Consider the following 71,811-nt stretch of genomic DNA (forward strand, 5'->3'; position numbering starts at 1 on the left):
CATCTCCTGCCGCCTCCTCTCCTGCAGACACCTCCTGCCACCTCCTCGCCTGCAGATATCTCCTGCCACCTCCTCTCCAGCAGACACCTCCTGCCACCTCCTCTCCAGCAGACACCTCCTGCCACCTCCCGCCTGCAGACACCTCCTGCCACCTCCCGCCTGCAGATACATCCTGCCACCTCCTCGCCTGCAGATATCTCCTGCCACCTTCTCTCCAGCAGACACCTCCTGCCACCTCCTCTCCAGCAGACACCTCCTGCCACCTCCCGCCTGCAGATACATCCTGCCACCTCCTCTCCTGCAGACACCTCCTGCCACCTGCTCTCCTGCAGATATCTCCTGCCACCTCCTCTCCAGCAGACACCTCCTGCCAACTCCTCTCCAGCAGACACCTCCTGCCACCTCCTCTCCAGCAGACACCTCCTGCCACCTCCCCTCCTGCAGACACCTCCTGCCACCTCCTCGCCTGCAGATATCTCTTGCCATCTCCTCTCCTGCAGACACCTCCTGCCACCTTCTCTCCAGCAGACACCTCCTGCCACCTCCTCTCCAGCAGACACCTCCTGCCACCTCCTCTCCTGCAGACACCTCCTGCCACCTGCTCTCCTGCAGATACCTCCTGCCACCTGCTCTCCTGCAGATATCTCCTGCCATCTCCTCTCCAGCAGACACCTCCTGCCACCTCCTCTCCAGCAGACACCTCCTGCCACCTCCTCTCCAGCAGACACCTCCTGCCACCTCCCGCCTGCGGATACATCCTGCAACCTCGTCTCCTTCAGACATCTCCTGCCACCTCCACTCCAGAAGACACCTCGCCACCTCGTCTCATGCAGACACCTCCTGCCACCTCCTCTCCTGCAGACACCTCCTGCCACCTCGTCTCCTGCAGACACCTCCTGCCACCTCCTCTCCAGCAGACACCTCCTGCCACCTCGTCTCCTGCAGACACCTCCTGCCAACTCCTCTCCTGCAGATATCTCCTGCCATCCCCTCTCCAGTAGACACCTCCTGCCACCTCCTCTCCTGCAGATATCTCCTGCCATCCCCTCTCCAGTAGACACCTCCTGCCACCTCCTCTCCAGTAGACACCTCCTGCCACCTCCTCTCCTGCAGACATCTCCTGCCACCTCCTCTCCTGCAGATATCTCCTGCCATCCCCTCTCCAGTAGACACATCCTGCCACCTCCTCGCCTGCAGATACCTCCTGCCACCTCCTCTCCTGCAGATATCTCCTGCCATCCCCTCTCCAGTAGACACCTCCTGCCACCTCCTCTCCTGCAGATATCTCCTGCCATCCCCTCTCCAGTAGACACCTCCTGCCACCTCCTCTCCAGCAGACATCTCCTGCCACCTCCTCTCCTGCAGACACCTCCTGCCACCTCCTCTCCAGCAGACACCTCCTGCCACCTCCTCTCCTGCAGACATCTCCTGCCACCTCCTCTCCTGCAGACACCTCCTGCCTCCTCCTCGCCTGCAGATACATCCTGCCACCTCCTCTCCTGCAGACACCTCCTGCCACCTCCTCTCCAGCAGACACCTCCTGCCACCTCCTCTCCAGCAGACACCTCCTGCCACCTGCTCTCCTGCAGATACCTCCTGCCACCTGCTCTCCTGCAGATATCTCCTGCCATCTCCTCTCCAGCAGCCACCTCCTGCCACCTCCTCTCCAGCAGACACCTCCTGCCACCTCCTCTCCAGCAGACACCTCCTGCCACCTTCCGCCTGCAGATACATCCTGCCACCTCCTCGCCTGCAGATATCTCCTGCCACCTTCTCTCCAGCAGACACCTCCTGCCACCTCCTCTCCAGCAGACACCTCCTGCCACCTCCCGCCTGCAGATACATCCTGCCACCTCCTCTCCTGCAGACACCTCCTGCCACCTTCTCTCCAGCAGACACCTCCTGCCACCTCGTCTCCTGCAGACACCTCCTGCCACCTCCTGTCCAGCAGACACCTCCTGCCAACTCCTCTCCAGCAGACACCTCCTGCCACCTCCTCTCCAGCAGACACCTCCTGCCACCTTCTCTCCAGCAGACACCTCCTGCCACCTCGTCTCCTGCAGACACCTCCTGCCACCTCCTCTCCAGCAGACATCTCCTGCCACCTCCTCTCCTGCAGATATCTCCTGCCATCCCCTCTCCAGTAGACACCTCCTGCCACCTCCTCTCCTGCAGATACCTCCTGCCATCCCCTCTCCAGTAGACACCTCCTGCCACCTCCTCTCCAGCAGACACCTCCTGCCACCTCCTCTCCTGCAGACATCTCCTGCCACCTCCTCTCCTGCAGACACCTCCTGCCTCCTCCTCGCCTGCAGATACATCCTGCCACCTCCTCTCCTGCAGACACCTCCTGCCACCTTCTCTCCAGCAGACACCTCCTGCCACCTCCTCTCCAGCAGACACCTCCTGCCACCTCCTCTCCTGCAGACACCTCCTGCCACCTGCTCTCCTGCAGATACCTCCTGCCACCTGCTCTCCTGCAGATATCTCCTGCCATCTCCTCTCCAGCAGCCACCTCCTGCCACCTCCTCTCCAGCAGACACCTCCTGCCACCTCCCGCCTGCAGATACATCCTGCCACCTCGTCTCCTGCAGACATCTCCTGCCACCTCCTCTCCAGAAGACACCTCGCCACCTCGTCTCATGCAGACACCTCCTGCCACCTCCTCTCCTGCAGACACCTCCTGCCACCTCCTCTCCAGCAGACACCTCCTGCCACCTCGTCTCCTGCAGACACCTCCTGCCACCTCCTCTCCAGCAGACACCTCCTGCCACCTCCTCGCCTGCAGATATCTCTTGCCATCTCCTCTCCTGCAGACACCTCCTGCCAACTCCTCTCCTGCAGATATCTCCTGCCATCCCCTCTCCAGTAGACACCTCCTGCCACCTCCTCTCCTGCAGATATCTCCTGCCATCCCCTCTCCAGTAGACACCTCCTGCCACCTCCTCTCCAGTAGACACCTCCTGCCACCTCCTCTCCTGCAGACATCTCCTGCCACCTCCTCTCCTGCAGATATCTCCTGCCATCCCCTCTCCAGTAGACACATCCTGCCACCTCCTCGCCTGCAGATACCTCCTGCCACCTCCTCTCCTGCAGATATCTCCTGCCATCCCCTCTCCAGTAGACACCTCCTGCCACCTCCTCTCCTGCAGATATCTCCTGCCATCCCCTCTCCAGTAGACACCTCCTGCCACCTCCTCTCCAGCAGACATCTCCTGCCACCTCCTCTCCTGCAGACACCTCCTGCCACCTCCTCTCCTGCAGACACCTCCTGCCTCCTCCTCGCCTGCAGATACATCCTGCCACCTCCTCTCCTGCAGACACCTCCTGCCACCTCCTCTCCAGCAGACACCTCCTGCCACCTCCTCTCCAGCAGACACCTCCTGCCACCTGCTCTCCTGCAGATACCTCCTGCCACCTGCTCTCCTGCAGATATCTCCTGCCATCTCCTCTCCAGCAGCCACCTCCTGCCACCTCCTCTCCAGCAGACACCTCCTGCCACCTCCTCTCCAGCAGACACCTCCTGCCACCTTCCGCCTGCAGATACATCCTGCCACCTCCTCGCCTGCAGATATCTCCTGCCACCTTCTCTCCAGCAGACACCTCCTGCCACCTCCTCTCCAGCAGACACCTCCTGCCACCTCCCGCCTGCAGATACATCCTGCCACCTCCTCTCCTGCAGACACCTCCTGCCACCTTCTCTCCAGCAGACACCTCCTGCCACCTCGTCTCCTGCAGACACCTCCTGCCACCTCCTGTCCAGCAGACACCTCCTGCCAACTCCTCTCCAGCAGACACCTCCTGCCACCTCCTCTCCAGCAGACACCTCCTGCCACCTCCTCGCCTGCAGATATCTCTTGCCATCTCCTCTCCTGCAGACACCTCCTGCCAACTCCTCTCCTGCAGATATCTCCTGCCATCCCCTCTCCAGTAGACACCTCCTGCCACCTCCTCTCCTGCAGATATCTCCTGCCATCACCTCTCCAGTAGACACCTCCTGCCACCTCCTCTCCAGTAGACACCTCCTGCCACCTCCTCTCCTGCAGACATCTCCTGCCACCTCCTCTCCTGCAGATATCTCCTGCCATCCCCTCTCCAGTAGACACCTCCTGCCACCTCCTCTCCTGCAGATACCTCCTGCCATCCCCTCTCCAGTAGACACCTCCTGCCACCTCCTCTCCAGCAGACACCTCCTGCCACCTCCTCTCCTGCAGACATCTCCTGCCACCTCCTCTCCTGCAGACACCTCCTGCCTCCTCCTCGCCTGCAGATACATCCTGCCACCTCCTCTCCTGCAGACACCTCCTGCCACCTTCTCTCCAGCAGACACCTCCTGCCACCTCCTCTCCAGCAGACACCTCCTGCCACCTCCTCTCCTGCAGACACCTCCTGCCACCTGCTCTCCTGCAGATACCTCCTGCCACCTGCTCTCCTGCAGATATCTCCTGCCATCTCCTCTCCAGCAGCCACCTCCTGCCACCTCCTCTCCAGCAGACACCTCCTGCCACCTCCCGCCTGCAGATACATCCTGCCACCTCGTCTCCTGCAGACATCTCCTGCCACCTCCTCTCCAGAAGACACCTCGCCACCTCGTCTCATGCAGACACCTCCTGCCACCTCCTCTCCTGCAGACACCTCCTGCCACCTCCTCTCCAGCAGACACCTCCTGCCACCTCGTCTCCTGCAGACACCTCCTGCCACCTCCTCTCCAGCATACACCTCCTGCCACCTCGTCTCCTGCAGACACCTCCTGCCACCTCGTCTCATGCAGACACCTCCTGCCACCTCCTCTCCTGCAGACACTTCCTGCCACCTCCTCTCCAGCAGACACATCCTGCCACCTCGTCTCCTGCAGACATCTCCTGCCACCTCCTCTCCAGAAGACACCTCCTGCCACCTCCTCTCCAGCAGACACCTCCTGCCACCTCGTCTCCTGCAGACACCTCCTGCCACCTTCTCTCCAGCAGATACCTCCTGCCACATCGTCTCCTGCAGACATCTCCTGCCGCCTCCTCTCCTGCAGACACCTCCTGCCACCTCCTCGCCTGCAGATATCTCCTGCCACCTCCTCTCCAGCAGACACCTCCTGCCACCTCCTCTCCAGCAGACACCTCCTGCCACCTCCCGCCTGCAGACACCTCCTGCCACCTCCCGCCTGCAGATACATCCTGCCACCTCCTCGCCTGCAGATATCTCCTGCCACCTTCTCTCCAGCAGACACCTCCTGCCACCTCCTCTCCAGCAGACACCTCCTGCCACCTCCCGCCTGCAGATACATCCTGCCACCTCCTCTCCTGCAGACACCTCCTGCCACCTTCTCTCCAGCAGACACCTCCTGCCACCTCCTCTCCTGCAGACACCTCCTGCCACCTGCTCTCCTGCAGATATCTCCTGCCACCTTCTCTCCAGCAGACACCTCCTGCCACCTCCTCTCCAGCAGACACCTCCTGCCACCTCCCGCCTGCAGATACATCCTGCCACCTCCTCTCCTGCAGACACCTCCTGCCACCTTCTCTCCAGCAGACACCTCCTGCCACCTCGTCTCCTGCAGACACCTCCTGCCACCTCCTGTCCAGCAGACACCTCCTGCCACCTCCTCTCCTGCAGACACCTCCTGCCACCTGCTCTCCTGCAGATATCTCCTGCCACCTCCTCTCCAGCAGACACCTCCTGCCAACTCCTCTCCAGCAGACACCTCCTGCCACCTCCTCTCCAGCAGACACCTCCTGCCACCTCCTCGCCTGCAGGTATCTCTTGCCATCTCCTCTCCTGCAGACACCTCCTGCCAACTCCTCTCCTGCAAATATCTCCTGCCATCCCCTCTCCAGTAGACACCCCCTGCCACCTCCTCTCCTGCAGATATCTCCTGCCATCCCCTCTCCAGTAGACACCTCATGCCACCTCCTCTCCAGTAGACACCTCCTGCCACCTCCTCTCCTGCAGACATCTCCTGCCACCTCCTCTCCTGCATATATCTCCTGCCATCCCCTCTCCAGTAGACACATCCTGCCACCTCCTCGCCTGCAGATACCTCCTGCCACCTCCTCTCCTGCAGATATCTCCTGCCATCCACTCTCCAGTAGACACCTCCTGCCACCTCCTCTCCTGCAGATATCTCCTGCCATCCCCTTTCCAGTAGACACCTCCTGCCACCTCCTCTCCAGCAGACATCTCCTGCCACCTCCTCTCCTGCAGACACCTCCTGCCACCTCCTCTCCTGCAGACACCTCCTGCCACCTCCTCTCCTGCAGACACCTCCTGCCACCTCCTCTCCTGCAGATATCTCCTGCCATCCCCTCTCCAGTAGACACCTCCTTCCACCTCCTCTCCTGCAGATACCTCCTGCCATCCCCTCTCCAGTAGACACCTCCTGCCACCTCCTCTCCTGCAGACATCTCCTGCCACCTCCTCTCCTGCAGACACCTCCTGCCTCCTCCTCGCCTGCAGATACATCCTGCCACCTCCTCTCCTGCAGACACCTCCTGCCACCTTCTCTCCAGCAGACACCTCCTGCCACCTCCTCTCCAGCAGACACCTCCTGCCACCTCCTCTCCTGCAGACACCTCCTGCCACCTGCTCTCCTGCAGATACCTCCTGCCACCTGCTCTCCTGCAGATATCTCCTGCCATCTCCTCTCCAGCAGCCACCTCCTGCCACCTCCTCTCCAGCAGCCACCTCCTGCCACCTCCTCTCCAGCAGACACCTCTTGCCACCTCCCGCCTGCAGATACATCCTGCCACCTCGTCTCCTGCAGACATCTCCTGCCACCTCCTCTCCAGAAGACACCTCGCCACCTCGTCTCATGCAGACACCTCCTGCCACCTCCTCTCCTGCAGACACCTCCTGCCACCTCCTCTCCAGCAGACACCTCCTGCCACCTCGTCTCCTGCAGACACCTCCTGCCACCTCCTCTCCAGCATACACCTCCTGCCACCTCGTCTCCTGCAGACACCTCCTGCCACCTCGTCTCATGCAGACACCTCCTGCCACCTCGTCTCCTGCAGACACCTCCTGCCACCTTCTCTCCAGCAGATACCTCCTGCCACATCGTCTCCTGCAGACATCTCCTGCCGCCTCCTCTCCTGCAGACACCTCCTGCCACCTCCTCGCCTGCAGATATCTCCTGCCACCTCCTCTCCAGCAAACACCTCCTGCCACCTCCTCTCCAGCAGACACCTCCTGCCACCTCCCGCCTGCAGACACCTCCTGCCACCTCCCGCCTGCAGATACATCCTGCCACCTCCTCGCCTGCAGATATCTCCTGCCACCTTCTCTCCAGCAGACACCTCCTGCCACCTCCTCTCCAGCAGACACCTCCTGCCACCTCCCGCCTGCAGATACATCCTGCCACCTCCTCTCCTGCAGACACCTCCTGCCACCTGCTCTCCTGCAGATATCTCCTGCCACCTCCTCTCCAGCAGACACCTCCTGCCAACTCCTCTCCAGCAGACACCTCCTGCCACCTCCTCTCCAGCAGACACCTCCTGCCACCTCCTCTCCTGCAGACACCTCCTGCCACCTCCTCGCCTGCAGATATCTCTTGCCATCTCCTCTCCTGCAGACACCTCCTGCCACCTTCTCTCCAGCAGACACCTCCTGCCACCTCCTCTCCAGCAGACACCTCCTGCCACCTGCTCTCCTGCAGATACCTCCTGCCACCTGCTCTCCTGCAGATATCTCCTGCCATCTCCTCTCCAGCAGACACCTCCTGCCACCTCCTCTCCAGCAGACACCTCCTGCCACCTCCTCTCCAGCAGACACCTCCTGCCACCTCCCGCCTGCGGATACATCCTGCAACCTCGTCTCCTTCAGACATCTCCTGCCACCTCCACTCCAGAAGACACCTCGCCACCTCGTCTCATGCAGACACCTCCTGCCACCTCCTCTCCTGCAGACACCTCCTGCCACCTCCTCTCCAGCAGACACCTCCTGCCACCTCGTCTCCTGCAGACACCTCCTGCCACCTCCTCTCCAGCAGACACCTCCTGCCACCTCGTCTCCTGCAGACACCTCCTGCCACCTCGTCTCATGCAGACACCTCCTGCCACCTCCTCTCCTGCAGACACTTCCTGCCACCTCCTCTCCAGCAGATACATCCTGCCACCTCGTCTCCTGCAGACACCTCCTGCCACCTCCTCTCCAGCAGACACCTCCTGCCACCTCGTCTCCTGCAGACATCTCCTGCCACCTCCTCTCCTGCAGACACCTCCTGCCACCTCGTCTCCTGCAGATATCTCCTGCCACCTCCTCTCCAGCAGACACCTCCTGCCACCTCCTCTCCAGCAGACACCTCCTGCCACCTCCCGCCTGCAGACACCTCCTGCCACCTCCCGCCTGCAGATACATCCTGCCACCTCCTCGCCTGCAGATATCTCCTGCCACCTTCTCTCCAGCAGACACCTCCTGCCACCTCCTCTCCAGCAGACACCTCCTGCCACCTCTCGCCTGCAGATACATCCTGCCACCTCCTCTCCTGCAGACACCTCCTGCCACCTTCTCTCCAGCAGACACCTCCTGCCACCTCCTCTCCTGCAGACACCTCCTGCCACCTCCTGTCCAGAAGACACCTCCTGCCACCTTCTCTCCTGCAGATATCTCCTGCCACCTCCTCTCCAGCAGACACCTCCTGCATACTCCTCTCCAGCAGACACCTCCTGCCACCTCCTCTCCAGCAGACACCTCCTGCCACCTCCTCTCCTGCAGACACCTCCTGCCACCTCCTCGCCTGCAGATATCTCTTGCCATCTCCTCTCCTGCAGACACCTCCTGCCACCTCCTCTCCTGCAGATATCTCCTGCCATCCCCTCTCCAGTAGACACCTCCTGCCACCTCCTCTCCTGCAGATACCTCCTGCCACCTCCTCTCCTGCAGATATCTCCTGCCATCCCCTCTCCAGTAGACACCTCCTGCCACCTCCTCTCCTGCAGATATCTCCTGCCATCCCCTCTCCAGTAGACACCTCCTGCCACCTCCTCTCCAGCAGACATCTCCTGCCACCTCCTCTCCTGCAGACACCTCCTGCCACCTCCTCTCCTGCAGACATCTCCTGCCACCTCCTCTCCTGCAGATATCTCCTGCCATCCCCTCTCCAGTAGACACCTCCTGCCATCTCCTCTCCAGCAGACACCTCCTGCCACCTCCTCTCCAGCAGACACCTCCTGCCACCTCCTCTCCAGCAGACACCTCCTGCCACCTCCCGCCTGCAGATACATCCTGCCACCTCCTCTCCTGCAGACATTTCCTGCCACCTCGTCTCATGCAGACACCTCCTGCCACCTCCTCTCCTGCAGACACCTCCTGCCACCTCCTCTCCTGCAGACACCTCCTGCCACCTGCTCTCCTGCAGATACCTCCTGCCACCTGCTCTCCTGCAGATATCTCCTGCCATCTCCTCTCCAGCAGACACCTCCTGCCACCTCCTCTCCAGCAGACACCTCCTGCCACCTCCTCTCCAGCAGACACCTCCTGCCACCTCCCGCCTGCGGATACATCCTGCAACCTCGTCTCCTTCAGACATCTCCTGCCACCTCCACTCCAGAAGACACCTCGCCACCTCGTCTCATGCAGACACCTCCTGCCACCTCCTCTCCTGCAGACACCTCCTGCCACCTCCTCTCCAGCAGACACCTCCTGCCACCTCGTCTCCTGCAGACACCTCCTGCCACCTCCTCTCCAGCAGACACCTCCTGCCACCTCGTCTCCTGCAGACACCTCCTGCCACCTCGTCTCATGCAGACACCTCCTGCCACCTCCTCTCCTGCAGACACTTCCTGCCACCTCCTCTCCAGCAGATACATCCTGCCACCTCGTCTCCTGCAGACATCTCCTGCCACCTCCTCTCCAGAAGACACCTCCTGCCACCTCGTCTCATGCAGACACCTCCTGCCAACTCCTCTCCTGCAGACACCTCCTGCCACCTCCTCTCCAGCAGACACCTCCTGCCACCTCGTCTCCTGCAGACATCTCCTGCCACCTCCTCTCCTGCAGACACCTCCTGCCACCTCGTCTCCTGCAGATATCTCCTGCCACCTCCTCTCCAGCAGACACCTCCTGCCACCTCCTCTCCAGCAGACACCTCCTGCCACCTCCCGCCTGCAGACACCTCCTGCCACCTCCCGCCTGCAGATACATCCTGCCACCTCCTCGCCTGCAGATATCTCCTGCCACCTTCTCTCCAGCAGACACCTCCTGCCACCTCCTCTCCAGCAGACACCTCCTGCCACCTCTCGCCTGCAGATACATCCTGCCACCTCCTCTCCTGCAGACACCTCCTGCCACCTTCTCTCCAGCAGACACCTCCTGCCACCTCCTCTCCTGCAGACACCTCCTGCCACCTCCTGTCCAGCAGACACCTCCTGCCACCTTCTCTCCTGCAGATATCTCCTGCCACCTCCTCTCCAGCAGACACCTCCTGCATACTCCTCTCCAGCAGACACCTCCTGCCACCTCCTCTCCAGCAGACACCTCCTGCCACCTCCTCTCCTGCAGACACCTCCTGCCACCTCCTCGCCTGCAGATATCTCTTGCCATCTCCTCTCCTGCAGACACCTCCTGCCACCTCCTCTCCTGCAGATATCTCCTGCCATCCCCTCTCCAGTAGACACCTCCTGCCACCTCCTCTCCTGCAGATACCTCCTGCCACCTCCTCTCCTGCAGATATCTCCTGCCATCCCCTCTCCAGTAGACACCTCCTGCCACCTCCTCTCCTGCAGATATCTCCTGCCATCCCCTCTCCAGTAGACACCTCCTGCCACCTCCTCTCCAGCAGACATCTCCTGCCACCTCCTCTCCTGCAGACACCTCCTGCCACCTCCTCTCCAGCAGACACCTCCTGCCACCTAGTCTCCTGCAAACACCTCCTGCCACCTCGTCTCATGCAGACACCTCCTGCCACCTCGTCTCATGCAGACACCTCCTTCCACCTCCTCTCCTGCAGACACCTCCTGCCACCTCCTCTCCAGCAGACACCTCCTGCCACCTCCTCTCCAGCAGACACCTCCTGCCACCTCCCGCCTGCAGATACATCCTGCCACCTCGTCTCCTGCAGACATCTCCTGCCACCTCCTCTCCAGAAGACACCTCCTGCCACCTCCTCTCCAGCAGACACCTCCTGCCACCTCCTCTCCTGCAGACACCTCCTGCCACCTGCTCTCCTGCAGACATGTCCTGCCACCTCCTCTCCTGCAGATATCTCCTGCCATCCCCTCTCCAGTAGACACCTCCTGCCATCTCCTCTCCAGCAGACACCTCCTGCCACCTCCTCTCCTGCAGACACCTCCTGCCACCTCCTCTCCAGCAGACACCTCCTGCCACCTCCCGCCTGCAGATACATCCTGCCACCTCGTCTCCTGCAGACATCTCCTGCCACCTCGTCTCATGCAGACACCTCCTGCCACCTCCTCTCCTGCAGACACCTCCTGCCACCTCCTCTCCAGCAGACACCTCCTGCCACCTCGTCTCCTGCAGACACCTCCTGCCACCTCCTCTCCAGCAGACACCTCCTGCCACCTAGTCTCCTGCAGACACCTCCTGCCACCTCGTCTCATGCAGACACCTCCTGCCACCTCCTCTCCAGCAGACACCTCCTGCCACCTCCTCTCCAGCAGACACCTCCTGCCACCTCCTCTCCAGCAGACACCTCCTGCCACCTAGTCTCCTGCAGACACCTCCTGCCACCTCGTCTCCTGCAGACATCTCCTGCCACCTCCTCTCCAGAAGACACCTCCTGCCACCTCCTCTCCAGCAGACACCTCCTGCCACCTCCTCTCCTGCAGACACCTCCTGCCACCTGCTCTCCTGCAGATACCTCCTGCCACCTGCTCTCCTGCAGATATCTCCTGCCATCTCCTCTCCAGCAGACACCTCCTGCCACCTCCTCTCCAGCAGACACCTCCTGCCACCTCCTCTCCAGCAGACACCTCCTGCCACCTCCCGCCTGCAGATACATCCTGCCACCTCGTCTCCTGCAGACATCTCCTGCCACCTCGTCTCATGCACACACCTCCTGCCACCTCCTCTCCTGCAGACACCTCCTGCCACCTCCTCTCCAGCAGACACCTCCTGCCACCTCGTCTCCTGCAGACACCTCCTGCCACCTCCTCTCCAGCAGACACCTCCTGCCACCTAGTCTCCTGCAGACACCTCCTGCCAACTCGTCTCATGCAGACACCTCCTGCCACCTCCTCTCCTGCAGACACTTCCTGCCACCTCCTCTCCAGCAGATACATCCTGCCACCTCGTCTCCTGCAGACATCTCCTGCCACCTCCTCTCCAGAAGACACCTCCTGCCACCTCGTCTCATGCAGACACCTCCTGCCACCTCCTCTCCTGCAGACACCTCCTGCCACCTCCTCTCCAGCAGACACCTCCTGCCACCTCCTCTCCAGCAGACACCTCCTGCCACCTCCCGCCTGCAGATACATCCTGCCACCTCGTCTCCTGCAGACATCTCCTGCCACCTCCTCTCCAGAAGACACCTCCTGCCACCTCGTCTCATGCAGACACCTCCTGCCACCTCCTCTCCTGCAGACACCTCCAGCCACCTCCTCTCCAGCAGACACCTCCTGCCACCTCGTCTCCTGCAGACACCTCCTGCCACCTCCTCTCCAGCAGACACCTCCTGCCACCTCGTCTCCTGCAGACACCTCCTGCCACCTCGTCTCATGGAGACACCTCCTGCCACCTCCTCTCCTGCAGACACTTCCTGCCACCTCCTCTCAAGCAGATACATCCTGCCACCTCGTCTCCTGCAGACATCTCCTGCCACCTCCTCTCCAGAAGACACCTCCTGCCACCTCGTCTCATGCAGACACCTCCTGCCACCTCCTCTCCTGCAGACACCTCCTGCCACCTCGTCTCCTGCAGACACCTCCTGCCACCTTCTCTCCAGCAGATACCTCCTGCCACATCGTCTCCTGCAGACATCTCCTGCCACCTCCTCTCCAGCAGACACCTCCTGCCACCTCCCGCCTGCAGATACATCCTGCCACCTCCTCGCCTGCAGATATCTCCTGCCACCTTCTCTCCAGCAGACACCTCCTGCCACCTCCTCTCCAGCAGACACCTCCTGCCACCTCCTGCCTGCAGATACATCCTGCCACCTCCTCTCCTGCAGACACCTCCTGCCACCTTCTCTCCAGCAGACACCTCCTGCCACCTCCTCTACTGCAGATACCTCCTGCCACCTCCTGTCCAGCAGACACCTCCTGCCACCTCCTCTCCTGCAGACACCTCCTGCCACCTGCTCTCCCGCAGATTTCTCCTGCCACCTCCTCTCCAGCAGACACCTCCTGCCAAGTCCTCTCCAGCAGACACCTCCTGCCACCTCCTCTCCAGCAGACACCTCCTGCCACCTCCTCTCCTGCAGACACCTCCTGCCACCTCCTCGCCTGCAGATATCTCTTGCCATCTCCTCTCCTGCAGACACCTCCTGCCACCTCCTTTCCTGCAGATATCTCCTGCCATCCCCTCTCCAGTAGACACCTCCTGCCACCTCCTCTCCTACAGATATCTCCTGCCATCCCCTCTCCAGTAGACACCTCCTGCCACCTCCTCTCCAGCAGACACCTCCTGCCACCTCCTCTCCTGCAGATATCTCCTGCCATCCCCTCTCCAGTAGACACCTCCTGCCACCTCCTCTCCAGCAGACACCTCCTGCCACCTCCTCTCCTGCAGATATCTCCTGCCATCCCCTCTCCAGTAGACACCTCCTGCCACCTCCTCTCCTGCAGATACCTCCTGCCATCCCCTCTCCAGTAGACACCTCCTGCCACCTCCTCTCCAGCAGACACCTCCTGCCACCTCCTCTCCTGCAGACATCTCCTGCCACCTCCTCGCCTGCAGATACATCCTGCCACCTCCTCTCCTGCAGACACCTCCTGCCACCTTCTCTCCAGCAGACACCTCCTTCCACGTCCTCTCCTGCAGACACCTCCTGCCACCTGCTCTCCTGCAGATACCTCCTGCCACCTGCTCTCCTGCAGATATCTCCTGCCATCTCCTCTCCAGCAGACACCTTCTTCCACCTCCTCTCCAGCAGACACCTCCTGCCACCTCCTCTCCAGCAGACACCTCCTGCCACCTCCCCCCTGCAGATACATCCTGCCACCTCGTCTCCTGCAGACATCTCCTGCCACCTCCTCTCCAGAAGACACCTCCTGCCACCTCGTCTCATGCAGACACCTCCTGCCACCTGCTCTCCTGCAGACACCTCCTGCCACCTCCTCTCCAGCAGACACCTCCTGCCACCTCGTCTCCTGCAGACACCTCCTGCCACCTCCTCTCCAGCAGACACCTCCTGCCACCTCGTCTCCTGCAGACACCTCCGTCCACCTCGTCTCATGCAGACACCTCCTGCCACCTCCTCTCCTGCAGACACCTCCTGCCACCTCCTCTCCAGCAGATACATCCTGCCACCTCGTCTCCTGCAGACATCTCCTGCCACCTCCTCTCCAGAAGACACCTCCTGCCACCTCGTCTCATGCAGACACCTCCTGCCACCTCCTCTCCTGCAGACACCTCCTGCCACCTCGTCTCCAGCAGATACCTCCTGCCACATCGTCTCCTGCAGACACCTCCTCTCCTGCAGACACCTCCTCTCCTGCAGACATCTCCTCTCCTGCAGACACCTCCTGCCACATCTTCTACTGCAGACACCTCCTGCCACCTCCTCTCCAGCAGATACATCCTGCCACCTCCTCTCCTGCAGACACCTCCTGCCACCTTCTCTCCAGCAGACACCTCCTGCCACCTCCTCTCCTGCAGACACCTCCTGTCCAGCAGACACCTCCTGCCACCTCCTCTCCAGCAGATACATCCTGCCACCTCCTCTCCTGCAGACATCTCCTGCCACCTCCTCTCCAGAAGACACCTCCTGCCACCTCGTCTCATGCAGACACCTCCTGCCACCTCCTCTCCTGCAGACACCTCCTGCCACCTTCTCTCCAGCAGATACCTCCTGCCACATCGTCTCCTGCAGACACCTCCTCTCCTGCAGACACCTCCTCTCCTGCAGACATCTCCTCTCCTGCAGACACCTCCTGCCACATCTTCTACTGCAGACACCTCCTGCCACCTCCTCTCCAGCAGATACCTCCTGCCACCTCCTCTCCTGCAGACACCTCCTGCCACCTTCTCTCCAGCAGACACCTCCTGCCACCTCCTCTCCTGCAGACACCTCCTGTCCAGCAGACACCTCCTGCCACCTCCTCTCCTGCAGACACCTCCTGCCACCTTCTCTCCAGCAGATACCTCCTGCCACATCGTCTCCAGTAGACACCTCCTGCCACCTCCTCTCCTGCAGATACATCCTGCCACCTCGTCTCCTGCAGACATCTCCTGCCACCTCCTCTCCAGAAGACACCTCCTGCCACCTCGTCTCATGCAGACACCTCCTGCCACCTCCTCTCCAGCAGACACCTCCTGCCACCTCCTCTCCAGCAGATACCTCCTGCCACCTCCTCTCCAGCAGATACCTCCTGCCACCTGCTCTCCTGCAGATATCTCCTGCCATCTCCTCTCCAGAAGACACCTCCTGCCACCTCCTCTCCAGCAGACACCTCCTGCCACCTCCTCTCCTGCAGACACCTCCTGCCACCTCCTCTCCAGCAGACACCTCCTGCCACCTCGTCTCCTGCAGACACCTCCTGCCAAATCGTCTCCTGCAGACATCTCCTGCCACCTCCTCTCCAGAAGACACCTCCTGCCACCTCGTCTCATGCAGACACCTCCTGCCACCTCCTCTCCTGCAGACACCTCCTGCCACCTCGTCTCCAGCAGATACCTCCTGCCACATCGTCTCCTGCAGACACCTCCTCTCCTGCAGACACCTCCTCTCCTGCAGACATCTCCTCTCCTGCAGACACCTCCTGCCACATCTTCTACTGCAGACACCTCCTGCCACCTCCTCTCCAGCAGATACATCCTGCCACCTCCTCTCCTGCAGACACCTCCTGCCACCTTCTCTCCAGCAGACACCTCCTGCCACCTCCTCTCCTGCAGACACCTCCTGTCCAGCAGACACCTCCTGCCACCTCCTCTCCAGCAGATACATCCTGCCACCTCCTCTCCTGCAGACATCTCCTGCCACCTCCTCTCCAGAAGACACCTCCTGCCACCTCGTCTCATGCAGACACCTCCTGCCACCTCCTCTCCTGCAGACACCTCCTGCCACCTTCTCTCCAGCAGATACCTCCTGCCACATCGTCTCCTGCAGACACCTCCTCTCCTGCAGACACCTCCTCTCCTGCAGACATCTCCTCTCCTGCAGACACCTCCTGCCACATCTTCTACTGCAGACACCTCCTGCCACCTCCTCTCCAGCAGATACCTCCTGCCACCTCCTCTCCTGCAGACACCTCCTGCCACCTTCTCTCCAGCAGACACCTCCTGCCACCTCCTCTCCTGCAGACACCTCCTGTCCAGCAGACACCTCCTGCCACCTCCTCTCCTGCAGACACCTCCTGCCACCTCCTCTCCTGCAGACACCTCCTGCCACCTTCTCTCCAGCAGATACCTCCTGCCACATCGTCTCCAGTAGACACCTCCTGCCACCTCCTCTCCTGCAGATACATCCTGCCACCTCGTCTCCTGCAGACATCTCCTGCCACCTCCTCTCCAGAAGACACCTCCTGCCACCTCGTCTCATGCAGACACCTCCTGCCACCTCCTCTCCAGCAGACACCTCCTGCCACCTCCTCTCCAGCAGATACCTCCTGCCACCTCCTCTCCAGCAGATACCTCCTGCCACCTGCTCTCCTGCAGATATCTCCTGCCATCTCCTCTCCAGAAGACACCTCCTGCCACCTCCTCTCCAGCAGACACCTCCTGCCACCTCCTCTCCTGCAGACACCTCCTGCCACCTCCTCTCCAGCAGACACCTCCTGCCACCTCGTCTCCTGCAGACACCTCGTGCCACCTTCTCTCCAGCAGATACCTCCTGCCAAATCGTCTCCTGCAGACATCTCCTGCCACCTCCTCTCCTGCAGACACCTCCTGCCACCTCCTCGCCTGCAGATATCTCCTGCCACCTCCTCTCCAGCAGACACCTCCTGCCACCTCCCGCGTGCAGATACATCCTGCCACCTCCTCGCCTGCAGATATCTCCTGCCACCTCCTCTCCTGCAGACACCTCCTGCCACCTTCTCTCCAGCAGACACCTCCTGCCACCTCGTCTCCTGCAGACACCTCCTGCCACCTCCTGTCCAGCAGACACCTCCTGCCACCTCCTCTCCTGCAGACACCTCCTGCCACCTGCTCTCCTGCAGATATCTCCTGCCACCTCCTCTCCAGCAGACACCTCCTGCCAACTCCTCTCCAGCATACACCTCCTGCCACCTCCTCGCCTGCAGATATCTCTTGCCATCTCCTCTCCAGCATACACCTCCTGCCACCTCCTCGCCTGCAGATATCTCTTGCCATCTCCTCTCCTGTAGACACCTCCTGCCACCTCCTCTCCTGCAGATATCTCCTGCCATCCCCTCTCCAGTAGACACTTCCTGCCACCTCCTCTCCTGCAGATATCTCCTGCCATCCCCTCTCCAGTAGACACCTCCTGCCACCTCCTCTCCAGCAGACACCTCCTGCCACCTCCTCTCCTGCAGACACTTCCTGCAGACATCTCCTCTCCTGCAGACACCTCCTCTCCTGCAGACACCTCCTCTCCTGCAGACATCTCCTCTCCTGCAGACACCTCCTGCCACATCTTCTACTACAGACACCTCCTGCCACCTCCTCTCCAGCAGACACCTCCTGTCACCTCCTGTCCTGCAGACACCTCCTGCCATCTCCTCTCCTCGTGCCGCAGCTCAACTCCAGCTGAAAAAAGAAAACACATCCAGATCTCGCGAGAGCAGCGGGCTGGAGCCGTCGCCATGTTCTGACAGTATTTTGGTTCGTCTGTGCGGGGAGCGAGGAAAGAGAGAAAAGTGACGGCTGCTGAGGGGAGGGGGGGCCGAAGACCAGGACCTGTCAGGAAGGTATTACTCTGTCAAACGGCGGAGGCTCGCTTTCCCTCCCCCTTACGCTGTTTACGAGGACGCAAAAGGCCCGGGGCCTCGGTGCAGCTGGATCTTCTTCTTCCCGGTTGTAGCTGGACCCCTCACGGCTGCTCCCCTCCCAGCTCCGCGGCCCTTCGGAGCTCCGGCGGCGGTCTTGGTTGTTGAAGGCGGCCCGGGGAGCGGCGGCGGCAGAGGGCTGGAAGGCAAGTTACTTTTAAATTAGGACTTTTTGGAGTGTATAATAAAAAGTAGGAAAATAGCCGTAAGGGAACGTGTTTGTGAGTCCGGTCTCAGTCTGAGAGAAAGCGGAGAGAAAAGTTTCCAGAGGTGGAAAAAGTTTTTGTCTCCAGTAGCGGCTAGCCTTCCGAGGTAACTGGACTTGTGTCAGGGCTGTTCTCGGCTGGACAAAGTGAACATATCCCTGTGTGAAATGCCAAACTAACTAGCTGTTGACTCCATGAAACTGGTAAGTCGTTAACAGCTAGAGTTGGTTATTGTGGGAGGATTCCTGGGAGCATTCCGCTGCTTGGGGCTAGCATGTTTTGTAGCCGCTGTTAGCATGCTAGCTGCTGTTAGCATGCTACTTTTTTCCATTGAGCTCTCCGTTGATCCGTTGAAACGTAGCAGCATTGCTAACATGTTCTGTAGCCGTAGTTAGCATGCTAGCCGCTGTTAGCATACTACTTTTTCCATTGAGCTCTCCGTTGAAACGTAGCAGCATTGCTAACATGTTTTGTAGCCGCTGTTAACATGCTAGCCGCTGTTAGCATTCTACTTTTTTTCCATTGAGTTGAAACGTAGCAGCATTGCTGCTGGATGGAAACGTTAAATCGTTCAGCTGAAGGTTCATTTAGCCGCAGATCCGGCTTGTTTTGTTTTGTTTTTTTTTTTTTTTTGTTTTTTTTTTTTTTTTTTATCTCTAACAAACTTCTGCATTAAGTCATCACACAACATAGTTAATTTGGTGCAACATGGAGTCTTACACACAATTTAACGTCCTCTGTTGATAAATAATTACACCACAACGTCTGATCATTTAGTGCTTTTACTGTTGATATATTTCATAATATGTCATTTGATAATATATTTGATAATATGTCAAATGAATTATTGAGAAATGGTAATTTTCCTTCACTGGACATAATTATTCCTCATTTGTGCTGGTTGAGCTGTAGGAGGACCAGGTTGTGACCTTTGTTTATGACAGCTCAGTTGTTGTTCTTGGTATAATTGGGATGGGATATGTTTGTCCTGAGGTAACTGAACCTGTCAGGATGGTGACTTCTTTGTCATGTCTTATTTATACATGCATAACCTCTAAAAGAGTCAGGATAACTGGAGTGATAGGAGATATGACACGAGCTGTGCAGTGCAGCAAACTTAGATTTACATTTTGTCTCCAAGCAATAACAGAAATGTTGATACTAACTATTAGTAAAATTATTTCTCATATTGCACTCTTTTATTTTGTAACATGTTCAGAATGACATGCACACTTAAGGGCTAATACAGGATTCACGCTCTCCACCATCGCTGCGTTCACTTAAGCCAGTTTTTTTTTTTAAATGAGTCTAGCCAGAGACCCAGGCTGAAGGGAAAGTATGTACATATCTACAGGCCTATTTATGCTGGATGCAGATGGACAGTTTCATCCGTCTCAGTTATGGCCTTAATTTGCTCTCTTTCTATGAGTTAATCTGTCCTCACCCGACACAGAAAAAGAAGCAGCACCACTGGAAATCATGGGGGCAGCACTGAGTTTTATATCTGACATGCAATCAGCAGAAAGAACAAACCAAAGCAGAAGAACAGGAAGAGATCAATGCAGAAATTGTTGAATAAAAAGCACACAAAGAAGTTGAGAACAGTAAAATACTTTGTGGTTTTCGTCTTCTGGTGTTTCGGATGGTTGTAAATAACTTTACAGCAGTGCATTACCGCTACCAATCGATGTCAAAACACAGACGTGAACACAGCATTTCCCACTATGGCAACATAAACGATGCATGGAAGTATGATAACATTTTATGTAATGGAACAGAAATAGGTCTTCACTGCGATCAATGAGCAGTAATGCTAATGTAGACCCCTCCCCCACCTCAAAGCAGTCACTGTGTTGTGTTGGAATAAGCACCCCTTGCACCGCAGTCCCTCCTTGCCAAAGCAGAGATGTTCACCTCTCCTCTGAAGCCAAACTGGGAATAAATCCTGCTTTATTTGTTTAGCTTGAACATATTAAAAAGTTGAAAAGGAAAATGTGAAGAAAAATTATATGTGCGTGTCGAACCCTGACCGACTGTCCTGCTTTGGTGAAATGAGTTACGGTGTTCAGTAGTGACCAAAATTAATCACGTTTGTGATTTTCCTACAATGGAGCAGCATTACATGCAACCTACTGTAAAAGTTAGGGAAGCACCGATCCACTGTTTGGGAGTTCCAATCCGATGCCGATATCTGCTGATACCAATATTTGCAGATACCAAATGTGTTTATGTGAACATGATTGTGACTATGGTTATTATTGTTGTTTTAACTGTGTAAGATTTCATTATGTTCTAATAAATGACCCATCCTTTCTGAAGTTACCTCACTAATAGATCTGTAATGTTATTATATATGTAACAATTTCAAGTTTTATTTGGATTTGGCACATTTTACCTAAATACAACTATAAATGTGTGGTTTTGGAACAAAGATCTCGCTTTTAGTGTAACAAAAAATGTAATATTTTAACACTCGAGGCATTTGTTTCTTTTAAAACATGTCCGAAGCATGTCATCAAACACATCTGCGCTGGCTTGACTAGTGTGGTATCGGTACACTTTTATGAAAACCAAGTATAAGTACACACATGGTATTGGGCCGATGCTGATATCAGTATCGGTGCATCCCTCCTAAAAGCTGAAGTAACTGCAGAACAAGAATAAAAATATCAGTTTTTTCCTTCTGGATCTTTAGAATAATTAGTATTTTTGTTCTATTAACAGTTTGTGTTTGTTATTGTCATGCTTTCCAGGCAGGTTTTGCTCTACTGATTATTCAGCAGTGTCTGGATTTCATGCTTGCTGCTGTTTTTGCAGCGTCTTTGCCTTCTTGGTGGCATCTGCATATTTGATGGAGGCCTGAAGTCCTGGATGTCTTCAGACAGATCTCCTCACGCCGTTTTACATGGTCTTCATTTAGTCCAGTGTTACAGAATGTCGGAGGTTGCAGTTTGGAACATAATCAGTCTGTTTTCTAACTAGAAGCTAAATCAGTTTTGTGACGTAAAGGTTTGATTCAGTCACTGTAATATTGTTATTAAAAACAGTTAAATTCCATCTTTCTGCCTTGTTTTTTGTGAAACTCTTTAGCAGAGGTAGTGTCGGCTCTATTCCTTGTTAGGAGTTACTTCTGGGCTTCCGAAGAGCTACTCCGCTGACCTCTGAACGCCTCCAAACTGAAGCGACTGCGAGGCTGCATGTCATTCATTAGCAGCTTGTGCCTGCCTTGACTTGCAGTCAACGCTGCACTTCCTGACCAATAAGCAGCTATGGCCGACTGTTTATAGGTGCAGACCCCTAACTGAAACCATGTGTGCCTGGAGCTGGGTAAATATGTTGCCAGGAGACTTCACTGATTTGCCACTCTTCTGAGACTCGGGAGCAACTCCGTGATTGTTGCTCAGGCCAGAAGGCGGATCATTTCTCTGGAAGTGATGAGGCTAAATAAACCCTTTGTGAAGGCATGGATCAGACGTAAACTGGTTGCTTGTTGATAGAGGTGAAGAGGTTTTTGCGTTTGGCTCTGGTACGATAAAGATTTGTTTTACAACGATCTGAGTTTGTGGCGTGTTGTTGCAAAGTCTTCTTTCCTGTAAAACCTGTTTCCTAATTTATCATTAGTAGTTCCTATGAGTTATCGCTGAGGAAGGGGGGAGGGGGGTGTAGGTTTTCCCCCTTTCATAAGGAGAAGGATAATTACTGCACTTGAAAGCTGTGTCAGTTAAACCCAGGAAACAAATATCAGTTTCTGAGAGTCAGCTGAGTTTCTCTTTCAGACTACAGTCCCTGATTTCGCAGCTAAAAGTGAAGCCGTGTGCTTGTTGGGTTCTCCAGGTAAGTTTCTGAGTCATCTGGTGTCTGACTTGTACGTCCTGTAATGCCGAGTGTGAGTGGAGGAGGTGGAAGGGAAGGATCCATCACAGGCTGCAGACTCAGGAAGAGAGTTTGGTGTTTTTTAACCCTCCCCCCTCTCTGCTGTGTGGCTGTCAGGAAGAAAGCCCCCTCCCCCTGTCGACTTCTCCTGGCTTCTCCACTTTAAGACTTCCATTACACATGCTGCTCATGGTCTTCCTCAGTCCAGGGTTAAATATCATGTTCTGATCCTGACGAAGCACAGTCCACTAAACCAGGACCAGGGCTTGTGTTTCAGTGTTGACGTTGTTCATGGGGGATGTCAACCGTGTTCTTGATATGATTATTATCAGAGAAATAATCAGCATTATTCTTTAATATTCCATCACTATAAATGTGTAAAATTATGTTAACACTCCTTAAAGCTCTTAAAGTTTTATTTCTTTTGATGAAAACAGAATTTACTCTGTTATATTATTTTCTGACTAAATCTACTCTGTTGTGTGAAGAACAAATAAATCCTACATATTAACTTCCCAGGACCTCTACCAGAAGGTCTACCTGGTCCTCTCCCAGGACCTCTACCAGAAGGTCTACCTGGTCCTCTCCCAGGACCTCTACCAGAAGGTCTACCTGGTCCTCTCCCAGGACCTCTACCAGAAGGTCTACCTGGTCCTCTACCAGGACCTCTACCAGAAGGTCTACCTGGTCCTCTACCAGGACCTCTACCAGAAGGTCTACCTGGTCCTCTACCAGGACCTCTACCAGAAGGTCTACCTGGTCCTCTACCAGGACCTCTACCAGAAGGTCTACCTGGTCCTCTACCAGGACCTCTACCAGAAGGTCTACCTGGTCCTCTACCAGGACCTCTACCAGAAGGTCTACCTGGTCCTCTACCAGGACCTCTACCAGAAGGTCTACCTGGTCCTCTACCAGGACCTCTACCAGAAGGTCTACCTGGTCCTCTCCCAGGACCTCTACCAGAAGGTCTACCTGGTCCTCTCCCAGGACCTCTACCAGAAGGTCTACCTGGTCCTCTCCCAGGACCTCTACCAGAAGGTCTACCTGGTCCTCTACCAGAAGGTCTACCATTAGGTCTTCCGGGAGGTCTACCTGGTCCTTAACTATGATTTAATCTGTTAGGAGGGAGTAACTCCTCTGCTGAACTTTATCATGAAAACACATGGGGGGGGGAAAGCAACACAAGCGGATTTTTCACATCCGCTTGAGATGCTTCACATATGACGCCTCATGAAGAGTCATAATATTGCGGATCTTTGATTGATAAATTCTGTTATTTAATACTGGGATTAATCTCCCACACAGTGGTCGTGGCGTTCAGGTTGTGGGAACTCAGAGGCCTTTTTAAGCCTGAACAGTCTTCTTGGGAATTGTGCTCTAAAATGACCCAGAAATAATTGGAAATCCAGCATCCATCATAATTTACCCTATCACCATTCCTGACACTGATGATGAGGATGAGGCCTGTCACAATAACAAATGTTGCTGTCTGATTGTCTCTGAAATGATTGCGATAAATGATATTAATGTTGTCATTGAAGACCCTTTTCACCCTTTGACATGTCCACATTTCTAAAGAACATTTAACTTGATGGTTTATGGTTTAGTTTGCCTGGTTTATGCTCATCCAGTCTGCTATAGCTGGTTTTCTCCTACGGTTTCTGCAGTGTGCTTACCTGGAGCAGATCTGGTCAGTCGGCAGCTACAGAGTGTATGTTGAAGCTCATATAAGCACACATGTTGGAGTAAAATTTCATGTCATTTTTCATGTTATTGCAGAGTTGTGAAAATGCCGTTTGTAACATGTTTATTCAGGCTATTCTAAAATGTTTGCAGTGTTTTTCAAAATGTCGGCTCTTTAACAACATTAAAGGACAGCATTCTGGCTCACAGAGGTTAAGTGGTTCACCAGGGTCGAGACGGAGAGAGAGAGAGAGAGAGATTATTGCGGCCAGCAAACTTATTGCTCACATTTTTTCTTACAATGCAATTAATGGACTTATTGCAACAGGCCTAGAAGTGATAGTGCCAAGGGCGGCAGAGGAGTTTTAAGGGTTAAAGAGCAGTAATTCCAGGGAAAACATCAGGTCTGTTGAAACAAACCACTTATTAGGTTCTCTTAAAATAAAACTAAACTGTAAAATAACCCTTTTAGGACCGGTAAGTCCAGACTGGTTTACAGTACACAGTAAACCTGTATTTTCCTTCTTTAGTTCCTTTTTAAAACATGAATAATTGCGCCATATAATCCTCAATTTTTGTAGCGGTGCCAGTAGTTGTTGGCATCTCTCTTCTACCTTAAATTCTGCTGGATTTCTGATGAAGTCTGATTTAGAGCTTTGTTTCTCTTATCACCCGGTTGGAATCAGAGATGGAGACTAAACTGACACAGGTGTACGGAGTTTAGAAATGTGACGTCTCATAAAACCACCTGTGATAAAGTCTGTTGTTTGTTTCAGTTGTACTTCCTTGTGAATGTGCACAGTTCCCAGGCTGAAGCTGCACCAGTGGCAGAACTGCAGACTTTAGCATCGCCTGACACTACATTATACCAGAAGGAAGGGAGTTACACTGACGGCTTTACAGGGGAGATACCAAAACATTTTATACCTAAACTCTCATTTCTCCTTTAGCTGCAGGCAACAGCTGCTGCTGTTCTTACCGGGGTCCGTTCCCCCATTTGTATGTTGCTGCTCATAACAAAATTTCCTAAAGAATGTGCCTCCATTCAGAAGGGAATGAACACACTTCCCAACACTTTAAGATCTTTTATTTTACTGCAGAAATAATCCACTAAGCAATGATTTACTGACTTCCTGAGATCAGTCAAAGGGACCTGTAACTTCCCACGGGACACCGTCACAAAAGGAAAGCTTCCATCACGCTCACATAGCAAAAAACTTTACTATAAATTATAGTTTTTAGTATCGAAGGAATAACTTTGGCACAAGTCATGTCAGTAAGTTATTGTTAGAAAAACATCAGTATTAGCCGTTAGCTTATAGGACGTTATGGCAGTACAGCCATAAAACTAAACCAGGCTAGTTGCTAATTGTTCTGTTACTTCTTTGATATTTACATAAATTATAGGAAATTCATTTATCCCAATCAAACCAGCCCAACTTGTGCAAAATGTTTGGGAGTAACGTTAGCTTTGGTCCCTAGCAGATTAGACAAGTTTACATGGAATTAATAATTCCAAATCGAGGTGGAAATGCGCTCTTACCTAATTCCTCTTTTGATTGGACAGGAGCGGACGTGACGTATTGGTGTCTATCGGAAATAAACAAAGTTCCCTTCCTGCTTCTCGTCTTATCAGTCTTAACGCGGAAAACTATGCAATAAGAACCAGATATTTTGTTATTTTGTTTATAATATTGGAGCACCAGCTCGTCACGAGCATACTACTTTACGTTTATCAGCAGCTGAGAAGGAAGACAGACAACAGGAGGCAAAACAACACGTGTCATCGGGACGAGAGGAGGTAACGAGCATGCTCAGAACGATCGGAATAACTTGGAGCTTAACGAAGGTTTACATGACATTGCATTTTAAATCGGTTCGGGTTTAAAATGCAAATAAACTTTAATTCTGAATTGACTTCCTTTTCTTTGGAATTAGGTGTCTACCTAATTTTTCACCTGTTTAAAGCAGATTTAACTTTTATTCAGAATGAAAAAGGAATGAAAACTCTCATGTAAAGGTGTTTGGTGTCTGGTTTCTGAAGAAGGCAGCGCACTTTGAACCATCCATTACCACTCACCTTAGCCAGATGTTTGTCCCTTTAAAATCACCAGTGATGCACTGGAAGCAGCTGAATCCAGTTTATACTTTTACTCCTCCGTCTGATTGGTTCTTTGACATAATTTGTCAGAATCTCCAATGTTCAGCGTTTAAAATGAGAAATAATTTTAGATTAATAATCCAGGCTAATCTAAGTTTTCATTCACCCTGCTGTCAAAAGGCACTCTAATCTGGCTTTTTTCTCCATGTGCAACATCTGTCTGACCTTTCTGTGACCAGCACTAATCAGATTTTATCCCAGTCTACCCAGTATGTAGTCTACCCAGTATGTAGTCATGTTTTAGTAACAGTTTCCTCATTATGTGTAGAAGTTGACCATTATGGGTTTATATTTTCCTGTCTGATGCTTTACTAGTCAGTGTCTAACACATGATGCCACTTTGTTTCTTTCTGTCACTATTTAGCATGCCTCTCCATGGATTGCATCCCATTTTCTGTTACCCACACATCTTATTTCATCAATGAAATTTTTATTGACAGAATGAAATAGAAAAGTGCTTTAAATCAATTTCCACATTACAGCAGCTTTGAGGGAACTTCCTTAATGAAGCAATTTTTCTGACTAACGTAACTCAGTCTGAACACTAAAACACACTAAACACTAAAAAAGTAAGCTAGCCTGTTTAAATGTGTACTTGTTAATTAGCTCTGAAAAACCATTTTAGTTGTTCAGCAGTGAAATAACTGTCTTTGTGAGAATAACGTCATCAAATGGACTGCCACGCCGTTACCGTTGGACCTAGCAGTCTTGGTTTCATGTGATTTTTGCACAACTAGCTCCGCTCACCGAATCCGTCTCCAGGACTGCTTCTTGTGTTGGACATCTCTGGGTTAAGCATTTTCAAAACAGCTAGAAAAGTCAAACCTCCGCCACAGATCTAAAAGGTTCCTGGATCCAAACGGTGATCCGGATCAACACCCAAATTAAATCAGTTCTTCCTTTTTCACATGTCCAACACTTCCTGAAGATCTCATAAAAATTCGTCCAGAACTTTTTAAGTTATGTTGAACACAGACAAACGGCGGTAAAAACATATCCTCCTTGGCGGAGGTAAATATGTACATCAAAGTGCTGCACAACAGAAAAGCCGAGTTGGGAGCGGAAGTGTTTGCTTGTCTGTTTGCTGTCTTCATTCACATAGCGATACTTCCTGTTAGCAGCTTCTTTCTGGCTCTAACCTTTGACAACACACAGGAAGAAGCCACGCCGGTTATCTCTGGCCTTTGCTCTCCTCAGACTTGTGCAAACTGACAGTGCAGAAGGATATCTGTGTGACAACGACTTCCCCTCGGTTCGTACGACAGAGAAAAAAACTGAGTCGATGTTTCGTGTCGTCGTGGTTTCCATAAGTCCTCATGAATGAGAATGTAAACGTGTCAATCAGCTGTTGGAGTTGGTTAGTGAGTCAACAGATTGTGGGTTTTGCAGCCTGTTTCACATCTGTCTCCACAGTCTGCAGATGCTCTTCGTACCCACCGAGTCTGACCTGCTGTCCTTTCTGCACTGATGTGGACACTAGTCTGCCGTCTCATATGAAAACATATTGCCAGGGTGTGGTGAAGAACCAGTCCCATCCAGCTGAAAATCCTTTGTTTGTTGTGGTTTGGCATAGCTCTGCCAAGGGTAACTGCCTCAGTGGGTCTTCATTAAAATTCTCAAGCCAGTGGGCCATTACGTTTATTTTGACCCAACATTGTTTTCAGGAATGACTTATTCTGGCTTTAACTAACCCTCCTGAGCTGGTTGAGGACATGAAACCAGTTTTTCCTGTAAATGTTTAGTGAAAGTTTCTGTGGAAATGGCTGCTAATCTGTGGAAACTCTTCAGTGTTTGCAAGTGAAGTGGACAGCAACACGGATACCTGGCCTATTGTGGGTAGAAAGCGTGCGTCACATGAGACCTGCTCATCATCCAGTTTCATACCGGTTCTTACTGAAAACCAGTTTCTATTTCTGTTCTGATCTGAATCTGTGCACAGCCGAAACAACGTTGGGAATGTGGAGCAGTGGGAAGCTGTTTGAGGAGGACCGTTTTCACTGCTGCACCAGTAGATCTGCAACAAGTTAAAAGGACAAGAAGCAAAAAACGGATCTTTTTGGATTGAAGGAATCTAGAAGGAATCGCTACGTGAAGAGCGGGAGGTGTGGGTTCATGTGGATACAACGTCACACATCGTCTCCGTGTTAATCTCCAGTCCTGTGTTTACCAGTCGGTCTGGAGTCACCACCTCGTCTTGCCGATGATCGGCTCCAGCAAGCGAGCAATGGCACTATGTGTTTTTAACTCAAAAGGGTGGAGAACGGATCAAAACTTTAAAGACGACCAGGATCCGACATTGCCTCTAAAGAAACGGTTGTCAGCGACGACGTTGTCAGATAAAGAAACTGGATTAACATTGGTTTTGTGTGTGTCTCTTCAGAAGATATTAAAACAAAACTGTGAACTTTTTTTTTTTTTTTTTTTTTTTTTTTTTTTTAAAGATCGTCCTTTTTTGCTTTTGAAGCACTCCTCTTTTGGAACTAAAGCAACCAGAAAGACAGCCGCTGTAAGGAAGTCAACGCCTTGTATTTCCAAAGTGGAGAGCCCTGCCAGAGCTACTAGGCTTCAGTTTGACTCAGAGCTAGCTTCTCTTCTCCTGCAAGTAAACCTATTAACGTTAGAAGCTACTTCTACATGTTCTGCATCATGCCGATGATGTTTTGCACGTTGTGCGTTTATTTGCAGACGAGGAGAGTGCAGGGAGGTCGGTGGATGCTGTGGCTCAAAGTAGAGCTGGACGATTAATTGGATTTTAATCTCAGTACGATCTGGGTTTTCTACAATGATAAAAATAAAAGGGTGTGATTATTGTTCTCTCTGCAGTTTCCTCTCCTGCTGTCTTCAGCTGCTAATCGAGCGTCTCTGGCGTTGCAGCACTGTGCTGTAAACTCCTCCCACAGCCGCTTTGCTTTCATTCAGACACTGTTGCCAACTTGGAGACTTTCTCACTAAATCTGGAGACTTTTTTTGTTAAAAGTGACAAATCTAGCAGCTTTTACTGGAGTTATTAGAGACTTTTCTGGTGTTTTGGCGACTGACTTGAAGGCACATATTGTTCTGCAGTTACTGTAAGGAAGGAGCAGCGGGAGCCTCTCCCGTCCTAAAGCACTCCCAGGCGGCCAGTCTCAGTCGGCTCCGGCTGCAGGTCAATGTAGAATAACTGCAGTAGGTTGTGGAAGTTCACCTAAACATAGTTTATACCATTGTCAGTGACAACTGGCTGCATTATTCTCCTATACATAGTTCGGCCAGTTAAACACTGTAATATCCCTCCGTTACGGGGCGTTACCATAGCAACGTGTTAACCAGCTGGTTCAGATCAGCCGTCTTTTAACAGGTGAATGAGAGAAACGCGCTGCAGCCTGACAGCGGTTGTTTGGTATAAAACTACATCCAGGCCAACGTAAAATAGTTCCTATACTTCAGCATATTTAGCAAGCATTGTAAAAAAACAAAAAAAACAAAAGCAAATTAGTTCTAAAATGTTTCCTGTGTGGGACCATGGTAAAAGCAGATTAAACAACTATGAACCGTGCATTAGACGGTTATAATGCATGACACGGAGTCAAGAACACCACGACGTGCAGCGTTGTTTAAAAATACTGGATAATTGTGTTAAATAATCAAGATCTCCATTTCAGTCAAGATAATCATGATTATAATTTTTGTCATCATCGAGCAGCCCTAGCTCAAAGCACACTTTGGTCTACTGGCAGCGTTCACCAGCAAACCTTCAGTGAAACCATTTTTGTTTTTGCTCCTTTAAACATGACAACATATCTGTTGTCTACTTTGGTTTAAAAGGTTGACCAAACATCTAGTTACTGAAAATGATGCCTCACGTCTTTGTAGCACACGTTTGCATGTTCATGAACAGAGACATGGAAGTAAAACCCATGGCAAAAATGGCTGACTTTGGGTTAAAGGTTGGGATCAAAACGTTGTAACGTGCTGGAGGGCCTGACTGGTCCAGCAGTTCATACAATTACTTACACATTAAACTACACAATAATATTTATTACAGCTTTTTACCTAACAGATGTGATGATTTTAATCTTCAGGAAGTTCTTTGTGCAGACACATTGCGAAATGTGTGCATGTAGACCTGATGTGCATGGATCAGATTATAAATGACAGCAGATCAGTTTGCCTTTTGTTTGGTTTCACATGTACATGGTGCGTTTAGGCGCTGGCGGAAAGCTGGGTCAACCGGATTCTAATCAGATCTGAGGGTTTTCTTCTTCTTTAGTAATTTCAAAGTGAAAAGTGCAGTTAGTAACGTGTTTATGTATGAAGATGTTTTGAGTAAACAGAATATTTATGTAGGAACCTACATTCATGATAAATCTGAGACTAAGGACACGTCCACATCGATCTTTCTGATCCGAATCAGAGTCTGTTTGCTCGGAAAGTCACTTCCTTTAGGGAAATGTGAACGCTCCAAACGAATTCTGATCCGAACCAAAGAAGCGGTCTCGGCCCGTTCCCAGCGGACCAAATACAGGAAGCGGACTACAAAAGAAGCCACTTCCTGCATGTGGCGTAGCGTTGCATTGTGGGTAAATCCATAGCGATGACGTTAAGGGTCCTCTGCCTCATCTGGTGTTCATACTGCGTCCATTGTTGCAGTGGATTTCTGCAGTATACTTGCATAAGACACAATAAAAACCCAAAACAGCCATAGTTTGGTCTCCATGTTTAACTGGCAGGTGGAGGAAACAGAGTTTTCTTCTTCACGCTGGTCTTGTCCTCTCTTCTGCTAAATACTAGTGCAGCGCCACCTCTGGTGGGAATGGGGATATATTATTCTAATGGTATTGCTGGTTTGACCAAAGAGCAGCGTGAACATGATCTCGGTCTGCATGGATACACCCCCCTACAGCTGAGCCCAGTCCCCAGTCGGACCGATGTGCATACGTCCTAATTTCTGCTTTTTTTCTGTATAAAAATGTTGAATGTGTAAAGGTCCCATTCACTCCTCTGAACCAGTGGCGACCAGTATGAGCTGGTCAGCTGACCTACAGAGCTGAGGGGAGTATAGCGGTGGAGGAGCTATGATGTGGAAAAACTTTATATATATAAAACGAATGTTAGGTTTTTAATTTCCTTTGAGTAGAAGTAGCACCTCATAGAGCATTGTCAAAAGTAAAAACTCTTTTACATCCATCTTTGCTACCATTAACCTGCAATCCTCAAACCACCCACTCCAACTCGACGGCATGAGAAACCCTTCTCGGCTTTATTCCTGCCGTAGAGAGGATCATTATTTCTCATCTAATGAAACTTTCTGTTTGGTTGCTCCTGATTGGACCATAGACTGTGTATAAAAGATGGGCGGAGCCTCCGTGAGGTCACCCGTAGGTTTCTGAAGAGCTGAATTGAAGCTCGGTGGGCGGTTCCTACCATCACCATCTTGGCAGAGACATCCGTGTCGTCTCGCCCAGAAAATACAAATATGGGCAAAAAGGTGGAGCTGAGAGGGGGGCTGTGAGCGTCATGGTGGATGATTGACATCAAGTCAACTCTGAGCTTTCTGTAGCTAAGAGCTAACCAGGAGATAACAGAAGCTAACCAGCTAACGGAGGTAAGCGGGCTAAAGCTAAGTCACGTTGTTAACCGGCTAAAAACCGCGGTTGTTCTATGTTCTTCTGACTTGAAGCAGGAGATCGGGTACCTGTCAATCAAAAGGACACGCCCCTAAATATGCCAAACTTCGAGATTAAATTACTTTTAAACGGGCGAGTTAGAAAATAATTCACTCCCCCCGCAGTTGTCCTGAAGGTAAACCTGACTTATTAAACCTAAAATAGATTTTTGTACCAGGCTGTAAACATATTTATTTCTGCTGTAAACATGTTTATTTCTGCTGTAAACATGTTTATTCCTGTTGTAAACATGTTTATTTCTGCTGTAAACATGTTTATTTCTGCTGTAAACATGTTTATTTCTGCTGTGAAGTTGGTTTTTTAGTTGGGGGGGGGGACTGCAGTTTTATGCACTTCCCCATAGGCTTCGCTTTGAACCGCCGGAGGCTCCGTCCATCTTTCATATTCGGTCTATGGATTGGTCATCACCGTCAGTTTGAAGGAATTCTTATTTAACGCAACAAAGTGCCTGTGATGGCTCCCACTTTTCTTTCACTAGATTTTAGGTTCAATTCCTGACTCTTTGCCAGAATCTGTTAAAGACCGTGTTTGTCCTGTTTTTAAGTCACCGTAGTGGGAATGCTGCGAACAATCTGCTGCCGCTGCGTTGTAGAACACGTGACAAACCATGGGTGCATTTCGTCGGGTAATAAAGGCTGAACATTTATCCGCTGCATACTTGTCATGTTATCGCTGAAGCAGCTCCACCTCACAGTGAGTGTTGAGGCCAGGAGGGCGCGTGTTGAATCCCAGCTTGTAACACGGCAGGAGTTGAGAAACAATCTGGACTAAGACGAGTCTGCGAGTTCTGTTTCTCTATGTCAACTGGTCATGGTTTTTATCAGAGATTCTGGTTCAGAAATATTGAATTTTGTGAAGCTATTTTTGTTTTCTGATGAGAGAGGAGACGAGAAGCGCTTTCAGTCGTGTTTGCTGCAGTGAGAACTTGGTGGTCAGCGACCTGCATCTACCATGCATGGTGTTGAGCAGGTATTGGGTGGAGATGCAGCTCCGTTTGCACTGTTGAGACACTGGAAGGACTTCCTCTTAAAGCTGGAGCTGTGCAGTGGGAGTGACATGGATGACATGTCTGGTATTTATAGCTTTCTGTGTGTAGTCTTATCTCAGTTTAAGTACCAAACCACCGACCAGGAGTGGCTGAGGAGGCAGCCTTGGAGTTTTGGCGCGTCAGACTGTCATGTAGGGAGGAAATGAGCCGCTGGACGTTGGGTCCTTCATCTTGTGATTTTACAAATGAGTGTTTTGGTCTGAGTTGCTGAACTTTAGCTGATGGTTTGACTTATTACTTAAATGTTGTTAAAATATGTTTCCCTGTTTGATCTGTGTTCAAGTCCGCTGTGGTTCTGCTGCTCCTGGGTTCTGCTTTAGTTTCCAGTAGCTGCTTGGAGGTTAGGTTTGCCACATGCCCATGAGTCATCATGTGACTCGCTGTGGGTCATCTCAGAGCTCCTCTAGTATGTAGTAAAGGTCGGTGAAAACCCAGGAAAATCTGATCCACCTTCAGCAAACATGCTGATTGTTGTTGGGAGCCAGCATTTCTGTTTACTGTTGATTCATATTCTCAATATAAAATTAACACCAATTTACCTTTTTTCATTTTAAATGTTAAGTCATGACTTAATTAATCCTAAAATGCCAAACTATTTTCTTTTTCGGCATTTCCAGGCAGACGTGGCGTGTCCGCGCAGACGTGACGTTTCCATGCAGACACAGCTTATAGATTTAGCTCCATACTGGGTATGTCTTTGTCAGAGCATGCCAGCTGGTATTTAATTCATGAAAGCCCAGCACAGAGCTGCTGGTGGACCCTCTCCGTCCTCTATGTAACACATTAAGTGTTTTCTGGAGGAGGCCAAACATCTGATATAAGATTGAGATATGAGGAGATTTTTGAAAAACGAGATCAAATAAACCCGCTCACCTTTGGACAGATAATTACCTTTTAAAAGCTTCTGATCAGGGCTGGGCGATCAATTAATTTTATTCATCAAGTCTATGGTCTCATGTTTTTGATTAATTGTTTTTTTTTAGAAATTTGTCCCTTTTGATATAAGAAATTGTATAAATTACAGTGCAGAATAAACAGTCAGGTTAAGAAGTCAAATTATATTTGAAAATAGAAAAAAAATATAAAAATAAACATACAGCCCGGGGGCTCAGTCTGGTCCTCCAATGGGTCCAGTCTGGTCCTCCAATGGGTCCAGTCTGGCCCTCCAATGGGTCCAGTCCAATGGGTCCAGTCTGGTCCTCCAATGGGTCCAGTCCAATGGGTCCAGTCTGGTCCTCCAATGGGTCCAGTCTGGTCCTCCAATGGGTCCAGTCCAATGGGTCCAGTCTGGTCCTCCAGTGGGTCCAGTCTGGTCCTCCAATGGGTCCAGTCTGGTCCTCCAGTCTGGTCCTCCAATGGGTCCAGTCTGGTCCTCCAATGGGTCCAGTCTGGCCCTCCAATGGGTCCAGTCCAATGGGTCCAGTCTGGTCCTCCAATGGGTCCAGTCTGGTCCTCCAATGGGTCCAGTCCAATGGGTCCAGTCTGGTCCTCCAATGGGTCCAGTCTGATCCTCCAATGGGCCCAGTCTGATCCTCCAATGGGTCCAGTCCAATGGGTCCAGTCTGGCCCTCCAATGGGTCCAGTCCAATGGGTCCAGTCTGGCCCTCCAATGGGTCCAGTCCAATGGGTCCAGTCTGGTCCTCCAATGGGTCCAGTCCAATGGGTCCAGTCTGGTCCTCCAATGGGTCCAGTCTGGCCCTCCAATGGGTCCAGTCCAATGGGTCCAGTCTGATCCTCCAGTGGGTCCAGTCTGGTCCTCCAATGGGTCCAGTCTGATCCTCCAGTGGGTCCAGTCTGATCCTCCAGTGGGTCCAGTCTGGTCCTCCAATGGGTCCAGTCTGGTCCTCCAATGGGTCCAGTCTGATCCTCCAGTGGGTCCAGTCTGGTCCTCCAGTGGGTCCAGTCTGGTCCTCCAATGGGTCCAGTCTGGTCCTCCAATGGGTCCAGTCTGGTCCTCCAATGGGTCCAGTCTGGTCCTCCAGTGGGTCCAGTCTGGTCCTCCAGTGGGTCCAGTCTCGTCCTCCAATGGGTCCAGTCTGATCCTCCAGTGGGTCCAGTCTCGTCCTCCAGTGGGTCCAGTCTCGTCCTCCAGTGGGTCCAGTCTGGTCCTCCAGTGGGTCCAGTCTCGTCCTCCAATGGGTCCAGTCTGGTCCTCCAGTGGGTCCAGTCTGGTCCTCCAGTGGGTCCAGTCTCGTCCTCCAGTGGGTCCAGTCTGGTCCTCCAATGGGTCCAGTCCAATGGGTCCAGTCTGGTCCTCCAGTGGGTCCAGTCTGGTCCTCCAGTGGGTCCAGTCTGGTCCTCCAGTGGGTCCATTATATTTTACCAAAGGAAACGTGAAATCAAAGTAAAAAATATCGATTGATTAATTAGAGCCCTAATCATCTGATGGAGCGCAGCATAGTGTGACGTAGGTGCATAGGTGCACCCCGATCAGATCTGGTTGCTACACCAGCAGCCGTCTGCTTCAGACTTTTCCATGTTTACCACCCACCTCTAATGTCCAACCAATCACACAACACTTCCCAGACGACATGACATATATATATATATTTTTTTTTTTTCATTTTAAAAATGTTAAATGAAGAGATAAAATAAGACAAATTAATTTAAAAAAAAAAAAAAGGAAGTTAAAAATTTATTTTTGTATGTAAATGTTGTGTTGTTTATATTTTCTAAAAGGAAGTAAACATCCTAAACATCTGGAAAAAGTGCTTGTTTGTGCTAAATTAAAGGGAAATCTGTAGTTTTCAGTATTCATGCTTGTGTGTGGAACCAGTGTGTGGAACGTAGACTGAGATGACCTAGAATGAAACCAGCGTGTGGAACGTAGACTGAGATGATCTAGAATGAAACCAGTGTGTGGAACGTAGACTGAGATGATCTAGAATAAAACCAGTGTGGAACGTAGACTGAGGTGATTTAGAATAAAACCAGTGTGGAACGTAGACTGAGGTGATTTAGAATGAAACCAGTGTGTGGAACGTAGACTGAGGTGATCTAGAATGAAACCAGTGTGTGGAACGTAGACTGAGGTGATCTAGAATAAAACCAGCGTGTGGAACGTAGACTGAGATGATCTAGAATGAAACCAGTGTGTGGAACCTAGACTGAGGTGACCTAGAATGAAACCAGTGTGTGGAACGTAGACTGAGGTGATCTAGAATGAAACCAGTGTGTGGAACGTAGACTGAGGTGATTTAGAATAAAACCAGTGTGGAACGTAGACTGAGGTAATTTAGAATGAAACCAGTGTGTGGAACGTAGACTGAGGTGATCTAGAATGAAACCAGTGTGTGGAACGTAGACTGAGGTGATCTAGAATGAAACCAGTGTGTGGAACGTAGACTGAGGTGATCTAGAATGAAACCAGTGTGTGGAACGTAGACTGAGGTGATTTAGAATGAAACCAGTGTGGAACGTAGACTGAGGTGATTTAGAATAAAACCAGTGTGGAACGTAGACTGAGGTGATTTAGAATGAAACCAGTGTGGAACGTAGACTGAGGTGATTTAGAATGAAACCAGTGTGTTGAACGTAGACTGAGGTGATTTAGAATGAAACCAGTGTGTGGAACGTAGACTGAGGTGATTTAGAATGAAACCAGTGTGTGGAACGTAGACTGAGGTGATTTAGAATGAAACCAGTGTGTGGAACGTAGACTGAGGTGATTTAGAATGAAACCAGTGTGTGGAACGTAGACTGAGATGATTTAGAATGAAACCAGTGTGTGGAACGTAGACTGAGATGATCTAGAATGAAACCAGTGTGTGGAACGTAGACTGAGGTGATCTAGAATAAAACCAGTGTGTGGAACGTAGACTGAGATGACCTAGAATAAAACCAGTGTGGAACGTAGACTGAGGTCACCTAGAATGAAACCAGTGTATGGAACGTAGACTGAGGTGATCTAGAATGAAACCAGCGTGTGGAACGTAGACTGAGGTGATTTAGAATGAAACCAGTGTGTGGAACGTAGACTGAGGTGATTTAGAATGAAACCAGCGTGTGGAACGTAGACTGAGGTGATCTAGAATGAAACCAGCGTGTGGAACGTAGACTGAGGTGATTTAGAATGAAACCAGTGTGTGGAACGTAGACTGAGGTGACCTAGAATGAAACCAGTGTGTGGAACGTAGACTGAGGTGATTTAGAATGAAACCAGTGTGTGGAACGTAGACTGAGATGATCTAGAATGAAACCAGTGTGGAACCTAGACTGAGATGACCTAGAATGAAACCAGCGTGTGGAACGTAGACTGAGGTGATCTAGAATGAAACCAGTGTGTGGAACGTAGACTGAGGTGATTTAGAATGAAACCAGTGTGTGGAACGTAGACTGAGATGATCTAGAATGAAACCAGTGTGGAACGTAGACTGAGATGATCTAGAATGAAACCAGTGTGGAACCTAGACTGAGATGATCTAGAATGAAACCAGTGTGTGGAACGTAGACTGAGGTGATCTAGAATGAAACCAGTGTGTGGAACGTAGACTGAGGTGATCTAGAATGAAACCAGCGTGTGGAACGTAGACTGAGGTGATTTAGAATGAAACCAGTGTGTGGAACGTAGACTGAGGTGACCTAGAATGAAACCAGTGTGTGGAACGTAGACTGAGGTGATCTAGAATGAAACCAGTGTGTGGAACGTAGACTGAGATGATTTAGAATGAAACCAGTGTGGAACCTAGACTGAGATGATCTAGAATGAAACCAGTGTGTGGAACGTAGACTGAGATGATCTAGAATGAAACCAGTGTGTGGAACGTAGACTGAGATGATCTAGAATGAAACCAGTGTGTGGAACGTAGACTGAGATGATCTAGAATGAAACCAGTGTGTGGAACGTAGACTGAGGTGATTTAGAATGAAACCAGTGTGGAACGTAGACTGAGGTGATTTAGAATGAAACCAGTGTGTTGAACGTAGACTGAGGTGATCTAGAATGAAACCAGTGTGTGGAACGTAGACTGAGATGATCTAGAATGAAACCAGTGTGTGGAACGTAGACTGAGGTGATCTAGAATGAAACCAGTGTGGAACGTAGACTGAGATGATCTAGAATGAAACCAGTGTGGAACGTAGACTGAGGTGATCTAGAATGAAACCAGTGTGTGGAACGTAGACTGAGATGATCTAGAATGAAACCAGTGTGGAACGTAGACTGAGGTGATTTAGAATAAAACCAGTGTGGAACGTAGACTGAGATGATCTAGAATGAAACCAGTGTGGAACGTAGACTGAGGTGATCTAGAATGAAACCAGTGTGGAACGTAGACTGAGGTGATCTAGAATGAAACCAGTGTGGAACGTAGACTGAGATGATCTAGAATGAAACCAGTGTGGAACGTAGACTGAGGTGATCTAGAATGAAACCAGTGTGTGGAACGTAGACTGAGATGATCTAGAATGAAACCAGTGTGGAACGTAGACTGAGGTGATTTAGAATAAAACCAGTGTGGAACGTAGACTGAGATGATCTAGAATGAAACCAGTGTGGAACGTAGACTGAGGTGATCTAGAATGAAACCAGTGTGGAACGTAGACTGAGGTGATCTAGAATGAAACCAGTGTGGAACGTAGACTGAGGTGATCTAGAATGAAACCAGTGTGGAACGTAGACTGAGGTGATCTAGAATGAAACCAGTGTGGAACGTAGACTGAGATGATCTAGAATGAAACCAGTGTGGAACGTAGACTGAGGTGATCTAGAATGAAACCAGTGTGTGGAACGTAGACTGAGGTGATCTAGAATGAAACCAGTGTGTGGAACGTAGACTGAGGTGATCTAGAATGAAACCAGTGTGGAACGTAGACTGAGATGATCTAGAATGAAACCAGTGTGGAACGTAGACTGAGATGATCTAGAATGAAACCAGTGTGGAACGTAGACTGAGGTATGTCTCTAATGGTTGAACGAAAGCTTTTCAGTCTTGATCTGTGAGGTTTTTATAAACTTCACCACCGGCTGACGGTTCTGGTCCGACCCGTCAGGATGCTCTGACTCGGCCTGAAAACACACAGCTGTCTGACGTTCCCATCACAGTTTATCTCTGGGTTCATTCTGGTCAGACTGGTGACATTAATATGGTGGGAAATCTCTTTGATTCAGCAGGTTGCAGCTTTTCTGAGCACTCGAGCAGCTCTTAGTGTCCTGACTGAAGTTTCCGTGCATTCCTGCGCTCCGTGGGAGGTTCGGGAAGGCGTGGGGTTCCTCAGCCACTCAGTCACTGGGAAATGCAGAAAAAGGTCATGAATCAGGCTGCATTCTTTCAGAACTAGTGTCTGTTAGTAACCCATGAGGAATCCTGCCAGCCTCTCAGGTGGTCTGCGTCACACTTCGGTCCATCTTCAGCGACTTTGAATTGGCTTTCTTTTTGGCAGTCTGGTCCGATACCTGGACGTGTTCACACGGCCGGTTCTAGCAGGTCAGGGCGCCGTGTGGAACGTCTTCTTCTTCTCATTGCAGATTTACAGCTCTTTCAGGAGGAGCCAGGCTGTCCCAGCATCCACTCCATCACGCCGCTGATAACCAGGTTGTTGTTACTAAACACAGGTTCCTGCTGAACTGCTCAGTAGAAACCTGGTTCTGGTTCTGTGTCCCGCCGGATCAGATGTTCCTGCCAGAGGCTCCCGTTTATGATGCATTCAGGGTTTAATGAGGCTTTAATAGAGCTGGATGCTTGGAGGCGTTGTGTGAGCGGAGAATGGGACCATTGATGGTTCGGGGCTCTGGCTGGGCGAACAACCGCCTCAGCAAAGGAAGCTTTGTCTCCGTCAGTCCAGCGCTGCCTCGGGCCTGGTTCCACACCAGCATCACTGTGCCCCTAAAACCCAGTCCACAGGGGAGAGATGGACACCTTTTTGTTTTCGAGGCGAGGGAGCTACGTGTTACAGTAGCTTCCAGCTGGAAACCCATTGTGGTTAAAGCTGCAGAGGTGTCTGCAGCGGGAAACTTAAACACTGACTGGATTTCCCAGTTGCATTGGAAACCAGAAGGTCTTAGTCCATGTTCTGCATCCAGCTCAGACTGGTTTCCAGTCTTTGATAAATGTTTTATTTATCAAATTTTATTTGATGTTTAAAACTATTTTTTTTACAAAGACATGTTTGCATTTTAGTCTATTTATGTGTACAAAATTATAATTTTTCATTATATGAAAATGTATAAACATTTATAGAATGTAAACATTTTCTAAATATTACTTTTTTAATTTCACAATCCTTCATTTATTTGAAGTTCAAAAGTAAAAAAGTTTCTGTATTTTTGTTATACAATTTATTTTATTTACATGTTTTAGCACTACCTGCTTCAGCAGCCAATCAGGGTGATGGCTGATGCTCCTGAGCGCTGCGTCCCGGCAGGCGAACATTATGAAGCATAAAATCTTTATTCTCAGAAGGGAAAAATCTTTTTTTTCACATCATCATCAGAGAAACTTTTCCAGATCCAGAAATCATTTTAAAGGACATGCGTGTACATTTCCACATGTGTGGTAATCCTGAGGTTACATGTATGACGTCAGAGGGATAGGAAAGACGGAACAAGTTATCCTGCCGTCATGTTTTACGCTGAAACAAGCGGATTGGACGCCCTCCTCGCCGTACGTTCCACACCCCGGTGGAAAAGTGTGTTCAGGGCGGCTGGTTGGGGTCAGGCTGGTTCTGACTCGCGGCTTTAGTCCACAAGGAGTCGCTGGGCTCCATTTAAAGGTTATTCAGTGTGGAAATGATTGGTTCCGCTGGTTCCGCTGGTTCCGCTGGTGGGGTAAAGTGGGCTTCAGACTGTCGGACTCCCTCCAGGTTTCAGCTCTTCCTGCGGTTATCAGCAGATGTTCTGCAGAGGGGATTATTCAGGACTTCCGTTCCCATCTTACCAGATGAGAATGGAAGTCCTGAGCAGGACGCTCGTCAGAAGAACCCGGTCTGGTTCTGGTTCTGGTTCTCTACTTGTGTCCTTTAGATGAAATGAGTTTGAACGCCTTAATGCCTGGATTTATTAATGATGACATAAAAGGAATAAATGCAGGGGTTAGATGCAGCAGATCAGAAGGAGAAACCTTCTCAGCTGAAGACTGTTTCCAGAGAAGCGGCTGATCTGCAGCGCTGCAGACCCATGTCCTCCCCTCTTCTGACCTCCCTGTGTGAGTTATGGTGGTTTGGAAAGGCAGACTCAGTCAGACGTGGTGTCCTCCCTCTTTTACTCTTTTATTAGGGATCTTTGTGGAGTGACGGGCCTTTGAAATGAGTGCTGCCTTTTCTCTTTGAGGGTCTCTAAAGCTCCCAGTTATAATGAGCTGGACAACCACAAATGATCGGCTTATTGTTTTATCCAGCGGTTAGACTCCTCCTCCAACCAGACAGCTTCTTAATCCAACTTAAATTAACTAAAAGAACTTTTTATCATCTGGCTTTTTTCTTCCAGCTCAGAAGATCCCAGAGATGAAGGCTGCGTGCTGCGACCTCTGACGCTGCAGAGCTGAACAGAACGTCTGTCCTGACCTGGCAACATACGAATGGCCCAGGGAAACCAGCAGATTAACGTTCAGGTTTTACATGACCTGCGGCAGAAGTTCCCTGAAGTCCCAGAGGGTGTTGTCTCCCAGTGTGTCCTGCAGGTGAGGAGATGCTGAAACCAGACGTTTCCCCCCCCCCCCCCCCCCCCCGCTTCTTAGTCACTTCTGTCATCAGTGATTACTCAGGAACAGTACCGACATCTTACCACGATGAGTCCACAGACATCCATGATGGCACCTTTATTCATCACATTTCATCCTGAAACACAGATCAGACTTTTATTTTCACCTGGAAATGCTGATGCAGCCACTTCCTGTCAAACTTTCCACCAATCAGAGCGCTTACGTTGGCAGTGATGTCCACAGTGAGCAGAAAGTACTAGTGTGTGTGAAAAGAGGTAAAATACTGGTCCTTCATGAAGCCGGTTGGAGAGGAGGCAGGACTATCGACTAATGCTGGGACAGCTGTTTTTCACCAGTTTGTCCCCGTAGCTCCGTCTTATCTGTAGGAAATCTCTGGTCACATGAAGCCCTCGGCTTTCCCACGGATGTTGTCCCACCTCAGGGCTTTTTTCTAAAGCGATTATTTAAGTTTCATCTCGATCATCTCTTATTAACCTTCAACACACTGCGCCTGATTTTTGCACATGAATGTGCTGAAATCCATGAACGGTTCCCTGTTGGTGAACCTGCAGGGCCACATTTAGAAGACAATGATGAAGGGGAATGTTTGAGCTATTCTTCAACGAAGAGATCGTCACTCTGTTCGTCCGCCGGACTAATCGGTATGTGGACCGAGTAAAAGATGCAAACGGGGACGGAGCAGGACGAGTCGTGTTGCTCACTTTGAATTTCAGGGTAGAATAAACCCCTGATCTTCACTAGTAAAAACTTTCAAAGAAAAAGTGTAAATAAATTTTTTGTTTGTTTTTTTATATGCAAAAGACAATGAGAAAGACTATGAACATATTATTTCATTCTTTATTTAATCATGTAGAAAATACCAGGCTGTTACAACAATAAACAAGAAAGATATGTACTTTTGAAACTGGTAGGCATGATTTGTTTTGTGAAAAAGAATGCAGTTTTATAAGGAAAAAAGTATTTTTTAATGCATTGTGCTGAAGGTTAATAGCAGCCGGTTATGTAGCATGTTTACAGCGCGCTTTAGTCCAACTTTGTGAAAAACTGTCTGGGTTACTCCGTGTTCTCTAAGCTTCAATTTCACCCTGAAATTCTGGAAAATATTTAATCCTCTGTTGAAAGTCTGGTGTAAAGGCACTGGATCTGCGTTGTTAAATGTTTAATGGCTTCCTTTTGCCTTTACTTTACTGCTTTTAGACTTCAGCCACCTTAACACCAACATATTTACATGTTTTGTTTACATCACGATGTGCTGCAGTGGTTTATGGTATCGGGCTCGGAGAAGATTCAGCTGGAATCGATTTCACATCCTCGCTTCGTTATGTTGGGTCCTGCAGCGGTCAAGCCTGTTTTTTTTTTTTTTTAAATCTTTTCTTTGTATCTGTTGTCTCTTTTACTAACATTAGAAGTACGGCTGTGACGATATGCTTTCGTCCCGATTCGATTTTTTTTCCAATTTTTTGGGTGCCGATTTTTCGATATTACTGATTTTCTTTTTTAAGACCAAAAACAAACAAAAAAATTATACAAAAATTTTTCTTAATTTCAATTAGGAAAAAACAACACAGTAACCAGACCATCATTCTGCTGCTATAATGGCCAAAAAGACACGTTAAAAGATCATTAAATACAATTTTAAAAATGACCAAAATTTTAAAATGGATTATTTTAATTTGGAAAAAAAATCTATTTTTTCCAAAAAGAAAAAAAATCTATTTTAAAATGATGAAGCAAAAAAATCTCGACATTTGATTTTTTTCGATCTGATTTCCCGTCACTAATCATTTCTATGCAGATGACAGTCCTGTGTGCCTCTAAAACGGGAGGTTAAATGCGCCGCTTCACTCCCGTCTGCAAAACGCTGCTGCTCACCTTTCAACTGGGAAGAGAGCACATTACTGGTTTTATCCTCACCGCACTGGTTTCATGTCCATTTCAGATACCATTTCTTCTGTTTGACTCCAGTCTTTTGTATGGTCTCATGTTGGTTTCACACTAAGAGCGTCAACATCCCAAAGAATGACACGGATTACAGAAGTGCCAATCGACTGTATAAATGGTGGAACTTGACCACATGTGGTTGTTCGCTGTTATCCTGACCAGTTTAGGAGTTTTTCGCCGTGTCTGAGCAAAGTGAAGCAGGATGATGTGAACGACTTTGACAAACTTCTTGTCTTTCTTGCAGAACAACAACAACCTAGACGCCTGCTGTGCGTACTTGTCCCAGGTCAGTCCCGGCTACCTTTACAGCGAAGAAGGGAATCTCAGTTTTCCTGAAGACGCCAGCTTCTCCCGGCTCCGTAATCACATGACCCAGCTGAACCTGGGCTTGCAGTCTCAGAATGTGCATGTGGCCCCGGTGAGGATGAACGGCAGCCGGACGCTGACCCACAGCATGAGCGACGGGCCCCTCCAGACAGGCCAGGCCCCCAGCGGTGACTTCTTTGAGTCGGAGCCCCAGTCGGCCCCGGTGCAGGCCCCCTCCACCCTCAACGTGTTTGGTGTGATGGAGCCGTCTCGTAAGCCGCAGCCGCCCCAGCACCTCGGACTCTACCCTCTGAGTGTGAAAGGAGCCACGGCGGGCCTCCAACACACGTCCCGCTTCAACCCCATCACCGTGACGCTGGCCCCCAACCCTCAGACGGGCCGTAACACGCCCACTTCTTTGCACATACATGGCGGGCCGCAGTCGGGCCTCAGCAGTCCTCAGGGTAACTCCATCTACATCCGGCCCTTCGTCAGTCAGTCCGGTACGAGCCGGCCGAGCCAGCAGCAGGGGGGCCGGGCTCAGTACAGCCCCACCTCCCAGCCCCAGCAGCAGATCTACCAGATCTCCCATCCATCCATCCTGTCCAGCTCCTGGTCCGTCCCTCAGCACGCCGCCTCCTCACATACCTCACAGACCTCTCACGTCTACATGCCTATCAGCTCCCCCACCAACCCCCAGGCCCCCGCCATCCCCCCCTCTGGAAGCCAGGCGTCCTCCACCTCCTCCTCCTCCTCCAGCGTCTCCTCCTGCTCCCCGTCCTCCTCCTCCCTGTCCAGCCAGTACAACATCCAGAACATTTCCACCGGCCCCCGCAAGAACCAGATCGAGATCAAGCTTGAATCTCCTCAACGGAGCAACTCCACAGCTGTGCTGCGGCCCGGCGCTGGGTCCCAGTGGACCAGGAACATGGGGGGCCAAGTGAGCATGGGCCCCGCCTACATCCACCACCACCCTCCCAAGACCCGGGCCCCAGTGGGCGGTGGGGGCGCCGTGTCTTCGCCCCGCGTTGTGGTGACTCAGCCCAACACCAAATACACTTTTAAAATCACTGTGTCCCCCAACAAGCCGCCAGCGGTGTCCCCGGGAGTCGTGTCCCCAACGTTCGAGCCCAACAACCTCCTGGGCCTGCCTTCGGACCACCACTTCGTGGAGCCGGAGCCCCTCCACCTGTCAGACCCGCTGTCGCCGCACCGGGACCGGCCGAGCAAGCCCCGCAGGCTCAGCATGGGCTCCGACGATGCAGCGTACACACAAGGTGAGGCGAGGACATGTTTCTTCTCTTCGCAGGTTCAGCTCAGAGCTGTGGAGGAAACGCTGGACTCTGTCACCGCTGGTCTAGGGCTGCAACGGTTACTCGGGTAACTCGAGTAATCAGAGTACAAAAATTAAACCATGTTGCGTTTAATTAATATCACATGGTGATATATTTTAATTTATGCATCATGGCGGCGTTCTCAGACCGCTGCGCTGCTCGGAGGGACGACATCACCAAACATATAAATTATTTAAACATGTATAAAATCTATAAAAGCAGAAGCTGTGGCCTACGGTGTGTCTGTACAGTCTGACTGGTTCAGCCGGACTGATGACGGACATTTCCACCAGCAGCGCTTTGCTTTCTGTCTGAAGATCCTCCTTGCTTTGGTCTCTAATGGCAGAGAATGAAGAAGAGGGGAGGAAAAGACTGAAAAAGTGGCAGTGTGGGACCATTTCACACTGAAAAGGACAGAAAACGTAGTGCAGTGTGTGTGCTGTAAAGCAGGTCTCAATGCTGCAGCAGCTGGAAGGAAACCCCCCCACTTCACCGCTCCAGGTGGAGATCCAGCTTTCTGATTTATATCAGCAGCAGCAGCGGCTGGTAAAATGTACAGAGTTCTAACCTGTGATATCAGTCAGCAGTGACGAGGCATGGCGAGGTGTCGGACGCACTAGGGCTGTGACGATATGCTTTTGTCTCGATTCCATTCCGATTTTTTGGGTTCCGACTCGATTTAAATTGCGATTCTCACAATTCTTCGATATTGCTGATTTTTATAGATTAAAAACTAAATAAATGCAGAAAACTTTATTGCTTTTCATTGTTCTTGATTTCAGTTACAACAAAAAAAAACCCCAGTAGCCAGATTGTCTATCTGCTGTTATAATGCCTAAGAAGACAAGTAAAAAGATCAATAAAGACAATAAAAATGACAAAAAATTTTTATAAAGGATTATTTTTATTTATTTGAAAAAAAATCCATTTTTTTAAAACAAAAAAATTGATTTTAAAATTGTCAATCAAAAAAAATCCTGATTTTCAATTTTTCAATTCGATTTTCCCACCCCTATAACGCAGGTTAACCGTCTGGTAATCCGTCCCTCATCTGTCTCTCCTGCACACACGCAGAGTCAAAGCGCATGTTTTAGGCAGCCTCTGTTCCTGCAGCAAACTTTTATTCCGGATTAAACAAACTCTTTTAACAGGCGTGTCGTCCACCAAGACATCGGCTAGTCTTTAGATACGTTGGACATGTTGGTTAAGAATTTATTCTCCACACATTGAGCGCGTGCACAAACACGTTGGCTGCACCAAAGTATCACGTTTTAAAACATTTTCCTCGTGCATTAGGTAGTGACAACACATGCAACAGCTTCACTAATATACATTTATAGATATAGTTATAGTTCCTAGTATTTGTTTTACTAATTATAATGAAAACAATATAATCGTTTGAGTACTCGAATACTCGTAGAAATAATCGATTTCAAAAGTACCTGATAGTTGCAGCTCTACTCTGGTCCCAATAATCCTCCGTTCAAGCCGCTCACGCCACGGCTCGTAGGAAGTAGACGAAGAGTTGCTTTACTCTGCGCCAGTGGCAGGAAGAAACCGCGGTTCCCACCAAGGAACTCTGCAGGAAGCTTTAGGACTCGTGGACGCCATTACTAAAACGAACAGAGGCGTTACCGTTGGATCTGACGGCGTCTGCTATGGAAATATGAACGTTTGGTGTCAGAATCTCAGTCTAAAACATTTCTGTTCACAACAAACACCGTTTACACAACAAACACCGTTTACACAACAAACACCGTTTACACAACAAACACCGTTTACACACCGAACACCGTTTACACACCGAACACCGTTTACACACCGAACACCGTTTACACACCAAACACCGTTTACACACCAAACACCGTTTACACACCAAACACCGTTTACACACCGTTTACACACCGAACACCGTTTACACACCGAACACCGTTTACACACCGAACACCGTTTACGCACCGAACACCGTTTACACACCAAACACCGTTTACACACCAAACACCGTTTACACACCGAACACCGTTTACACACCGAACACCGTTTACACACCGTTTACACACCGAACACCGTTTACACACCAAACACCGTTTACACACCGTTTACACACCGAACACCGTTTACACACCGAACACCGTTTACACACCGAACACCGTTTACGCACCGAACACCGTTTACACACCAAACACCGTTTACACACCGAACACCGTTTACGCACCGAACACCGTTTACGCACCGAACACCGTTTACACACCGAACACCGTTTACACACCGAACACCGTTTACACACCGTTTACACACCGAACACCGTTTACACACCGAACACCGTTTACGCACCGAACACCGTTTACGCACCGAACACCGTTTACACACCGAACACCGTTTACGCACCGAACACCGTTTACGCACCGAACACCGTTTACGCACCGAACACCGTTTACGCACCGAACACCGTTTACGCACCGAACACCGTTTACGCACCGAACACCGTTTACGCACCGAACACCGTTTACGCACCGAACACCGTTTACGCACCGAACACCGTTTACGCACCGAACACCGTTTACGCACCGAACACCGTTTACGCAACAAACACCGATTACACAACAAACACCGTTTACACAACAAACACCGTTTACACAACAAACACCGTTTACACAACAAACACCGTTTACACAACAAACACCGATTACACACCGAACACCGTTTACGCACCGAACACCGTTTACGCACCGAACACCGTTTACGCACCGAACACCGATTACACACCGAACACCGTTTACACACCGAACACCGTTTACGCACCGAACACCGTTTACGCACCGAACACCGTTTACGCACCGAACACCGTTTACGCACCGAACACCGTTTACGCACCGAACACCGTTTACGCACCGAACACCGTTTACGCACCGAACACCGTTTACGCACCGAACACCGTTTACACACCGAACACCGTTTACACACCGAACACCGTTTACACGCCTACATTGATGATAAATCTGAGACTAAGGACACGTTCCCATCAGTCTTTCTGATCCGAATCAGAGTCCATTTGCTCGGAAAGTCGCTTCGTTTGGGGAAATGTGAACGCTCCAAACGAATTCTGATTCGAACCAAAGAAGCCCGTTCCCAGCGGACCAAATCCAGGAAGCGGACTCCAAACCAAGTCCCTTCCTGCATGTGGCGTAGCGTTGCATTGTGGGTAAATCCATAGCGATGACGTTAAGGGTCCTCTGCCTCATCTGGTGTTCATACTGCGTCCATTGTTGCAGTGGATTTCTGCAGGATACTTGCATAAGACACAATAAAAACCCAAAACAGCCATAGTTTGGTCTCCATGTTTAACTGGCAGGTGGAGGAAGCAGAGTTTTCTTCTTCACGCTGGTCTGGTCCTCTCTTCTGCTGAATACTAGTGCAGCGCCACCTCTGGTGGGAATGGGGAGATATTATTCTAATGGTTTGGCTGGTTTCACCAAAGTGCAGCGTGAACACGGTCCACATGGATACACCCCCCTACAGCTGGACCCAGTCCCCAGTCGGACCGAGTCTAGCGGACTGTCCTTCGTCTAAACGGGTTAGCAGACTGACCTCAGTCCCACAGTCCACCTCCCAGAGGAAGTGTCGGTGTGATGTTTGGGTTCACTTCAAACTCCTGGGACTGAAAGGATGTTTCTGCTTTTAGTTAAATAAAGGTTTTTATTCATAAATCACCTCCCACTAAATTCTGTTTTCCTGTTTATGATGATGATGATGATGATGATCACGATGACGACGTGTCCTCTCTCTTCTCAGCATTGTTGGTGCATCAGAAAGCTCGGATGGAGCGACTGTGGCACGAGTTGGACATGAAGAAGAAGAAGTTGGAGAAGCTAAAAGAGGAGGTGAATGAAATGGAGAACGACCTGACCAGGAGACGGCTGGAGAGATCCAACTCGGCTTCCCAGATTCCTTCTGTAAGTCTGGTTCTGTTGGTTCTGGTCCTGCTGGACTGGGATGTTTCAGATCTGAGATTCCAGATTCTGACACTGAATCGGGTTTTCCTCTTTCAGATTGAGGAAATGAAGCAGCTGCGATGCAAAAACAGGTCACTGCAGATCGACATTGACTGCCTCAGCAAAGAGATTGATCTCCGTCAAACTAACGGTGAGTAAACGTAGCGACGACCACAGGAAGATCCAGCCTGCTTACAACCTGCCTGTTAATGATGCAAAAACCAGCAGCTCTTCCTGATTTACTTCCTGTTTCTAGTGGATGACAGCAGCTTTACCGTCTTCGCTCCGTCAGGATGAAGCTTTACTCAGAAACCTGTCTGAAGCTGCACGCTGAAGACGTCTGTCCCCCTCCATCATTCTGATCAGCTGTTTTCCCACTGAAATCCAGCCTGGGGTTAGGGGTTCAAAAATCCAGCCTTACTGATGTTCACACAGACGCATCAGACTCACTGAAGCCGGTGGAAGTTGTTCCGAACCGAGACCCGATCCACACTTAATCACAGTTCGCGTTCCTGGTACACCAGAGCTAACAGCTCTGCTACAGCTACCTGGTTTAAGAACCCGCATCAACTTTTAACAGAGGAACTAATCTGTGTCAGACGTTATGGGGGACCTTACGGGAGACCTTATGGGGGACCTTAATGGGAGACCTTACGGGAGACCTTATGGGGGACCTTAATGGGAGACCTTACGGGGGACCTTATGGGGGACCTTAATGGGAGACCTTATGGGGGACCTTAATGGGAGACCTTATGGGGGACCTTAATGGGAGACCTTACGGGGGACCTTAATGGGAGACCTTAATGGGAGACCTTATGGGGGACCTTAATGGGAGACCTTACGGGGGACCTTAATGGGAGACCTTACGGGAGACCTTACGGGGGACCTTAATGGGAGACCTTACGGGGGACCTTAATGGGAGACCTTACGGGGGACCTTATGGGGGACCTTAATGGGAGACCTTACGGGGGACCTTAATGGGAGACCTTACGGGAGACCTTATGGGGGACCTTAATGGGAGACCTTACGGGGGACCTTAATGGGAGACCTTACGGGGGACCTTAATGGGAGACCTTACGGGGGACCTTAATGGGAGACCTTACGGGGGACCTTAATGGGAGACCTTACGGGAGACCTTATGGGGGACCTTAATGGGAGACCTTACGGGGGACCTTAATGGGAGACCTTACGGGAGACCTTACGGGAGACCTTATGGGGGACCTTAATGGGAGACCTTAATGGGAGACCTTAATGGGAGACCTTACGGGGGACCTTATGGGAGACCTTAATGGGAGACCTTATGGGGGACCTTAATGGGAGACCTTACGGGGGACCTTAATGGGAGACCTTACGGGGGACCTTAATGGGAGACCTTACGGGGGACCTTAATGGGAGACCTTACGGGGGACCTTAATGGGAGACCTTACGGGAGACCTTATGGGGGACCTTAATGGGGGACCTTAATGGGAGACCTTACGGGGGACCTTAATGGGAGACCTTACGGGAGACCTTATGGGGGACCTTAATGGGAGACCTTATGGGGGACCTTAATGGGAGACCTTACGGGGGACCTTAATGGGAGACCTTACGGGGGACCTTAGCGGAGACGGACGTGAGCGGACGTAGAGTTCATTCTCCTCCACGAGACGTGTCCTCCATTATCTCTCTTTTTCTGTTTTAAGTAAATATGCAGTTAAAAGTATTTTTCCAGACGTAAAAAAGTAAAAACATTAAAGTCTGACTTTATTGTTTTCATCTTCCTCTAAAGTCCATTTAAATAAAAACACGTTGCTTTTCGGGCCAAATATTAAAATGTGATTAATCAACATGAATTATTAAAGCCTGTAATAATTAGATTTAATGAAGTTGTGCTCCTGATAAAGACGAGAGTAAAAGCACGAGGTCAACTTATCGACATCACCAGATATTGATTCTGCGTTGGAGTCTAAAACTGGAGACATAACTGGTCTCAGTGGGACTGACTGGTGGAAATTAACAGAATCCCACTGATTACGTCCACCAGAGGAAGTTTTAGTCCAGCAGGCAACCAGCGAGAGAAGCTAGTTGTAGCATCCATGTTTGTACACCACACTTACCCCCCCGGTAGGCGGGGCTTCTGATTGGCTGCTGATCAGTGACCAGAGCAGATGATGGAACATCCTGGTTGGCAGATGGATGGTCTTCTTTGGCACTCTGGAAGCACCACTGGAAACAGTTTTCTGTTTTATGTTGTCGTCATCTATAACCATCTGTGTTCTAATCCGATTATTGATCCTTGCTCTCCTTCCGTCTGTCTGCAGGACCGCACTTAAATCCCAGCGTAATCCATAATTTCTACGACAACATTGGATTCCTCGGTCTCATCCCACCCAAACCCAAGGGTACTTTATCCATTGGTACGTTCTGCACCTTCTCCCCATCACACCTGCTTCAGCTTTAAATGTCCACCGCTGACCTTCCTCTCCTCCTCCTCCTCTCCTCCTCCTCCTCCTCCTCTCAGACTCGGGCAGCAAGACTGTGAAGCCCACTGCCGACCAGGAGGAAGACGAAGGTACTCAATGGAGCTGCACAGCCTGCACCTTCCTCAACCATCCCGCCCTGAACCGCTGTGAACAGTGTGACTTCCCGCGGCACTTCTGAGCCGCCGTGCCGCCACGCGTCACTCTTCCTCTGCAGACGGCCGTAGCCACGCCCCCTCCGCTCTTCCCCGGTGAACGCAGCGGAGTCACGGTTTTCCTCGTCCCGTTCTCCTCCCTCCTCTCTGAGGTTTGACTGGATCGTGTTCACGGCTGAGGGTCGGCTCGTACCTCGCCGCCACAGGGACGCCTCGCCGCTCCCTCCTACAGTATTACCAGCGTGGCCCTGCAGTGCGACAGCACACACACTCTCTCACGCACGCACACACAGGATCCGGTGTGCCTTTTGCTGATTGGTTATTGTAGTTTTTTCTTCTGTACGTGGAATGGTGGCTCCGTTCAGCGTCTGAAGGGACAACTAGACTGCTGGTGGAGTTGAAGCTCGCTCCTCGGCCATGATGAATGAAGCGTTGCATGCTCGACGCACGGAGCCTCTTCCTCTACAAGTTAAAATGAGCTTTAAAACTTCTTCACTCCTATTTCCTCAACATATTAGCTTCCAGACTTTAACCTTGTTGCCCAAATAAGCACCATGCTCCCTTTTTAAGCTTTTTACTTGACAAGTGTCAGAGTGGAAGCTGTGCAGGAGGACAGCAGCCGCCGTGCCGCCATCGTGGCCGCCGGGCTTCCAACCTGCAGACATAACGGCGATGGGGTGGGGGGGGTAAAGCATAATGACAAACTGCCATCTTATCTGACAACTGGAATGTAGGATTGATGTTTGGGACAACGACACCTCATTGTGAAGAGATGCTCCTGGATCAGCTTATTGGCTCTGAGGATCAACGTGAAAAGGTTGCTGGTTAAAATCTCTGTGCCTTAAACGGGTCCGGACTGCGAGTAAATCAGTAAAAACTGCCCTCAGAAAGTCCGGACGTGACTTTCCACGTTGTATTCTCTCGTTTCTATTTGGCTCATTTCATCCTCCGAAGCTGTTATTGATGAGGGTGCTTCTAAAGTTTACTTATTGCTATTAAGTTACCTTAAGTGTGGAGTAGTTACCATTTCTTCTTGTTTTTTTTCCACGTTTGTGAACTGTTGCCTTGCATTAGTGCCTTTGAATTTATATTGACAATCTATTCTGTAACATCCAAGTGCTTTTAAAAACCAAATTCTTACTCATGTGTAAACCGTTTAGAAGTAGAAGATGAATAATGGTCTCTTAAGCACTTAGGTCGTACCTTTTTCCAGCCCAGAGAAACCAGTTTTCAGCTTTATCTGCACCTTGGTGTGAAGAGGCAGTTTATTCATGTTTTATTAATGAAAAAAGGAATTTGGATATCTAAAGTATTTTTTGATTTCTAGCTGGGAAAACTGTCTTTGTAACAGATAAGTTATTTGTAAAAATAAAAAAAAATCTAAACCTTGTTGGTGCGTCTTTGTAATGCTGCAGTTTGTCCACGAGAGGGCAGCAGAGCCTGTGGACAGATTATCACTCACCTGCAGAACAGTTTTTTTCTACCTTAAAGGACTGAAAACAGGTTAAATGATGTCATAGTGATAAATCTAAGAATATGAACTTATTTAATAAGATTTAAAAAATTACGTGTTTAAATGTTTTTATATGAAGAGGTCTCTGCAGGAACATCGGTGGAAGCAAGTTATTCACATCAACATACACCGTCTACTACTGCAGGCGCAATCGCCCGTTCCACCACATCACCATGAGAATCTCCCGTTCCACCACATCACCATGAGAATCTCCCGTTCCACCTCATCACCATGAGAATCTCCTGTTCCACCTCATCATGATGAGAATCTCCCGTTCCACCACATCACCATGAGAATCTCCTGTTCCACCTCATCATGATGAGAATCTCCCGTTCCACCACATCACCATGAGAGTCTCCCGTTCCACCACATCACCATGAGAATCTCCCGTTCCACCTCATCACCATGAGAATCTCCCGTTCCACCTCATCATGATGAGAATCTCCCGTTCCACCTCATCACCATGAGAATCTCCCGTTCCACCACATCACCATGAGAATCTCCCGTTCCACCTCATCACCATGAGAATCTCCCATTCCACCTCATCATAATGAGAATCTCCCGTTCCACCTCATCACCATGAGAATCTCCCGTTCCACCTCATCACCATGAGAATCTCCCGTTCCACCACATCACCATGAGAATCTCCCGTTCCACCTCATCATGATGAGAATCTCCCGTTCCACCACATCACCATGAGAATCTCCCGTTCCACCTCATCACCATGAGAATCTCCTGTTCCACCTCATCATGATGAGAATCTCCCGTTCCACCACATCACCATGAGAATCTCCTGTTCCACCTCATCATGATGAGAATCTCCCGTTCCACCACATCACCATGAGAGTCTCCCGTTCCACCACATCACCATGAGAATCTCCCGTTCCACCACATCACCATGAGAATCTCCCGTTCCACCTCATCACCATGAGAATCTCCCGTTCCACCTCATCATGATGAGAATCTCCCGTTCCACCTCATCACCATGAGAATCTCCCGTTCCACCTCATCATGATGAGAATCTCCCGTTCCACCACATCACCATGAGAATCTCCCGTTCCACCTCATCACCATGAGAATCTCCCATTCCACCTCATCATAATGAGAATCTCCCGTTCCACCTCATCACCATGAGAATCTCCCGTTCCACCTCATCACCATGAGAATCTCCCGTTCCACCACATCACCATGAGAATCTCCCGTTCCACCTCATCATGATGAGAATCTCCCGTTCCACCACATCACCATGAGAATCTCCCGTTCCACCACATCACCATGAGAATCTCCCGTTCCACCTCATCACCATGAGAATCTCCCGTTCCACCTCATCACCATGAGAATCTCCCGTTCCACCTCATCACCATGAGAATCTCCCGTTCCACCTCATCACCATGAGAATCTCCCTTTCCACCTCATCACCATGAGAATCTCCCGTTCCACCTCATCACCATGAGAATCTCCCGTTCCACCTCATCATGATGAGAATCTCCCGTTCCACCTCATCACCATGAGAATCTCCCGTTCCACCTCATCATGATGAGAATCTCCCGTTCCACCTCACCACCATGAGAATCTCCCGTTCCACCTCATCACCATGAGAATCTCCCGTTCCACCTCATCATGATGAGAATCTCCCGTTCCACCTCACCACCATGAGAATCTCCCGTTCCACCACATCACCATGAGAATCTCCCGTTCCACCTCATCACCATGAGAATCTCCCGTTCCACCACATCACCATGAGAATCTCCCGTTCCACCTCATCACCATGAGAATCTCCTGTTCCACCTCATCATGATGAGAATCTCCCGTTCCACCTCATCACCATGAGAATCTCCCGTTCCACCTCATCAACATGAGAATCTATGTTCCACCTCATCACCATGAGAATCTCCAGTTCCACCACATCACCATGAGAATCTCCCGTTCCACCTCATCAACATGAGAATATCCCGTTCCACCTCATCACCATGAGAATCTCCAGTTCCACCACATCACCATGAGAATCTCCCGTTCCACCTCATCATGATGAGAATCTCCCGTTCCACCTCATCATGATGAGAATCTCCCGTTCCACCTCATCACCATGAGAATCTCCCGTTCCACCTCATCATGATGAGAATCTCCCGTTCCACCTCATCACCATGAGAATCTCCCGTTCCACCTCATCACCATGAGAATCTCCCGTTCCACCTCATCACCATGAGAATCTCCCGTTCCACCTCATCACCATGAGAATCTCCCGTTCCACCTCATCACCATGAGAATCTCCCTTTCCACCTCATCATGATGAGAATCTCCCGTTCCACCTCATCACCGTGACAACCTCCCGTTTCACCTCATCACCGTGAGAATCTCCCGTTTCACCTCATCACCGTGAGAATCTCCCGTTCCACCTCATCACCGTGAGAATCTCCCGTTCCACCTCATCACCATGAGAATCTCCCGTTCCACCACATCACCATGAGAATCTCCCGTTCCACCACATCACCATGAGAATCTCCCGTTCCACCACATCACCATGAGAATCTCCCGTTCCACCACATCACCATGAGAATCTCCCGTTCCACCTCATCACCATGAGAATCTCCCGTTCCACCTCATCACCATGAGAATCTCCCGTTCCACCTCATCACCATGAGAATCTCCCGTTCCACCACATCACCATGAGAATCTCCCGTTCCACCTCATCACCATGAGAATCTCCCGTTCCACCTCATCACCATGAGAATCTCCCGTTCCACCTCATCACCATGAGAATCTCCCGTTCCACCTCATCACCATGAGAATCTCCCGTTCCACCTCATCACCATGAGAATCTCCCGTTCCACCTCATCACCATGAGAATCTCCCGTTCCACCTCATCACCATGAGAATCTCCCGTTCCACCTCATCACCATGAGAATCTCCCGTTCCACCTCATCACCATGACAACCTCCCGTTTCACCTCATCACCATGACAACCTCCCGTTTCACCTCATCACCATGACAACCTCCCGTTCCACCTCATCACGATGAGAATCTCCCGTTTCACCTCATCACGATGAGAATCTCCCGTTTCACCTCATCATGATGAGAATCTCCCGTTTCACCTCATCATGATGAGAATCTCCCGTTTCACCTCATCATGATGAGAATCTCCCGTTTCACCTCATCATGATGAGAATCTCCCGTACCATCACATCATGATGAGAATCTCCCATTCCACCTCATCATGATGAGAATCTCCCGTTCCACCACATCATCATGAGAATCTCCCGATCCACCTCATCATCGTGAGAATCTCCCGTTCCACCTCATCACCGTGAGAATCTCCCGTTCCACCTCATCACCATGAGAATCTTCCGTTCCACCACATCACCATGAGAATCTCCCGTTCCACCTCATCACCATGACAACCTCCCGTTTCACCTCATCACCATGACAACCTCCCGTTTCACCTCATCACCATGACAACCTCCCGTTCCACCTCATCACGATGAGAATCTCCCGTTTCACCTCATCACGATGAGAATCTCCCGTTCCACCTCATCATGATGAGAATCTCCCGTTTCACCTCATCATGATGAGAATCTCCCGTTTCACCTCATCATGATGAGAATCTCCCGTTTCACCTCATCATGATGAGAATCTCCCGTTTCACCTCATCATGATGAGAATCTCCCGTTTCACCTCATCATGATGAGAATCTCCCGTTCCATCACATCATGATGAGAATCTCCCGTTCCACCTCATCATGATGAGAATCTCCCGTTCCACCTCATCACCATGAGAATCTCCCGTTCCACCTCATCACCATGAGAATCTCCCGTTCCACCTCATCACCATGAGAATCTCCCGTTCCACCTCATCACCATGAGAATCTCCCGTTCCACCTCATCACCATGACAACCTCCCGTTTCACCTCATCACCATGACAACCTCCCGTTCCACCTCATCATGATGAGAATCTCCCGTTTCACCTCATCACCGTGAGAATCTCCCGTTCCACCTCATCATGATGAGAATCTCCCGTTCCATCACATCATGATGAGAATCTCCCGTTCCACCTCATGATGAGAATCTCCCGTTCCACCTCATCATGATGAGAATCTCCCGTTCCATCACATCATGATGAGAATCTCCCGTTCCACCTCATGATGAGAATCTCCCGTTCCACCTCATCATGATGAGAATCTCCCGTTCCATCACATCATGATGAGAATCTCCCGTTCCACCTCATCATGATGAGAATCTCCCGTTCCACCTCATCATGATGAGAATCTCCCGTTCCATCACATCATGATGAGAATCTCCCGTTCCACCTCATCATGATGAGAATCTCCCGTTCCATCACATCATGATGAGAATCTCCCGTTCCACCTCATGATGAGAATCTCCCGTTCCACCTCATCATGATGAGAATCTCCCGTTCCATCACATCACCATGAGAATCTCCCGTTCCACCTCATCACCATGAGAATCTCCCGTTCCACCTCATCATGATGAGAATGAGCATCATCCTGCTGGAAGTTTCCATCAGAAGATGCTACACTGTGCTCAGAAAGGGATGGACATGGTCAGCAGCAGGACTCAGGTAGGCTGTTGTGGCGTTTAGGTGGAAGTTGATGATTTCAGCTCCTGAATTTGGCTTTAGTTGATGTGACATGTTAGTTAAAATGCTTCAAGCGGTGAGTTGGACTCCAGACAAATAAAACAGCATCATTTAAACTTAGATTTTAATGAAATGTGCTAATTTTTAAAACCTAAGTCTTATTGTTTATCTATGTTAAGGTGTTCATAATGAATGTAACTTAAAAGCACAAACTAGTGTATAAACCCGACTGTGAGACCTCAAACGCATCGTTTTAAGTTTAATCCTGGCAGTCAGTGATAAAACAGATACATAGAGAAATGTGAAATCATCTGCTCAGTGTGTATGGACGACAACTCGCACCAGCAGCTCAAAGTACAAGATTTTATTTTCTCATTTGGTTTGAATCCGTGTTGAAGCTGCAGATCATCTCTGACAGGAGCCCGACGTACCAAACCATCCAGATGTTTTCTGATGCTGTAGCACACATGTACTTCATACCGCAAATTATTTACCCTAAAAACAGGAAATATATTTCTGAAGTATTTATCATGCACACTATAGTTAAATAACTACATCATGTAAATGTTGAGTTTAAACATGAGGTTCATGTCAGTTTTTCCTGTAGTTCTGGTTCTGTTGGTCTCAGTCTGATTGGACAGAGAGAACAGCTGGAGCTGCTGTTGAGATGTTTATTATTGTTCATTGTATTGTAACATAGGTGATATTATGTGGTGGGAAGGGATTAAACAAAGAACAACAACAACAAAAAGCCTGTAGCACTTCATGGAAGGACCTGCGTCCAACTGGACAGTCCACCAGCGTCCTCCGACCATGTCCTCTACTGTTTGATTTCCTGCTTGTGTTGTTCTCATATGGAAGTCGCTTTGGATAAAAGCGTCTAAATGACTGTAGAATAAAATATTATACTGGATTCAGAAGCTTCTGCTCCAGATCCGAACTGAGCTCAGAAAGAAAATGACAAAGAACTGAGGAGAGAGGAGCGCCTGACCTGGTCAGGAACGATCAATGTTCTCCTGCTCCAACACGCCTTCCCATGAGCCTCATGTTTGCTCTGTGGACGCCACTAAATCATTCATTCATTCATTATCCTAACCGCTTAATCCAGTTCAGGGTTGCGGGGAAGCTGGAGCCTATCCCAGCAGTCTTTGGGCGACAGGCGGGGAACACCTTGGACAGCTCGCCAGTCCATCGCAGGGCCACTAAATCAGTTTCAACTAAATGGTTCAAACTTCTCTTAAGTTTCTCCAGACAAGTTGTTCACAACATTTTCTAAAAGTTTACCAGTTCAGTTCAACATCTTGACCATGTACTTGTACTGCTTTGTACTAAAAGAGGAAAGCGGGGTTTTATTTTACTGGTCTGACGCACTGGAAAGCAGCTCGAGCAGAAACTCTTCCAGTCGACTCGGAGTGTTTTCACTTCTTTAATTCCACAACAGAAACACATCTGCATATTAAACAAAGGATGAATACAATTCTTTAATATAAATTTGGTATAAATTCTTGTATAGTGTTCCTCACTTTGAGGCAACCTGGGAAACAACACATGCTGCGTTACTGCAGCTCGTCGCTGCTGGACGTCTGCGGCGCATGGCGCCGTTACACCGTCCGTCTCAGAACCATCACATTGATTCTCTTAATGCTGAACGTTGAGTCGCGCTGACTTCCAGCCGCTTTCAACCATAAAAAATCCACAGTTCTGGGGTGAAATGTTCACTTTGTTTCTGGGTCAGGAACTCCACAGCGGCTCAGTCTGCAGGTTCTGACAGTCTAGAAGGAGGGGTGGGTGGTTCGGTAGCGCTGGATCAGAGAAACCAGCTCCGACATGTCGGACACGTCTGGGTGAGCCTTCATCACCTGCTCCACCATGCTGGGGTTAAACAGAGTGCTCAGCCGGCTCTGCAGGCTCTTCCTCTGCTCGCTGGCGTCCCAGGGGTCTCGGGGCAGGCTGGGGGTCTGTTCATGGCGAGGCCGTCTGAAGTAGGTCTCTGAGAGATGAGGCGGGGGCAGAGCTGGGCAGGAGCTCCAGACCTGCTGCTGCTGGCGGTGGTGACCACACCTGCACTGGCTGCACAGGTGATAGTCACAGGACGGCGTGGCGTTGTGATGAGAGAAGAGCTTGTGGTTGGTTCCACTGTGGGAGAAGTCGCTCAGACTGCCGACGCCGCTGCTGTAGCTGGGCAGGTTGTAGGACACATCCGGGATGCTGAGCCTGGACATGAGGCTGCCCATGGAGCTGAAGGCTTCGTCTGCGTCCGAGCAGTAACTCCGTCTGACGGCGCTGATGGACGGGTCGCTGGCCGAGGCTCTGAGCGCCGGCTCCTCGGCGCTCAGGGGGGGAGGAGTCGATGAGATGCATCTGTGCTCCGGCAGGTTCCTGGCTCCCAGAGCCCTCAGCTCATCGGCCACAGACAGCTGGGACTGGTTGGTCCGCTCCGGATGGTAGAACTTACACTTCACTCCATACGTGCATTTCTTTCCTGGAGAGAAAAAACACTGAATTAATGTCAGAGCAGCTGTGAGCCTGGACACGTTGCAGGCGTGTCAGAACAGGATGTGTGCACGACTCTGCGGTGAGCGCCGACTTCCTGTCGCCTCGGCTGACACAAAGGAGGAGAACTTTCTGCTCGTCTTCGTTCCTTCTCGGGACCTTCCAGGTTTGCAGCCGCTGGCGGTGTCGGCAGTGGGGGTCGGGACTATCGGGGGGGGGTCACACTGAGGGAAGACATGACTGGTCCAATGTCAGGAGGGGTGGCAGACTGGAACCTTGTACTGGGAGCTGTGGGGCTGCTGATACAGGGTCTGGTTCTGTCTGTATCGGGTACAGGATCTACAGCTGTGCTCATATTTATTCATATTTATTCAGACCCTTTCATTAAAGAAGGAAAAAACAGCTGCCTGTAAAATAAGCTGAAATTGACTAAAGTAATAATAAATAAAAATTTTATAAAAATCATTTCATTATTTTTTAATTCTGGTTCAATAGAAATATTTTTTAAAAGCAAACAAATAAGATAATTTATTCCATATTCCATCAGTCATAAATTAATATTTAGTTGAAGAATCCTTTAATGTTTCCGCTCCAGTCAGGTGTTTTCTGTTCCTCTCAGTCAGACTTCTGCACCTGTTGACAGGTATTTTGTCCCACTGTTCAACAGAAAAGTCTAATTTGTCCAGGACCAGTTTGTTTGTTTTTGTTTTTTTTCCTTTCTTCAACTCAATTAAATGAAAAAACAGGGTCTTATATTACTAAATTATAGTTTTGTAAATTTTAGTTATTGTTAAATTTTAGTTATTGTTCCTTTTTAAAGTCTCCAGTTATTTGAGTGACTGTTGTAAATTCAGCTTTTCTTTAATGAAAGGGGATGAAGACATATGAGCACAACTGTACTTCTCCACATTTCCACGCTGAAGCTACTTTAAAACCTGTTTAAATGAACCTGGCAGCGCTAAGCTAATCTTTGACCATCTTATTAGTTTATTTTCAGCTCCAGTGGGAAAATCGTGATAAACTGAGTGGATGTGTGAACCTTAAAAACTCTCAGTGGAAACTAAACACACCAAGGTTTCTCCACATTAGCTAATGCTAATCTAGTGCTAGCATAGAACTAGATTATCCCTGCTAGCATAGTTTAAGCCGATATCAAGTCTAACATAATGTTAGTAGTTGTACCTGCACAGGGACAAAATCTCTTCTAGAAATGTGCAGATATGGAGATATTTTATAGGGCAGGGGTGCCCAAAGTGGGGCCTGCTGGCCAAAATCGGCCCGCCAGCACTTTTAGCCTTTAAGTCTCAATGCCCTACAGTGCAACCCAGCATGGAGAGACTGGCAATGTCCAAAGACCAACTTCATGTTTTCCACTAAGTATCAGCAACTTGCTTTGTTCCACATGTTTCTGCTTGTTGACACGCTGCACTTGGTTGCAGTTTAGTGGCTGTAATTTACTATGGCTTCATTGTTCTATTGCTGTGTTGATTTTTTATGTAACTTTTTATTTACCCAGAAAGGAAAAACCATACACTGTATTTGGTATTGAACAATAATTAAAATAACTTTATACACTTGTGTTTCATCCTTAAAGCTGCAGCGTTTGGCTCACTGGATCGTTTTCAGTTTGGCCTTGGAGGCAAAAAGTTTGGAGGAATAAATACTAAACTACGTAATAATTTACTTCAAAATCGTGATACTGGGGATTCATGCAGGTCTGGCAAGATGTTTCTGTGCTCCTCCTCCTATTAATCACCTGAGGCGGCCCTCGGGGTGTCCAGTTCCAACCCCTCTGCCCCCCTCTAGCTGCCAGTTACACCACTGCTGAGATTTTCTCCTGCAGGATCCAGAGATAAGTCAGATGACTTATTAGTAAGTATTTCCATCACAAATGGTTGCGATGGCGAGTCGCTGACGTGCATCAGCCTCTCCTGTCCTGCTGGAGGTTTTCATTCTGCAGCCGAGTTTCTGCTGAATGATGACAGACCAGAAACACCCCCCCCCCCCTGCTGCCTCCTCCTCTCTGCAGAGGAAAAGCATCGCGCTGTGATGTAATAATCAGCTGTAAAACGTCCTCTGTGTGCGAAGACCTTTAGAAACCAGCTAATTATATCTTCATATTAACGGTTTAACATCGTCTCTGTTTTTGTGGGTTTTGGTGATTTTACATCACGTTCTATTTTTCTGGCTCCTGTCTGAAATGATCTAGACTAAATGACATAACTCTTCCCAGATACGAGGCTGCATGTGGAATCATGAGAGCGGAGACGTGTGGGATCACGGCAGAAGAGTCAGGATTAAGACACGTCGTACTGTGTCAGTTCACCTCCAACATGTTCATGTCACATTATTTTCAGGAGACAAGCGCTCAGTTCACCTGGGAATGCCGCAGGACACGGGTGTCAAACTGCAGTCCTGGAGGGCCGGTATCCGGCAGGTTTTTGTTGTTTCCCTCCTCCAACACAGCTGATTCAGATCAACTGGATCCTGCAGCTTCTCGTCAACCTGCTGATTGGTCAGGCGTGTTGGAGCATGGAGACAACAAAAACCTGCAGGAGGCCTGGAGTTCGACACCTGGGCCGTAGGAATTAGCGAAGAGGTCCCTGGAATCAGTAGTGCTGAACTAAAAACTGAATCTTTTTACCGTCTAACGAAGGTGTAAACTGGGTGGTGTGTGGACCAACCGTATGGACAGTGCTGCAGCCTGTTGTCTGGGCTCCACGGCTTCTTCCTCAGAAAGTCATCTATAGTCGGACCATTCCTGCCCAGAGGATCGTCCGGAGGCATGAACCTGCAAAGACACGGACCAAAGCAGCCATGATCCCGGTGTTCAGGAGGCGGACCGCTCCTCTGCATGCAGCAGAGCTTACTTGTCATTGGCGAAGGTGTACATGAGGAGCCGCTCCTCGATGAACTTCTTCCACTGAGGATTCTCCGTCTGCAGGTCGCGGTAGTTGTCGTTGGACACGATGATGCCGTCGGAGTCCACTGCCAGCCTGACGATGTAGCGGTCGTCGTAACACACCACCCTCTTCCCTTTCACGCAGCGGGAAGGCGTGTACACCAGGATCTTCCTGCGCTCCAGCTCGTGCAGGATGTGCTGATCTGCGAAGACACGGAAGCAGGATGGAGTCATGTTGATGTGTTTCTGGGAGCCCGGCGAGGTTCAGGAGAGGAGCCAACATGATGCGTCTCCCTTCCTCTCCGTTTCCCGGCAGTTTGAGGCCTGAAGTCCTTATCAGACCAGATCAGCTCCAGCTGCCAACAAGGCGGATAAACCAGCAGGATGGAGCGCCGGGAATTCACCTGCAGCAGCCGGCGGCCTCCAGTCATAAAGGTAACGCCGATCGTTTCCTGGATTCTCGTGGCTGATTTGGTGAGAATGTTTTTACTGTAAGAAGAGTCATTTCCTGTCGCAGATTTCAGGTGGATGGTGCGAAACGCCGCAGAGAAACTGAGATGAAGCTTCCTGATCGTCGCAGCGGAGACGCGGCTTTCCGATCGTCTGTCTCAGTTTCAGATTCACAACAACACGACATTTCTCAGGAAAAACACGACCACGGCGTTCCGGCTTCATCGTGCTGAGAGACCAGGTGGAGAGGCAGAATTCCCAAACATCATCAGCACGCCGCCGCCGGCCAGCCATCAGCACGCCTCCTCCGGCCAGCCATCAGCACGCCTCCTCCGGCCAGCCATCAGCACGCCTCCTCCGGCCAGCCATCAGCACGCCTCCACCGGCCAGCCATCAGCACGCCTCCTCCGGCCAGCCATCAGCACGCCTCCTCCGGCCAGCCATCAGCACGCCTCCGCCGGCCAGCCATCAGCACGCCTCCACCGGCCAGCCATCAGCACGCCTCCTCCGGCCAGCCATCAGCACGCCTCCGCCGGCCAGCCATCAGCACGCCTCCGCCGGCCAGCCATCAGCACGCCGCCGCCGGCCAGCCATCAGCACGCCTCCTCCGGCCAGCCATCAGCACGCCTCCTCCGGCCAGCCATCAGCACGCCTCCACCGGCCAGCCATCAGCACGCCTCCTCCGGCCAGCCATCAGCACGCCTCCACCGGCCAGCCATCAGCACGCCTCCTCCGGCCAGCCATCAGCACGCCTCCTCCGGCCAGCCATCAGCACGCCTCCTCCGGCCAGCCATCAGCACGCCTCCTCCGGCCAGCCATCAGCACGCCTCCTCCGGCCAGCCATCAGCACGCCTCCTCCGGCCAGCCATCAGCACGCCTCCTCCGGCCAGCCATCAGCACGCCTCCTCCGGCCAGCCATCAGCACGCCTCCTCCGGCCAGCCATCAGCACGCCTCCTCCGGCCAGCCATCAGCACGCCTCCTCCGGCCAGCCATCAGTTATGATAAATAATAAATATTTATTAACACAGATTTGTTAGAGGGAGGAAGAGGAGGGTGAGGAGACGCCGGAATAGGAACCAGCAGCAGGACGTGTCCCCGTGACGTGCGCGGTGCGCGACCGTTTGATCAGATATTGATCAGGAAACGACAGAGGTCTGAAAATCCTCCAACAATGAATTATTGTTGATTTATTCAGCTTCTACATCTCTGGTTCAGGTTGCTATGACAACCCATGACGGGCAGCTGCCTCACGTGGAGGAAACGTGCAGAAACTCCGGGTTTCTGTCCGAAAACGTCCGTCACCATGGCAACATGGCTCGACACGTCTCTTGCAGGAAGGGAAAACCCGAAGTTTCCCTGAACTCAGCAAAGGCGCCGGAGGTTTCATCATAACCCGGTTTGTGGAGCGAGACCCGGGTCGGAGTCCCGGCAGGACCGAGGAGTTCTGGTCAGGTGGTCTCACCTGTGATGGGCGCCTCCGGTCGCGGCAGCTCCTTCCTCCACAGCGGGACGAAGACGGTGATGTCCCGCATCCCTTTGTCCCAGAACCAGTTCACCGCCAGCTGGAGGCCCTGGCACGAAAACACCTTCTTGTCGCCATGGCTACAGAGACACAAAGGTCAGAGTCAAAAATCAAGAAGAGAAATGAGAAAAAATCCACTTCTCCTTTTTCATTTCCGTGCACGTTGTGCACACACGGCTCTCCTCCTGTTTTCAGGAAACTGATGGTGCAGCTTGATGAGTCACATGACTTCACACGGCCATGTGTGTGAGAACACACACATCATTTTATTTTCAGGCCTGCAGGAGGTCACACAGAACTGGAATATTGTAATTAAAGTAACTAATGTAATAAAAGTAACTGTAATATTAGAATAAAAGTAAGTAATCTAGTAATAAAAGTATTGTAATATTGTAACAAAAGAACTAATATTGTAATAAACTGATCTGTAATATTATAATAAAAGTAACTAATATGGTAATAAAAGTATCAGTAATGAGTCCAGGTCAGGTTCCATGTTCTCCCTATGTGACATGTGACATCAGTTTGCATGACGAGTCTCTTCAGGGTTACAACACACATGTGGAAAAGCACACGTATGTACTTTACAGAATCTTAAGATGCTTGCAGTAAAACCCAGAAATAAGACATTTGTCTCCAACTTTCCTGACAGGTGAAGTATTTATAAACCTGAGCAGCGCTGAGCTGGAAGTAGAAAATATACAAGAAAAGAAAGAAAAAAGGAGCAAAAGGAGGAAGGAGGTTTCTCTGCCCGGTCACACAGTTCAAACTGGGTTTTACAGATCCCAGTATGAGTCCAGTACAGATTCATTTCTCTGGATCAGCTCCAGTTAACAAGCTCAGCGTTCTTAGTTTTAACTTTAGGAAGAACAAGTTCTTTTGTTCAGACATGTGACCTGAAAAGTGGAGTAAAACCTGCAGAACCAGAACCAGGATCCACTGCAGCGCTGAACTGGATTGTTTAGCCTGCAGCAGAAAAACAAGCGTTGGCATTCCCCGACCGTCTTCCTCTCAGCAGGAAACGGTCTGCAGACGGCAAGAACTGGAGCCTGACCCGCTTCAGATCCTGGGTTAATAAAACCCTCTCCCAGGTGGAGGTCTGTCTCCAGAGACGTCCTCTGTCTCCACCTCCAGCCCGTCTGTCTCCAGAGACGTCCTCTGTCTCCACCTCCAGCCTGTCAGTCTCCAGAGACGTCCTCTGTCTCCACCTCCAGCCCGTCTGTCTCCAGAGATGTCCTCTGTCTCCACCTCCAGCCCGTCTGTCTCCAGAGACGTCCTCTGTCTCCACCTCCAGCCCGTCTGTCTCCAGAGATGTCCTCTGTCTCCACCTCCAGCCCGTCTGTCTCCAGAGACGTCCTCTGTCTCCACCTCCAGCCTGTCTGTCTCCAGAGACGTCCTCTGTCTCCACCTCCAGCCCGTCTGTCTCCAGAGACGTCCTCTGTCTCCACCTCCAGCCTGTCTGTCTCCAGAGACGTCCTCTGTCTCCACCTCCAGCCCGTCTGTCTCCAGAGACGTCCTCTGTCTCCACCTCCAGCCCGTCTGTCTCCAGAGATGTCCTCTGTCTCCAGAGACATCCTCTGTCTCCATCTCCAGCCTGTCTGTCTCCAGAGATGTCCTCTGTCTCCACCTCCAGCCCGTCTGTCTCCAGAGATGTCCTCTGTCTCCACCTCCAGCCCGTCTGTCTTCACCTCCAGCCCGTCTGTCTCCAGAGACGTCCTCTGTCTCCACCTCCAGCCCGTCTGTCTCCACCTCCAGCCTGTCTGTCTCCAGAGACGTCCTCTGTCTCCACCTCCAGCCCGTCTGTCTCCAGAGACGTCCTCTGTCTCCACCTCCAGCCCGTCTGTCTCCAGAGACGTCCTCTGTCTCCACCTCCAGCCTGTCTGTCTCCAGAGATGTCCTCTGTCTCCACCTCCAGCCCGTCTGTCTCCAGAGATGTCCTCTGTCTCCACCTCCAGCCCGTCTGTCTCCAGAGATGTCCTCTGTCTCCACCTCCAGCCCGTCTGTCTCCAGAGATGTCCTCTGTCTCCACCCCCAGCCCGTCTGTCTCCAGAGACGTCCTCTGTCTCCACCTCCAGCCCGTCTGTCTCCAGAGATGTCCTCTGTCTCCACCCCCAGCCCGTCTGTCTCCAGAGACGTCCTCTGTCTCCACCTCCAGCCCGTCTGTCTCCAGAGACGTCCTCTGTCTCCACCTCCAGCCCGTCTGTCTCCAGAGACGTCCTCTGTCTTCACCTCCAGCCTGTCTGTCTCCAGAGACGTCCTCTGTCTCCACCTCCAGCCCGTCTGTCTCCACCTCCAGCCTGTCTGTCTCCAGAGACGTCCTCTGTCTCCACCTCCAGCCCGTCTGTCTCCAGAGACGTCCTCTGTCTCCACCTCCAGCCTGTCTGTCTCCAGAGACGTCCTCTGTCTCCACCTCCAGCCCGTCTGTCTCCAGAGACGTCCTCTGTCTCCACCTCCAGCCTGTCTGTCTCCAGAGATGTCCTCTGTCTCCACCTCCAGCCCGTCTGTCTCCAGAGATGTCCTCTGTCTCCACCTCCAGCCCGTCTGTCTCCAGAGATGTCCTCTGTCTCCACCTCCAGCCTGTCTGTCTCCAGAGATGTCCTCTGTCTCCACCTCCAGCCTGTCTGTCTCCAGAGACGTCCTCTGTCTCCACCTCCAGCCCGTCTGTCTCCACCTCCAGCCCGTCTGTCTCCACCTCCAGCCCGTCTGTCTCCACCAGTCGGTGATGAAGCAACTGGAGAAACTGGACCAGAACAAGGCTGCAGGTCCGGATACTTTGAGCTCCGTGGTTCTGAAAACCTGATCAGGACCAATAAGGTGGATTTTTCATGACCTTTTAAAAACCGGTCTGAGTCAGGAAAGAGTTCCTAAGTTGTGGAAAATGTGTTTTCTTGGTCCAGGACCTGAGAAATCCCAGATGTTCTGGACCAGACGACTACAGACCAGATGTTCTGATGTCTCAGTATAAAGTCCAGATGTGGAGACGGATCAGGTCTGACCTTGGTAAGCAGGTCTACACAGTCCAGTGTAGACCTGCAACACAGGAGGAGGTTTCACATCGTCCAGGTAACTGATGGACAGCAGAGTAATCTGATTACACTGTTTCCGTTCAGACGGTGGGACAGTTTCGTCCTGAGGCCATCGCCATGACAGACTCATCACGGTGATAAGGTCTCAGACGGAAACCCGACAGGACCGGGTTCTCAGACTGACTCAGAACCGATGTTCTCACACATAAACCAGTCTGAACGTCATCCTGCTTCACCTGAAAAAAGGTGTGAGATGTCCTTACTGGAACACGAGGCGTAAAAACATCTTTTGTTTTCTATTTTCAGTTCAAACCACTTCCTCCTCCTCCCCCCTCCTCCCCCCTCCTCCCCGTTTCAGCTCTTTTTTACTCCCAACTTCCGCGTTCACCGTTTTACACAAGGTCAAGGTGTCACATGACCCAGCACCTGTCTGAGAAACCTGCTGCTTCACCTGGACTTTCCAAACCCGCCAGGACCTGAACCCAGAGCCAGGACCAGGACCTGAACCCAGAGCCAGGACCAGGACCTGAACCCAGAGCCAGGACTCAGGACCTGAACCCAGAGCCAGGACTCAGGACCTGGACCCAGAGCCAGGACTCAGGACCTGAACCCAGAGCCAGGACTCAGGACCTGAACCCAGAGCCAGGACCTGGACCTGAACCCAGAGCCAGGACTCAGGACCTGAACCCAGAGCCAGGACTCAGGACCTGAACCCAGAGCCAGGACTCAGGACCTGAACCCAGAGCCAGGACCTGAACCTGAACCCAGAGCCAGGACTCAGGACCTGAACCCAGAGCCAGGACTCAGGACCTGAACCCAGAGCCAGGACTCAGGACCTGAACCCAGAGCCAGGACTCAGGACCTGAACCCAGAGCCAGGACCTGAACCTGAACCCAGAGCCAGGACTCAGGACCTGAACCCAGAGCCAGGACTCAGGACCTGAACCCAGAGCCAGGACTCAGGACCTGAACCCAGAGCCAGGACTCAGGACCTGAACCCAGAGCCAGGACCTGAACCTGAACCCAGAGCCAGGACTCAGGACCTGAACCCAGAGCCAGGACTCTGGACCTGAACCCAGAGCCAGGACTCTGGACCTGAACCCAGAGCCAGGACCTGAACCTGAACCCAGAGCCAGGACTCTGGACCTGAACCCAGAGCCAGGACTCTGGACCTGAACCCAGAGCCAGGACCTGGACCTGAACCCAGAGCCAGGACTCAGGACCTGAACCCAGAGCCAGGACTCAGGACCTGAACCCAGAGCCAGGACTCAGGACCTGAACCCAGAGCCAGGACTCAGGACCTGAACCCAGAGCCAGGACCTGGACCTGAACCCAGAGCCAGGACTCAGGACCTGAACCCAGAGCCAGGACTCAGGACCTGAACCCAGAGCCAGGACTCAGGACCTGAACCCAGAACCAGGACCTGGACCTGAACCCAGAGCCAGGACTCAGGACCTGAACCCAGAGCCAGGACTCAGGACCTGAACCCAGAACCAGGACTCAGGACCTGAACCCAGAGCCAGGACCTGAACCTGAACCCAGAGCCAGGACTCAGGACCTGAACCCAGAGCCAGGACTCAGGACCTGAACCCAGAACCAGGACTCAGGACCTGAACCCAGAGCCAGGACCTGAACCTGAACCCAGAGCCAGGACTCAGGACCTGAACCCAGAGCCAGGACTCAGGACCTGAACCCAGAGCCAGGACTCAGGACCTGAACCCAGAGCCAGGACCTGGACCTGAACCCAGAGCCAGGACTCAGGACCTGAACCCAGAGCCAGGACCTGAACCTGAACCCAGAGCCAGGACTCAGGACCTGAACCCAGAGCCAGGACTCAGGACCTGAACCCAGAGCCAGGACTCAGGACCTGAACCCAGAGCCAGGACTCTGAACCTGAACCCAGAGCCAGGACTCTGGACCTGAACCCAGAGCCAGGACTCAGGACCTGAACCCAGAGCCAGGACCTGAACCTGAACCCAGAGCCAGGACTCAGGACCTGAACCCAGAGCCAGGACTCAGGACCTGAACCCAGAGCCAGGACCTGGACCTGAACCCAGAGCCAGGACTCAGGACCTGAACCCAGAGCCAGGACTCAGGACCTGAACCCAGAGCCAGGACTCAGGACCTGAACCCAGAGCCAGGACCTGGACCTGAACCCAGAGCCAGGACTCAGGACCTGAACCCAGAGCCAGGACTCAGGACCTGAACCCAGAACCAGGACTCAGGACCTGAACCCAGAACCAGGACTCAGGACCTGAACCCAGAGCCAGGACTCAGGACCTGAACCCAGAGCCAGGACTCTGGACCTGAACCCAGAGCCAGGACCTGGACCTGAACCCAGAGCCAGGACTCAGGACCTGAACCCAGAGCCAGGACTCAGGACCTGAACCCAGAGCCAGGACTCAGGACCTGAACCCAGAGCCAGGACCTGGACCTGAACCCAGAGCCAGGACTCAGGACCTGAACCCAGAACCAGGACTCAGGACCTGAACCCAGAGCCAGGACTCAGGACCTGAACCCAGAGCCAGGACTCAGGACCTGAACCCAGAGCCAGGACTCAGGACCTGAACCCAGAGCCAGGACCTGAACCTGAACCCAGAGCCAGGACCTGAACCTGAACCCAGAGCCAGGACTCAGGACCTGAACCCAGAGCCAGGACTCAGGACCTGAACCCAGAGCCAGGACCTGAACCTGAACCCAGAGCCAGGACTCAGGACCTGAACCCAGAGCCAGGACTCAGGACCTGAACCCAGAGCCAGGACTCAGGACCTGGACCCAGAGCCAGGACCTGAACCTGAACCCAGAGCCAGGACCTGGATCCTGCTGGTGGAACTAAACCCCCAAACATCTGGATCCTGCTGGTGGAACTAAACCCCCACACATCTGGATCCTCCTGGTGAAACTAAACCCCCAAACATCTGGATCCTCCTGGTGGAACTAAACCCCCACACATCTGGATCCTCCTGGTGGAACTAAACCCCCACACATCTGGATCCTCCTGGTGGAAATAAACCCCCACACATCTGGACCAAACATCTGGATCCTCCTGGTGGAACTAAACCCCCACACATCTGGACCAAACATCTGGATCCTGCTGGTGGAACTAAACCCTCACACATCTGGATCCTGCTGGTGGAACTAAACCCTCACACATCTGGATCCTCCTGGTGGAAATAAACCCCCACACATCTGGATCCTGCTGGTCTTCCGGACTCACCTCATGGCCACGTTGCTGCCGTCGATGACGACCGGTCTGAAGCCGGTCCCGGACTCCCTGTTGGGTCCGGATCTGGTTCCGCTGGGACTGCAGCCTCTGGGCACCAGTTTGGGGCTGCTGGTGCGCGCGCGGCAGGTCTTGATGAGCTCCTCCAGGATGTCGTTGGTCTGGGCGTCATGGCGGAGGCTGTCCAGGACCCGGACTATGTCCCGGTGACAGTAGCCCAGTTTCAGGAAGCGCTCCACCTTGCTGTGCTGCTGGTCCATGACCGACTGCTGCGGCTCGCGGGGACGGTCTGGCGCGCGGGATCCGCCTCCTGCCTCCTTATGACGGCTGGTCGCCATGGCGACGGCATGTGTTGTGGAAGTGGGCGGGGACTAACAGTGTAAACACCGGAAGCACACCTGCGGTCTCGCGGGGGTTTTCAGAGCAGATGAACGCGCGCGCTGCTGCAGAATAAACCTGATCTGTTTACCGCGGCGTGACGTCAGCACGGTGATAGCTGACGTCGTATCTGGAAGAAAGCCCCATCACACAGGGTCCTGGTGGATTTGACCCCC

General features: G+C 51.0%; 2 protein-coding genes across 3 annotated transcripts; one reads left to right on the plus strand and one right to left on the minus strand.

The window, feature by feature from the left end:
- The first annotated feature begins 17,870 nt into the window (after positions 1-17,870).
- On the plus strand, positions 17,871-52,860 carry tab2 (TGF-beta activated kinase 1 (MAP3K7) binding protein 2). Of its 2 annotated transcripts, XM_079255191.1 has the most exons (7): positions 17,871-18,199; positions 41,113-41,305; positions 43,533-44,871; positions 48,721-48,881; positions 48,978-49,071; positions 51,221-51,316; positions 51,421-52,860. In XM_079255191.1, the coding sequence occupies exons 2-7, from the start codon at positions 41,204-41,206 to the stop codon at positions 51,558-51,560; spliced, it is 1,932 nt and encodes a 643-aa protein (XP_079111317.1). In that variant the 5' UTR covers positions 17,871-18,199; positions 41,113-41,203; the 3' UTR covers positions 51,561-52,860. The 2 variants fall into 2 exon arrangements, with proteins under 2 accessions (XP_079111317.1, XP_079111318.1); XM_079255192.1 differs by lacking the exons at positions 51,221-51,316; positions 51,421-52,860 and adding an exon at positions 49,177-49,313.
- A 6,353-nt stretch (positions 52,861-59,213) lies between these two features.
- LOC306767303 (putative ribonuclease ZC3H12D) lies at positions 59,214-71,645 on the minus strand. Its single transcript, XM_079255235.1, has 5 exons — positions 71,252-71,645; positions 64,950-65,089; positions 63,005-63,239; positions 62,819-62,925; positions 59,214-60,123 (listed from the first exon to the last, which is right to left on the minus strand). The coding sequence occupies exons 1-5, from the start codon at positions 71,593-71,595 to the stop codon at positions 59,414-59,416; spliced, it is 1,536 nt and encodes a 511-aa protein (XP_079111361.1). The 5' UTR covers positions 71,596-71,645; the 3' UTR covers positions 59,214-59,413.
- Between the last annotated feature and the right edge of the window lie 166 nt (positions 71,646-71,811).

Source organism: Telmatherina bonti (assembly GCF_933228915.1).
Source record: "Telmatherina bonti genome assembly, chromosome: 16".
Lineage (NCBI taxonomy): Eukaryota > Metazoa > Chordata > Actinopteri > Atheriniformes > Telmatherinidae > Telmatherina > Telmatherina bonti.

Coding starts and splice junctions, on each gene's coding strand:
- LOC306767303 (XM_079255235.1), bottom strand. CDS start 71,595: ATGGCGACCAGCCGTCATAAGGAGGCAGGAGGCGGATCCCGCGCGCCA. Junction 62,926..63,004: donor TACACCTTCGCCAATGACAA/GTAAGCTCTGCT, acceptor GTGTCTTTGCAG/GTTCATGCCTCCGGACGATC. Junction 60,124..62,818: donor GCTGCAGCACTGTCCATACG/GTTGGTCCACAC, acceptor TTTTCTCTCCAG/GAAAGAAATGCACGTATGGA.
- tab2 (XM_079255191.1), top strand. CDS start 41,204: ATGGCCCAGGGAAACCAGCAGATTAACGTTCAGGTTTTACATGACCTG. Junction 44,872..48,720: donor CGATGCAGCGTACACACAAG/GTGAGGCGAGGA, acceptor CTCTCTTCTCAG/CATTGTTGGTGCATCAGAAA. Junction 51,317..51,420: donor CAAGGGTACTTTATCCATTG/GTACGTTCTGCA, acceptor TCCTCCTCTCAG/ACTCGGGCAGCAAGACTGTG.